Genomic DNA, 71,034 nt, shown 5'->3' with positions numbered 1-71,034 from the left:
AACAGGTAACACTCAGACCTCCATAAACTGCAGAGTAATCTGCCAAAATAAAAGAGTAATAGATGTCTCTGTAACTTGACATGTTTGAAAACAGATGATGGAAGACTTAGTCAAAAGTGAAATAGGAGTAAGTGTCGGACTGGTAACAGGGCAAGTAAATATGTCCTTAGAAATCTTGGCTTTGCAGATGTGTGCAATAAAGAATGGCTGTGAAGATCTGCATTTGACAAATGGCTTAAATAGGTGACTTAGCAGTTTAGATGTTACAATAAATCTGAGAATCTTGGTCTGTTGTTTTTAGTAATGGAGTCTAATGTTAATTAGCTGTTGCATGGCTTACTTTCTGATTATTGCAGGTGCCTTCGCTTGCAAGATGGTGCCGTTTGTTCAGTCCACTGCTGTTGTGACTGAGATTCTTACAATGACCTGCATTGCTTTGGAAAGACACCAGGGAATTGTGCATCCACTAAAAATGAAGTGGCAGTACACCAATAAAAGAGCTTTCACGATGCTTGGTAAGATTTTAAGCATCTCCAGTAATTGTGTATGAGAAATGATCTTCATTGTGGATGGCATGGCAGAACAGAAGGCACTGATAGGACTAGTGATTCAGAGGCAGAGTTAATTGACCTTTATAAAATAGCTCAAGGATAGTGCCTACAAGTACAGTATTTACTAGCCAAAACTCTCACAAGGGCCTTAGCATCTGAAGTCAAAAATGTACTTAACCAAGATAAACCTTTAGCAGCCATTTCTTCTAGTTTTTCTTCAAGAAAGGTTCAAAATGTACACTTAAGCACTGCTTGAGCAGTCACAGGGAAATGGTACTTCCATTGTTACACAAAGAGATTTACTTAATGCTCCTTATGCAGATTAATTGGCTTTTATTGTGGAATATCAATAAATGGAGGTAGTTTGAGAGACAGAAAGCTGGTGTCAAAAGAGCATGCTGTTATTGATGTCAGTGTCGACTGATGTCCTCATAGGAAACTTGTTCTTTGCTACAATTTTCTGCCTTGCCTGACTTTTCAAAGCTGTTAAACTGTTCCTGCCAAATCCTGCTTATTGGACAAAGTATTTAAAAATGTATTTGTTTACAGGCATAGTCTGGTTGCTGGCTCTTATTGTTGGGTCGCCCATGTGGTACGTGCAACGGCTTGAGGTAGGTTAGGTCAAGTGGGGATTTGCTTATTGTCGACTCAGTCCTTGCTACATCTTCCTGTACTTTTAGGTGAAATTGAATCAACTCCTGTGAAATTAGAGGGGGATAAGGGAGGTGGAGTTTTGTTCTATGTGCCAGCCTGGGAAAGGCTAGGGATTAGAACTTAAGTGCGCTGGAAGAAGGAATACCAACAGGGACTAGTCATGCCTGCTCTCCCTAATCACGTCAAAGAACAGTAATTACATCTGTGACTGCCACTGTGGCTTTTTTTGGTTTATAGGTGCACTGGTACACAGCAGCAGAGGGCTTAGATTGCTGTTTCAGGATGACATAGTGCTCCCCAAGATCTGGAAGAACTGTGCTTAGTTTAAAATTAATTATCTGCTCATTATAGTTGATGAGTTACCACACACGTTTGGGGGTTAAGCAGGACGCTTGGCAGAATCTGCTGCTTGTGAGTCTGATGTCCATATAAATTTTAAATGTTTTTGCTCTTGGTTGGCCAAACGGCAAAATTGCAAAGGTGTGTTTGCAATTGTGGGACTGGGGGAGAAGTGTGATCTGGGCTGGTACACTGGGATCTGATCCCATAAATGAGGCCTTGAAATACAGAATTTGCCACTCCAGCTGAGGGAGGTTAGGTTGGATCCTTTAACCTGTCAGTGCTCTCTTTTGTCACCCCTTGCCTCACCTATGGCACCTTGGTGCTGCCTTGGCAGTCAATTTAAGATTCTTTTACATTGCTGCTTTACACTTCATTGTAAATGAAAACTTTGGGTAAAATAGCCTTCTGTAATTTGGAAGTAATCTGATGCTTCTCTCATGTCTACAGATTGTAGTGGGTTTGTGACACACTTTATTTACATATATATGTTTTATATTCTATATAATAATAATGTTCTTTCTTTTAAAGTGGCTATACATCCATCTTTACTTGCAAAATGTGTAGCCAAGGAGCCAGGGGGTCTCCTTTGAAGTGCAAATCAGAGCCTCTCCCAGCCTCTCTTTGTCAATTTGGATTGAACCCACCTTGATGTGGAAAAGTGCTTGGAAGAATTTTGTCACTTTGAAAAATCTGATGAATATTGGTTGTTCCATTAAGAGCAAGGAATATCTGAATGTGCTTGGGTTTTACACTTGGGATAAACACCTTAGTGACTCATCTTTACATTTGTTACAGGTTAAATATGACTTTCTATATGAAAAGGTGCATGTTTGTTGCTTGGAAGAATGGACCAGTCCTGTTTATCAGAAGATCTATACGACCTTTATTCTTGTTATACTCTTCCTTCTTCCGCTGATGCTTATGCTTTTTTTGTACACTAAAATTTGCTATGAACTCTGGATTAAGAAACGAGTGGGAGATGCTTCAGTTCTTCAAACCATTCATGGGAGTGAAATGTCTAAAATATCAAGGTTTGTAAGCAAAATACACTTGGAAATTTGACTTTTAGAAAGCTTTTTTCCTGACTTTTTTATTCCTCTTGAAGAGGGTTGAAAATGCCTTGCAAGGCGTGCTAATGTCATTCTGCAAAGTGCTCTGCTGTCCTAAAAAAGAGAAATAAAGTGCTAGATTTAGATGATGTTGCTTTTTTTGTTTTGTTTTGTTTCCAAGGGAATTGTGTACTTCTGAGCATTCCTTGAGGGTTATATTTGCATCTGCCGCCATCACAGTCATGAACACAGTCACAGATCTAACTTTTGAAGAGAGATATGTAACTGCCAGCCAGTTCCCAGTGATTTAGTGTGGAATTCTTGGTGCAATTTCAGGAAGAAGAAGCGAGCAATTGTTATGATGGTGACAGTGGTGTTTCTCTTTGCAGTCTGTTGGGCCCCCTTCCATGTGATCCATATGATGATGGAATACAGTGAGTACCTGCCATATCTCATAGAATAAAGTCTGGGGTTTTTGGATTTTGTTAGTAATGGAACTTCAGGTTGTGAAAAGGTAATGGTGCTACAGCATTCAGCTCTAGAATACCTTCTGCTAAGCAGAGGTTGATGTTCTGCTTATAAGAAAGACTTAAGGAAAACCAGGACTATTAGAAGGGTGAGCATCTCTGTAGATTCTTTCTTACCATGTCTGCTATGCTGCCCTCATTTGCTGAAAGGTCAAAAGTACTTGGCTGGAAGGTCAAAGTTATTTCTGAGCAAAAAACCCCTTGAAGTTTTTTATTATATTTAAATTAACTGTTTTGAGTTCAAATGAAACATTTATCCCTTTTATTGAGATAGACATATTGGACATACAAATACTGCTCATCACAGTGATGATACCCAACGAATCCAGCTGGAGTTTTTCAGTGCTCTTTACTGAAAACCAGCTTGGAAATGCTTGTTGTGTTGGCTTTTTTTGCTATTTGCCTTATTCTCTGGGGTCTTCCACTGTTCATCTTCCACCTGCTCCATGGATACTGGGGCAGCCTATGTGCAGGACCAAGAGGAAATTTTCAGTAGTTGTACTTTACTTGCTAAAAGCAGGAGCTGTTTCTTTGTCTCCTATGAAAAATAAGATTGTAGCAGACAAATCAATAGTTCAGCCAGTCAGCTTTTTTGGCTCATGAATTTTCTCTTTTAGTTGATTCTGTTACTACCTACATACAAAGCAGGACTGTGTGATAGAACTTGATTTTATCTTGTTGATGAAGCTCAATTGCTGATGTTAAGAATTTCTAGCATGGGTTTTTGTTCATTCTAAACAAAAACTTATAATGCCAAACTGGGTATAAATAGGCTAAAGAGTAAGTATTTATGACATTCTGTGCTTACAGCACATTTCTCTTCTCCTCTCCAGGTAATTTTGAGAAGGAGTATGATGATGTGACAATCAAAATGATCTTTGCAATTGTCCAGATCATAGGATTCTTCAATTCTATTTGCAACCCTATTGTGTATGCTTTCATGAATGAGAACTTCAAGAAGAATTTTCTCTCTGCCCTCTGCTTCTGCATTTTGAAAGATGGCACATCCCCAGGCAGGCAGCTTGGGAACTCAGGAATTACCATGAGGCTGCAAAAGCCAAGTGCATCTCGGAGAGGTCCTATGGGTTCGGATGAAGGCAGGAGGGAGGCATTCAGTGATGGCAACATTGAGGTCAAGTTCTGTGATCAGCCAGCTTCCAAAAGGAATTTGAAAAGGCACCTGGTCCTGTTCAGCTCTGAGCTTACTGTGCACTCTGCAGTAGGAAATGGACAGTAGCATCACAAGGGGCTTGGGAATGGAGAAGTTGTTCTCTTTATGATCATTTCAATAAGCCATTTAAAAGAGTTTCCTACTTTGCATGCTGAAAGGAGAGGGGGAAAATGATGCGTAAACTCTAATAATGTTGGGATAGTGGCTGAGAAAATGTAATATTTATTTTGTAATGACGAGGAGTAAAACTTTGGAAAACAACACAACACTATGATTTCCAGGAGAAAAAAAAAAAATCTTCCTGAGCTAACTTAGATAAACAAAACAACTGCTGCTTGTTCCATTTATTCCGTGCCTGAACTATACACAGGTGAATGCCAGAAGACAGGAACTATGTAGAGAATGTGCACCTTTTTGGGATGACTTGGAAGTTTGACATGGGGCTGATGTTTTAAGATCTGCTCACTGCAGCTTTGAGAACAGAGCAGCTTCAGATCTGAGTCCAGGAAGGATGGAGACTGAGATGCAATTCTATCTTTTAAAAAAGAAAGGGAATATGAAAGAGTTATCCAGAACATGACTGAAGAGATTGAAGATTTAAACATCACATGGATGTTTCAATTTTGGTAACAGAAAGCATATTGATAGTTAACAATTCATACATAATTACAGTGCTGTTTTTACAGGTTAATTCTTGCGTACAAATTTAAATGCCATAGTGCTGCCCTGCAAACGGCATTGTTTGCTGCAAAATGGAGAAGCTGAAAAAGTGCTGTACAAGAAAGTGCAGATGCAGAAGGTGTGGCTGTAAACACTGAATTGAACTTCCAGTCGTCCTTAGACGTGTGACTCTCAGGTTGAAAGGGTGGTGTTGCTGTTTTCTGGAGGGTTATAGGGGCCCGATCCAGAGCCAGTTGGGACTTAACAGATGATTTTCAATGGAATATCATTGCCTTTTGACCAGACACTTCTCTGAAGACATGCTTGTATTTTTCTGTCTGTCCATCATCTTCAAAGGGGATTAATTGCTGTCTGAGAACTGGGCCAGTGCTTTGTGATTTTAGGCTTCACAGTAAAGTGTGGGGTTGATATCTATATAAATTTTAAATATTTTTGCTCTTGGTGGGCCAAACTGCAAAATTGCAAAGGTATGTTTGCAACTGTGGGACTGGGGGAGAAGCGTGATCTGGGCTGGTACACTGGGATCTGATCCCATAAATGAGGCCTTGAAATACAGAATTTGCCCCTCCAGCTGAGGGAGGTTAGGTTGGATCCTTTAACCTGTCAGTGCTCTCTTTTGTCACCCCTTCCCTCACCTATGGGACCTTGGTGCTGCCTTGGCAGTCAATTTAAGATTCTTTTACATTGCTGCTTTACACTTCATTGTAAATGAAAACTTTGGGTAAAATAGCCTTCTGTAATTTGGAAGTAAAGTAATCTGATGCTTCTCTCATGTCTACAGATTGCAATGGATTTGTGACACACTTTATTTACATATATATGTTTTATATTCTATATGATACACTCCTGTGCAATGACAGAAAGTTCCTGACTTGTCCTGAGGGCCAGGAATTAAAAATTTAATGGGTTATTATCACAGTTTTCCTCAGCAGTTGTAATAACTGCGTGATGGTGAGAACTGTGTGTTTGGATAGAATCTATGACTGAAAACTAATTTATTTTAAGCTGTTTATTTGCACTGCTAATTTCAGTGACAGATTTTAACAAGCATTTAACCAAAACTTCCAAGCATCTTATGTTTTTGTTTTGTCTTACCTGCTTCTCTTGTTTCATAAAATGTTGTGTCAATTAATAACCGTTGAAGTATTAATTTTCATTAAAATTCCTTTACGGCTTTGTTGGTGCTGTTTTGCACTAGGGGGTATCTGCTGTAAACTTCACTTTGAGTCTCTCTTTGTTTAAAGATTCATGTGAGCTTATCTATGCCTCTTTAGTGATTAAATTCCAGTCCTGTTACAGGTGCCAGCTGCTCCTATAATCCTGAGAGCTGTGATTTAAAGGACTTTACAGAATAAGGTGAGAAAGGGGAAAAAAAAAGTCCAGTCTCTAGGACTTTCTTCTAAAGTAAAAGAGAAGTGGTAAATGTTTCGGCACATATTTATGGGGCTCTGGTTAGTGTAAATAGAACCCAAAATGCACGACAGTTCTCACGCTGTTCTTAAGGGTAATTATATTATTTGTGCATTTTTGGCAGAGTAGTTGTCTTGAAGCCAGGTAGGAATTAAAGATCCATTATTGATGTAAGCACCACCAGGATTTTGCCCATGTATTTTAAATCTGTCAGAGCTTCAGCTTTGATGTAGATAACAAAACCAGGTGTTCTGTTGAAGTGTGTTAGTTTTTGAGTCCAGGCTGGTAGCCTGACCCTTGCAGTGGCTGTAACTGAGTGCTTCAAGCCAGGAAAAGCCCTGCTGTCCCTCAGCCTGCCTGGGCTTATTTCCATCTTCCAGTAACAGAATTGCATGGTTTATCTGATGACAAAAATATTCCTGGCTAATGAATTTATCAGAGAACAGAAAAAATAACCACACTCATTTCCCCAAACTGAGAATACTTATCAAAGCTGTTGTGTTCTTTGAGGAGAAATGTTTCTTGAAGTTTTTTTATCATCTTAGTTATGAATTACTTAAAATTTCTTTTATAAAGTTAAACTTTTTATGCTCAGCTGCAAGGGGCCAGGCCTTTAAGTTTCAGTGAGATGATGCTAGGAACTGACTGGCTGATGAAGACAGGAGCCTGAAAGGACACATTCAACTGAACAGAGACTCTGGAAATTGAATGGATGAGGAAAAAGTGTCAGATTTGTCAGCTTGTTCAACTGATACCAGAATATTAACAAGGAAAACAGTGAGTAGGAGGGAGCGAACCCTCTCAATGACTATAACAGTAGCAATTAAAAATATCCAATATCGGCCTGTTCCAAGGAATGACCAATTGGCAATGATTGCCAAAGCAGCAGGGATGTGTGATGTGCCTGCATCCAGGGAGTAAGTACATAGATTCTCAGCCTGGAGACATGTTAGCCCTGTCTGTGTGCTGATTACAGGATTAGCTCATGTGCAGTGGTTGGATGTGCTGCTGGCAGTCTTCGAGTGTGGCAGAAGCTGTTGAAACAAGTGATCCAGCAGAGTGAAAGGGACACCTGAGAGATCAGAGAAATACATTGAAGAGGAGACCAAGATTATTATTACCCAGGGGAAAAAAAGAGATAAAAAAAGAAGGAATAAGTAGAGGAAAGAATTTAGTAGAGCTGTTAACTTGGAGAGATGGGAGAAGATAATCATGGCAAGCTGTATTTTGTATAGATTAGAGTTGATCTGAGTGTTAGAAAAGTCAGGAGAGTTTAGGAACTGTATTCAGAGAGCAGTTTTGTGAACCCGACAGCATCTCGGGGCACAGGGCAAAAGGCTGGGAAGAGTGGGAGCGGCCCCTTTGGTGTCTCTCCAGGTAGCAGCAGTGGAAGGGACCAGAAGCTTCACCAGCCTGAGGAGGAGACAGGTAAATGTGGATCTATTGTACACTAAAGAGGTGCCATTATGTATATCCCTTCAGAAACATTGATAATAACAATCTATTTCTGTCTATACTCAAAGCCCTGCTTTACCCCTCAAAACTGGCTTCCATATGTAGGACACTAGAAGCTATTCCAGAAGTAGGACTTCTGGACATTCAAGCTGTCATGAGCTTCCTCTGTTGAAGCTCCAGTGAGGCTGATGGATTATCAAGTTATTTTAAAAGCTCTAGTGTGGTTTGAGATGAAGCATCACATGCTGGTTTTTTGCAAAAGTTTAATCTACCCCCCAACTCATCCACATCAGTACAACAAAATCTGCTCAGTCAAAAGCAGTAAAACCTGGTTCCTTTCATTCCAAAAAGTACACACTCACAGTCCTACAAGTTAGGCTCACACAATAGTTGTTTTGCTACAAAAGTGCTATCCTACAAGCCAGGGTTGTTTTTGAGAAGATTTAAGGGTATTTGCATGTACCTTATGCATTCATAAAAGAAGTCGTCTAGTAGAGATAAAAATTCCTACAAATTGCATCTGTGCCCTGTAGGGTACTGAAAATTCCAGCCAAGACTTGAAAAGATGTCTTGCTCCCTGAAAAAAGGTAGAATTTTGTTTCTCAGCCTCCTGTGGAATAATACAAAGCTTTTTATGAAAAGCTTTTATTTCCTTACATTTTCCATTTTTTCCACGGAGCATAAACTTCTGTTTATTTCTTATTCTTTGGAGAAATAATCATGCAACCTTTCCCCCAAACATATTGTGGAATATGTTCAGTTTATGAAAGGGACTCTGTCCTAAAATGACATAATGTGCTTGCATTGAAAAGCTTTTTTACATTAGCACTTCTTAGAGAAAAATGTCTCTTTTTTTAAAGTTTCTGTTGAAATCTCTTCACAGCCTTCTAATTTTTATTTGCTCTTTCCAATGCCATCACTATTTTTTTCTAAATTAATTTCACCAGGGTTCCTCAGGACTCACTCTGATCAGTTGAATTTACTGTTCCCTTTGACATGGTGCCTTTTTTCCCCCTCTATCTCTAATCTTTTCTGTGCTTTATTAAGTTGTATGGTCTTACACCATCTTTCCCTGTGCTCCTGAGAAAAGCCTCAATTAAATGATTTAAAATTTATGGCACAGTCTCCATAAATATCTTGTTACATCTTAGAAAGTCATGAGAAAGCTTTCAGACTTTTTCAGTGCTCTCGGATCTGGTTTGTAAATCCATTTCATTTTCCCATCTGAAATAGGCATTCTTACTATTTGCATTTATGCCACCTTTATAAATAAAGGTGTGGACATAGAACTGTTGCAGTGTTCTCATGTGTGGACATAGAACTCTTGCAGGATCAGGGATAGATCTCCTGTGGTATCACAGGTGCAGTCTTTTCATTTCATTTTCTGCTTCAACGGTTTGCTCAAGCACAAATTAGTCAGGGTTGAACTGCGTTTTCCAGTATTGACAAATAAATTATTGACTGACTTAATAAAGCAGAAGTGCACTGACTTATAGATCCACCACACCAGAGGGAAAAATATTTCAAATATTTTAGGATTTTTTTTTTTCCTAAATAATCTTTATATTTGTAAAAGAAAATGGTCAGTATGTTTGGGATTTTTTTTTTTTTTTAATTCTTCTTAATTAAGGAGTCTTTCCCTAGTGCCCAGATTCTGCTATGCAGGGTGAGAAAGCTGCTGACTGGAGTGTGTGGCAAGAGGCTGTGAGTTACAGTTCTCAGTTTGTATCAGGGCTGCTCTGTGCTCTACTTGTTGGCATCCTTGAGAACCTTCTGCTTTCATGGTGTCACTGAACTTTGTAGCTGTCTTTGCTTAAGATCCCTCTTTTCCTAACAAGTAAACTTTGTTTAGTAGGAAGCTGAGCTTTGACTTCTGCCTTGCTCCTTTTTTATCTCATTGGTTTTACTTTTTCATTTAGTGTCTGTCCTTTTTTTCTTCTTCTTTTTTTTTTTTTTTTTTTTCTTATTGCTATCCTTGAAGCAACTCCTTGAGTTCCTTGTGACCTTACCTCTTTCATACAGATTAGAAAAATCAGGCAATGAATTTTGAGAACAAAGTGAAGCAGCCCTGTGGTTCAGAATTTTTATTCTGTCAAGTCTGATTATCAGATTACAAACTGCATTTCCAGTCTTTATTTCAGGCACCCTTGGAAAGATCTTGCTGGTTACATTAGGCTTGCATGTGTATATTTTGTTTCTGAATTGATTTCATGTATTGACATTTCATTTCTCAGGCTGCTTATTGACATATTTCCATTTTAATGTTTGGTTTTTTTTCCTTTGACTTTACAAATTTCTAATTCCTTGGAAGTGAGGCTTTTCAGTAATGTTCCAGCCGCACTGGGAGAGTTGGGGTTTTTTCTGCTTTATAAATAACAAGTATAGATGTCAGTCTTTATTGTATAGATGACAGCTAAACTACGGCTTATAAAAAGGTCCAGTAACTTTCTTCTGGCAGTCTGTAAAATACATTCTGTGCAGTGTCTTTTGTGTGTGTGTGACAACTTTTGTGTGTGTTCTTCTGCTTCTTGCTACTAACACATGGTTTCCATAGATACATCTGCTGAACACCCAATTTAGCCATTAGTGAGTTCAGCCTGTAACTGAAGAACCTTAAGGACCACGCTGCCTGAGAATAAGCAGCTAGAAAATATTTAGTGTCTCCGTGGGTAAAGTATAAAATATATCCTACTAAAGATCAGTATTAAATATAATACTGGAGTTTCATCCTGAGGCAGAGTTGAATTTCGGAGGAGCAGATGCGTGGCAAAGCCGCATCTGAGAGCTCCCTGGCTCCAGCAGCTGGCCGGGGTTGTGGTGGCCTCGCTCGGGCTGTAGATGGCACCGTTGCCGCACGTGGAAAGCCGAGCTCCTCCAGTCCCTCCCGAAGGAACTGTTACCCTACAGGCGTTTGGAAGAATGTATTTAATGGTAGGACTTGGTAAGGGTTTGATAGAATTTTTCTTTCCCTAGTATTAGAGAGAAACATGGAGAGAGGTGTTAGGGTTGTTTGGTTTTTTTTGTTGTTGTTTTTTTTTTTTTTTTTTTTTTTTTTTTTTTTTTTTTTTTTTCCCTTTGTGAAGTAGTGCTTTGAAAAGCAGTTGGAGCTCGTAAATGAACGAGGACCAGTGGTGTAAACAACCAAGACAGATGTTTAAATTTTCATCCAGAAATCATCTCTTTTTCTTTGCAAACTTGTTTTCAAAAAAAAAAAAAACAAAAACCCAAAACAAAACACCCCCACTCTTAAGTCTCTCTTGTTTTTGAAGTGGAACATTTGAAATACAAAACAGTGAATGGATCTACGGAAAAAAATAATAGAGATCAAGGTTCTCTGAAATCCTTCAGACAAGTCGTTTCCATATTCCCCTGAGTGTACTAAAAAGCCTGTAGCTGTAGGCATCCCCCTTCCCAAATCTGGGGATATAGTGGAGGGAAGCCAAAGGGGAAACGGAAAGGGAAGAGAGAATAAAGCGTTACTTATTAGCAATCAGGAGAAATCTCAGGTCCTGCATGGTGAACTTAAAAATATAAAGGGTCTCAAAAAGTGATCTGTTATTGTTACAGTCTTCACGGATACTCTTTTAAACATTTTTTGCACGCTAAAAAAACCCTCTAAATTCTCAGAGGGAGTGGAAGAACTTTGCTATTAAAGTTTAAAAAGGCAAAAAATACTCTTGTGCAAGGAAAAAAAAAAATAGCAGCCTGTCAAGACCTGCTTGCCATAGTGATTTAAGTAAAGGCTCCACATATACTAGGGCAAATGGAGATATTATTTGACCGGGTTAAGAACGTAAAAGGAGGATAAGACTCCTGGCTATCCAAGGTAACACAAACCATGAGAAGAAATGGAAAGTCTTTGTCATTACTTGCTCATGGAATGGGAATATTTTTCAGCGAGGCATTGATGTGTGTTCATAAAGTCTGAAGTAGAATAAACCCACTTTACTGATGAGGGGGGAGGAGCAGAGAAGGATATAGTCACAAAAGTGGTTTGTTTGCAAAGTAACCTGGAGAGGCAGGAGAACTTTCTGAATTTACAGTAATCAGCTCTTTTGAGTGGAAATATTCGGTAATCTTGTGAAAATCAAAGCAAACACTGGGGTTTGGTTTGGTTTGTTTTTTTTTAAAGGAACATAATGTTAGTTTTCTTAGTATGTGGTATTTTCTTCTCCAAAGTAAACTTACAGAGTGGCCATGTTATTCCTTCCTGATTTTTTAAAAACATATTTTGGATATCCCAAATGCTCCTGGAGCTTTGTTCCTGGAAGATGTGCTGCAGCTGTGTGTCTGCCAGGCAGTTGGCAAAGGAAGTCCTTACAGCTGGTGTACTTGGGGCATCTTGGAGCAGGTGAGTGCTGGGTCAGCTGTGCTTCTGTTCACCTCTGAGTAATTATGTCATCTTCTAAGGCTCCAAATCCTACTGATTTTTTAGAGATTATGAAAAATTAAATACTGGATTGTAACTTCTGCCTGGGAGCTGCATCAGAGATGGTTTTCAAATGTTAAGCAACCCTTCTCTCAAGTGAGATCTGGTGGGGTTTTTTTGTTTTTTTTTTTTTTTTTCCAAGAAAGGGAAATACAGTGGGATGGTAGAAGGGGGAATATAGGGGGTATATTCTTTTTAAATCCAGCACAGTAGTTTTGAATTTATGCTGTTCATGCACTGTTCAATAGAAAGGGCCATAAGTGGTAACTATAAATGTGGAACAAGCACACCACTATATCTGATAGCAGATTTTTGTAAGACATCTTTATCTTTCATGTAGTTTTCAGAGTTAGTTGTGAAAGATGGGCATGAAGCTGTAATAGACTATGAACACAAAGAGAAGTTCCAATAGGAATTTATTACATTACAGCAGGCAAAGCAAAGGCAAATACAGCGCTGGACGGCAGGGGAGTCTCGCTCCACCAACTGCCGTGCCTTGGCAGGTTTTTCAGTCTTGCTTTTATCTTGCTTCTTTCCTCCGATGATGTATGTGTGACGTGTTGCTGGGGGGGTCTCTTTCTGTCCCTCGGTGGTCGCAGAGATGAAGGCTGTAGTTGTAAGCTGGAATTCCTGAAACTTAAAGCTGATTAAGCAAGTAGAGAAGGAATGAGCAAGGGTCTGTTTGCCTATCAGCTTAGATAGTGACATAGTAACTTCTTGTTATCTTGAGTTATTTGATCTTCAGTGAACAAAAAATAGTTAATGTTTATCACAATTCCCCCATTTCTCTTGTTCTTACTTATTTTTGTTCACTGTATCTTTGCAGTTCTTGTCTAGCTAACTTTAAAGTTTTTAAATTTTCTTCTTCAGGTATCTGATCATATTTAGTCCTAAGAAGCATAAGATGTGCCGCTTCTAGCCGGCTTTTCACTATAGTAATCAGTTTATTAAATATACGTGGTCTAAAGTCTGCTTGCAAATATTTATCATGCTCTCCCCTGGGTGTCTAGTCAGAGGCGATTGTTTTACAGCTCTAATATCTACAAAAATATTCCTCAGGATAATTACAATATCTTTTACCGTGATTTGAGCTTGGGCACATGTAAAATTCCGTTAGGTTCAGTACTTTTTACAATGATTTATGTTGGTCAGATCACACAATCTTACTCTGAAACTGGGTGCTCCTACAGTAGTTACAGTTTGCAAAATCTCATTGTTATCTCATCGCTATAGTGACCACTTAAAGGGTTGGTGTGGTAGATTGTCTAGGGCATTAATCCCTCTCAAGTATAACATCAGCAAAAGAAAAGTAATCGGCTGGGTCACGTGGTGAGCATCATTGGGGGCATAGGAATGGGAGTATATCTGAGGATTGTTCTATTTTATAGACTGCAACCTGTCTCTCTGCCCAGGGTCTTTGCTCTTATTCCTATTCTTGAGGCAATTCCTCAAATATTGTTTTGTTGTCCCACCCCTGGGGTTTCTTTCCTCCACAGCTTTTTACCCCTCTGCCTTTCCTGTCGACTCGGTTGCCTCGAGCCACAGGGGGTACCATCTTCTCGGCAGCAGGGATATTCTTCAGGAGGTCCCCGGGGGCGACTCTGTTGCCTCTTGACATAGGAATCCCAGTTCTGATACTTAACCGGGGGTGTATCACACCGGATTCCCTTTAGGCGTGTGCGGCAGGTGCAGTCAACAATTTCAGCTATGAACGGGATGGGTTCATTAGGGTGATAACAATAATATTTTGGTTTAATCCCTAATGCAAAAATCTTCTACCACTTTTCTGATTCTCCTACTAATCCCTCATATTTAACTTTATATTCTAGAATCCAATCAGTTATGTTCTTCTGCAGTACCCAACAGGGGCTGCAAATTCCTCTAGGAGGGGTTCCTTGCCTACAATGACTCCACCACCTGTCCCCGCAGATTTTACAAATATAACAAACAAAGGGATAACAATTGCACTCTGGGTCTCTACACTTTATCTTAACATCAGAGTTACAAATTAATCTTTCCTCCGTGTAGTGTGGTTCTGGTGCATATTTTACACGGTGTCCATTCATTGATGATCTCTCTTCTGGATCCGTAACTTCAGGTCTCTAGGATTGCTTGTTACCTGCTACTCAGGAGTCAGTTTGCTCACTGGCTCTTTAATTCTGCTAGCATGGGTCCCTTTCTTTTCTGCTGTTCTGACTGCAGTATCTGTAGTAAGCAATACAAGGTAAGGGCCCTCCCATTGTGGGGCCAAGGTTGCTTCTTTCTAGGACTTTATCATTACTTAATTTCCTGGTTGCACCTGGTGCAGTTTCAAATCTAGTGGGGGTCTCTGAGCTAACCTTCCCTTATTCTATAGATTTTCCCTATATTTCATTAGGCTGGTAATGTATACATTCATATTTTGATCCCTCAACTTTGGATGATCTTGCGGTTCCTTTATATTGTAGGGCATTCCATACAACATTTCAAATGGAGATATTCCCATATCCGATCTAGGTTGTGTCCGGATATTAGCAATGCTAATGGTAGGCATTTTACCCATGACAGTTTGGTCTCAATCACAAGTTTGGTCAATTGTTTTTTAATTTCTCAATTCATTCTTTTTACTCTTCTTGAACTTTGGGGGTGCCAGGGGGTGTGATAATCTCATTGTATTCCCATTATTGCCATGGTTTCCTTAATTATTTTGGATGTAAAGTGAGGGCCTCTGTCTGAGTCAATAGTTTCCGTGACCCCATATCTGGGAATAATCTGCTCTAATAGGGTCTTGATCACTGTTTGTGCCGTTGCTTTTGCTGTAGGGAATGCCTCTACATAATGGGTTAGGTGATCTACTATTACCAATAGATATTTATACTTCTCAGTCTTTGGTAACTCAGTAAAGTCTAGTTGGATGTTAGCAAATGGCCGGTATGCTGTAGGTCGTTCTCCCATTAAGGTTTTTCTTAAATTGGCCCTATTTACCTTTAGGCAGGTAATGCACCCCCTCACTACCTGCTTTGCCAAGTTATCTGCCCCAATACACATATGTTTGGTGGCAAATTGATCTACTAATGCTTGTGCCCCCCAATGTGTTTTGCTATGTATTCTCCTCATAATATCCATAGCTATGGATTTAGGCAGTACAGTTCTATTATCCTCTGGAAGTCGCCATTCCCCTTCTGGGTCTTCTCTCAACTCCATTCTTTTCATTTTCTCTTTTTCTTGCATAGTAAAGCTATATATCTTTTGCAAATTCCCTCTGCTAGTCTTACGCTCTTTTCTTTCAGCTTTCGGATCTTCCTGGGGGGTAGATTGTGACGTCTGCAAAGCAGCCCTTCTTGCTTCCTGATCTGCTGCATTATTTCCTCTGCTTTTAAAATCCAATCCTTTTTGATGCCCTTTCAGGTGAACAACAGCAATTTTCCTAGGTCCCCTCAAGGCCTTCAGCAGTTTCCTGATTAGATCCTGGTGAACTAGGTTTTTTCCCTGGGAGTTTATCAACCCCCGTTCTTTCCATATTTTTCCAAAAGTGTGTATAATCTCATAGGCATATTTTGAGTCAGTATAGATGGTACCTGATTTATCTTTTAACAACTGCAATGCCCGCAGTACAGCATAAAGTTCACAGGCCTGTGCCGACTAAAATCTACTTAGAGGGCCTGATTCGATAACTGCAAGTCTTTCTCTTGCAACTATTGCATAGCCAGAGACCCTTTTTCCATTAATTACTCGCGATGAGCTATCTACAAACAACCTATCCCCCTCTTCTAATTCTTCTTCATCTAAGTCTGGTCTTATCTTGGTTTGTTCTTCTATGGTAGATAAGCACTCATGGGCTAATCCATCTTCACTTGGCCTTCTATATAAGAATTGGGCCGGATTTTGTAAGGCTGTAACCTCCAGGGTTAATTTTGGGGAGTCTAATAGGATTCCCTCATACTTCAAGAGTCGGGCATCCGTTATTCATTTTTCTGCCTTTTGTTGCAAAATTCCCTGGATATTATGAGGGGATAATACTCTTAGTTCCCCGTTGAAAGTGATTTTATTAGCCTCTTCCACAAGCAAGGCGCAGGCTACTAGAGCTTGCAAACATGTAGGCCAACCCCTGCTTACAGGGTCTAACAGCTTAGATAAGTACCCAACAGGTTTTTTTTTCCCAGCCCATTCTTGGGTCAGTACTCCATAAACTGTCCCACTATCTGTGTTTACAAATAGATAAAAGGGTCTCTTCAGATCGGGTAGGCTCAACACAGGGGCATTGACCAAATCATGCTGCAGAGCTTTCAGATGCTTGTCATCTTTCTCATCCCATTTCACTAGCCCTCCTTGGCTCAATTTCTCATATAAAAACTTAACTTTGGTGCTATAGTTCTCAATCTACTGTCGGCAATACTCCATGAGATCTAACAACTGCCTAATTTGCTTCTTGCTCTTTGGAGGCGGTATGGATAGTATCTCCTTTACTCTTTCAGGGTCTATTTTCTTCTCCCCCTTCCTTAGGTAATGCCCAAGATACTTTACTTCTTCTTCTATGAATTGTAGTTTTGCCTTAGATACTTTGAGCTCCTTAGCACTCAGGAAGTTGAGTAATCTAATGCTTTCTGCCCGTACTTTGTCCTCTGTTTCCCCAGCAATCAGGAGGTCATCTACATATTGGATAAGGGTCACTCTTTCCCCAGTCTGATATTCTTGCAAAATCTGTTCTAAAGCTTGTCCAAACAAATTAGGAGATTCCGTAAACCCCTGGGGGAGCACAGTCCACCTTAGCTGCTGTCTCCTATGAGTGACTGGGTCTTCCCATTCAAATGCAAAGTAATCTTTACTCTTCTCGTCTAGAGGACATGCCCAGAATGCATCTTTAAGGTCAATTACACTATAATATTGTTTTTCGGGACTAAGTCTGCTTAGCAGGGTGTAAGGGTTGGCTACCACTGGAAAACGAGCTACTGTCTTTTTGTTTAGTTCTCTTAGGTCATGCACTAACCGGTATGATCCATCTGCCTTTTTTATTGGCAAAATGGGGGTATTAAAAGGAGACATGCAAGATTTTAATAGTCCTTTGCTTAGTAGCCTCTCAATCTCGGGCTTCAACCCATTCTTTCCCTCTGGGGAGATGGGTTACTGTTTAACCCTTATCGGTGTCTCTGGATCTTTAATGATTACCGAGAAGGGGGGTATATTCAACCTCCCTACACTATTAGGAGTGTACCATACTTCTGAGTTAATTTTTTCCTCATCCTCTACCCTCAAGGGACAGAGTTTTATTTTGATTTCCTCATTTACTACTTCTATATTAATACCCATTTCTATAATTAAGTCTCTCCCTAACAAATTATAATCTGCTTCTGGTACCAGCAGAAGGTTCCCTATTCCCATTTTGGACCTCGATTCCACCAGTACATTCTTAATAACAGGGACTTCAAAGGGCTCCCCCTTTGCCCCTACCACTTGAGCAGTTTCCTTTGATATCTTACATCCCTCCGGTAGTACCTGGACTGTCGATTGCTCAGCTCTAGTATCTACTAAAAACTCAAATTCCTGCTGCTGAGGACCTATTTTTAATTTTATCAAGGGCTCCTGATGTTTCTGTGTCTCCAGCAAATGAAGCCCCTGACTCCTTCAGTCTTCTTTGAAGACTCTCTCATTCCTCAGCTGCTTCCTGCAGTTTCTCCGAAAGTGTCCTTCATTCCCACAGTAGAAACATACGCTTCCATTCTTTTCCTCTACCTGGAGAACCCCTCCCCCATTTCTCTGGGCCACTTGACTTGTTTTGGGAGGGGCATCAATTCTCCTAGTCTCCCTTACTGCTGCCACCATCATTCTTACTTGTCTCTTGTGACTCTCTTTATCTCTTCTTACACATACCTTCTGTGCTTCCTTCAATAGCTCATCTAGGTCTCTATCTTGCCAATTATCTAATTTTTCTAACTTCTTTCTGATATCTTCCCACGATTTAGCCACAAATTGTGTTTTTAGTAGTGCTTGCTCTAACGGTGTCTCAGGATCTAAGCCCGAGTACATTTGCAGGTTTTTTCTCAAGCGTTCTAGCTAATCCGTAGGTGTCTCCTCTTTTTTCTGTCTCTCATTAAATGCTTTGTTGATGTTTTGCCCCCTAGGCACCGCTTCCCGGATCCCCTGTACTATTATCCCCCTCAGATCTTGCATATTGATTCTGTGATCTTGCTGCTGATGATTCCAATTGGGATCCTGCAAAGGCCACTTGGTGTCTGCTAAGGGTCCTTGTGCATGTTGTGAATCCTATAGCTGCATCCCCGCTCGTCTAATCATATTTCTTTCCTCGGCCGTGAAGAGAATATTCAATATGGCTTGCAACTCGCCTCAAGTATAAATACTGGGTCCCAAAAATTGGTCCAGTCTCTCGGCTACCCCCAAAGGATCTTCCAGGAGGCTCCCCATCTCCCTCTTAAATTCCCGAACATCCCCAGAACTCAAAGGTACTGAAACAAACCCTATCGCTGGGTGAGGTCCCTGCCCCCCCCCCCACAGGCATTTCTCTTAGGGGATATAGGTTATGCTGTCTAGCCCGACCTCAGGTTATGGGTCCCTGCACTTCCTCGGGGGGCTCGGGATTACTTCCTGCTTCCTGAGGCTCCACTGGAGGTGCATCTGGAATCTGGGGGTTCTGAGGGGGTATGTAAGGAGGTGGGATTAGTAAGGCTTCTTCCTCTTTACTCCTATCTTTCTTTCGTCCTCCCTCTTTGAGGGGAAACAGGAGCACTTCACCCCCAGGTCTTGTAACCCATACATTAGCATATTCACTTTCTTCTTGTCTAAAAGGAATTTTAGTGTTTACTCACAAGTTGAGTTTTTGCCTCACCCAATCTTCTGATGATCCAAAAATAGGCTAAAAAATATTCCAGGAAATCTCCTTTCCACCCCATACTACTACACAATAATAGATCATTTTAGCTTTATCTTTACCCCCTGTGTTAGGGTAATGTTTCCAATTGTCTGATATGAACCCCAGTGGGCTATCTGTTTTATGGGAGTAGAGGGCCTGCTCTTCCCCTGTCCCATCTTCTGGAGTGCCCTCACACAAGCGTGGTGCGGAAATCACTCGCTTCCCCTTGTTCGTGGCTCACGCCCTCTCGGACAGTGAGAACCGCACTACTGAGGGTCCACAATCGCTTGGAAAATCCGAGCTGCCGGTTCTCCTCTCACTCACACACACACTCGCAGCACTCCAGGATACCCGACCCAGACCGAACGGAATCTTCCACACAGATACTCACGCGTCTTGCGTCTTCGTCCGGACCTTTGTGCACAAAGTTTATAGGGTCTGCCGGCCTCCTTTGCCTAATGCTTTGAATTTAGGTTCGTCGGTCCAACCGAGACAGGAATCGGGACTACCAGGGCTGCCGACTGATCGGCGGGGCGCCCCCCAGGCAGAACCAAAAGTCCTATCTCACAGGTGGATCCGAGTCACGGCACCAAATTGTAATAGACTATGAACACAAAGAGAAGTTCCAATAGGAATTTATTACATTACAGCAGGCAAAGCAAAGGCAAATACAGCGCTGGACGGCAGGGGAGTCTCGCTCCACCAACTGCCGTGCCTTGGCAGGTTTTTCAGTCTTGCTTTTATCTTGCTTCTTTCCTCCGATGATGTATGTGTGACGTGTTGCTGGGGGGGTCTCTTTCTGTCCCTCGGTGGTCGCAGAGATGAAGGCTGTAGTTGTAAGCTGGAATTCCTGAAACTTAAAGCTGATTAAGCAAGTAGAGAAGGAATGAGCAAGGGTCTGTTTGCCTATCAGCTTAGATAGTGACATAGTAACTTCTTGTTATCTTGAGTTATTTGATCTTCAGTGAACAAAAAATAGTTAATGTTTATCACAAAGCTGTGGATGATCAAAATAAAATGACACAAACCGTCTTTCCTAGCATTAGCATGGAACTGAGGCTCACAATTGATTTTATTTCTTTTTCTGTATTGGGATCAGTTTTTAGAGGTAGTTCATTAAAAGCTGATGCCCGAAGTTGTTTGCATTTCCTTGCATTTGCGTGCACGCGGTTCATTTATTGTTCAAATCAGTACCTTTCTGCTTACAGCTGAGAGTCCTCCGCTGCACCAGGAAGCTCCTGCTCAGGCATTAACTCTTTCTGATCCCGTTCCAGAGCTGTCTAACCTGTTTCCAAGGAAGGGGGAGCCAGGATAGGGAAGGGCGTTCGGGGAGTATTTCGGCTGGTGCATCTCTAGTGACACCGTGTGGGATGTTTCACGGAACCGCCTACAACATTTTTTGGGGAAGGTATAAACTGCAAGGTTTGTTGTGCAAAAAGCTGCCCAAATACTGGGATTCAGTGTAACCTCTGCACCCACCTATAATTAAAAATAAATTATACAGATGATATTACCTAGAAATAAAATTTAACTTTTAGAAATAGACATACTCAAATTTGCTTTAGAGTGAAACAATGAGGAAAGGGTAATGCTGGGAATCAGTTGCAGCTGGCATGGTTTAGGTGTACTCAGTACACATTGTCCTGCCTGGTAAAGGTTTTGATGTTCTGAGGAAAAACTGGCCAGGAAAAATATCCCAAACAATTAAAAAAACTGTTCGAAAATGAGTATTTAGAGAACTCTAACTGATATTTCACTATCCAATAATTCATTTTTAGAAGCTTCTGTTTTTTCACCTACTTGTAAGATCTTTTTTTCCTATTGAGTGATACTGGATAACTGTTTGGGCTAGATGTATTGAAAGATTTGTTTCCTGTTGCTTGCTCTCATTTTGTAGAAATGGCCAAGTCTGGGGTTAACCAAAATCTTCTGCAGAGAATGTAAAAACTGGATCTCTTTTATGTTCTTAAGGTTTTGTACTGGTTGCAGCTTCACCCGTCTGGCATTTCAAAATGCCTGCTGCCTTGAGCTGCTCAGAAGATGAATCCCAGCTAACCCTGGGGGAACTAAGCAGGTTTGTTCTTGAGAGAGACCAGTTTTTTAGAAAAAAATGAATGAAATTGAAATAATTTGAACCAAATAAAAATTTGAATTTTTCTTGCCGGGCCTGTGGGTGTGGAGGTTATAGCAGGGGAGATGGGAGATGTAGCAAGATAAATTGCTAGATGAAGAGAATTTGGGAAAGGACTGAAAAGAGATTTGGAAAAGATTTACTGTTTCTTTCTTACTCAGAAGAATATTTCTTCTGCCTGTGCATAAGTATAATGAATGGAAATTTATGATCCTTAGCTGACTGAGAAGGAGGAATTGGAGACTTCTAGAAAATGCTGTGGGTTGTCTTCCAGCACATCCCAGCTGAACTATTTTGGTTTTGTTTTTTTGTCTAAACACTCAGCCTTTCCTTCCCTTGCACGCCTGGTGCCTCTGGCTTTCTGGCCCTCCCTTAGCCATTGCAGGCTTCTGTGGAGTGGTGTGATTAGTCCTTTAATTGATGCCCTTGATTCCATTGAGAGTGTTCGTTTCCATGTCTTTTCCCTAGGTGGAAGCACTGGGCCAGCTGAGCCCGAGGAAAGTAAAAAGGGGTCTCGAACACCTGAATCCACTAATGAGTCTAGAGGACCTCTTCTGCTCAAAGACCTTCCACAAAACTCTGCTGTGAAAGAATAACAGCTTTACAAAGGGGTGAGTTTGATTTCTAATTGATATAGTAATTAATAATACACAAACAAGCTGGGGGAGGTTTTGGCTAGGTCTTTTTCTGCAGCTACTGTGAAGAAATGAAGCTGGTTTATACTCCTTATATTGCTTTCCTTTTAAGTAATGTGTATTGATACTGCCTGCTTACTTCTTGCGTTCCATGCCCAGCATTCGAAAATAAGATATTTGAAATGTTGCTCGGTTTTGTGGTGTTTTGTTTGCACGCAGATAGCACAGGTAGAAGGCAGAGGCAGAAGACAGATTGACCTGCTGGTCTTGCCTCCAGTTTCCATCTCTCTGTAGTGAAGATTCAGAACTTTTGTAGCTAAATGTAGTACAAAGCTAATACCTATAGCAGCTCTTGTTGCGGAGCTGAGTGCAGGAGGGCCATGAAGCTGTGCAGTTTTCATTCTCTCCTGGACTGAAGCAGACAGAAGTTGTGACCTGGTTAGGTAGCATTGTGGTCCGGTTGCAGAACAACCCTGGGTTCAGGCTCTGCCTGCTGATCTTTCCCCGAAAACATGATGCCAGTGCTAACTTCTGGTGTGCCGGTGCTCTGAGAGCCTCACCCACCCAGTTACTAAAAATCCTAATTGTTGGCATCTGTATTCAGGGCAGGAGGCAGCCCCTTCCTATGAACTGCCTACGTATGAAACAACCCCCGTCATTTGCAACCACTCTCCTGCCTTCACTGTGCAGGGGAGTTCATCTTTACTAGAAACAGTAACTTGAAAGGTGACCTTCATACTTACTGAAAGCAGCAGAATGCTTGGCTGTGACTCATGGAAGGAGCTCAGTTATTGGGGAATGATAACATTAACCTCTACTGCCTGGTTCAGCAGTTAATCCAAGCCTAGTTCTGTCTCAGGTACTACACTGGAGGTGGTGTGTATGATGGCTCTGTCCCTGCCAGAATCCAGAATGAATCAAAAGCTCCAAAACCACTGCTGGCTGCTGAAAGCAGCTCTGTGTTGGCTCAGCTGAGTTTCAGAGTGAAGCCTCACATTCTAGTGTGCGTCTGGTTTCAGTTTTAGAATAACAAATCCAGTTTGGATCATGAGCCTCCAGCTGAAATAAAAGCCATTACTATTTTTCTGTAGTTGTACCACCTCCCTAAGGAATCCTTGGTCTCCCTCTTTACTGTGATCTTTTTTGCCTTCTGTGATGTTCATTGGTGCTTTACTTGAGTAGGAAATCCCCTTTTTTTAAAATGCCTTGTGATGAGTCACTGCTGCTGTTTGCTTCAAACTGAAGGGGATTCCAACTATGAAGTTGTATTATTGCTAAAATAGAATCCTGTTCCATTGCGTAGGTTGCAGTTGAAAGCAGAGAAAAGTCTGGGGGAGTTGTAGGGTGAGCAAGCAGTGCTGCTGCTAGTTTGTTTACTAGGGGCATAATGGCAATTCCAGTAACAAGTAAGCAGCTTTGAAGTCTAGTAGGTCAAAACCAACCTCTAGCTGAAAAGCAGTTGTGTATCTCTGAAGTTGAGCATCAAGAACCAAAAAACAGCTCCCAAACCATAATAGCTTGTGTGTTTCTAGCAACGGACATTAAAATCAGCTCAGCAAGAAGCATAGTTTGTTTTGGGCTTTTTTTGTGTGTCTGTGTGTGTTCATTAGGGATTCAAAATTGAATTGCTATAAGAATGGTTCTTTTAGACGTGGAAGATCGCTTTCAATTTTCTTCCTTCATTATAAATCTATCCTCATATCTGTATTACTGTTGGTTTAGCCCTGCTGCTTTAAGCTGCAGTGTTCTGAAACCATTGTCTATCACTTTCTTTCATCTGAAGTAAGCGCTGGAGTTTTGACCGGTTTCCATGTCCCTGTGTGCACATACAGGAGATGGAGATTGAGATTGTGATTGGAAGTAGGTTTTGGTCCTGTCAGCATTCAGGCAATCCAGGTCTATCCTCTGAATGTTGACTTGGCACCCTCTTTCAGTTCTGGATGTCCTTCCTTTTTTGCCGAGTTCACCTGAGAACTTCCACAGGCTATGGCAAAACAACCCCAAACCAGAAAAGGCACCATTTAAAGGCATTTTGGATCAATGTGTCCAATACTAAGATCTTGAAGGCTGTGGTTATTGAGCATTGAAAAAAGGACCATGAAGCTGCTGGTAGCACAACAGTAAACGCTCGAGTTTTAGAAGAGTCTCACTACTGGTTTTAAAGCATATTGCTGAAAAGGAAATAAGTTAATGAAAGCCACAAAGATGTACAATTTCCCATAGCCTTTGACTAATGCTGTAAGAAAGAGAGCAGTTAAAAAAAACACTCTTGAGCTGAAGGTGGGGGGATTTCCTTAGGAAGAATGCTTGGAAAGGGCCTTGCTCTGAAGCAGACTGGCAGACAGTCGATTCCTAACTTCCTAACAGGAGTGCCAGTGCTGAATGGGAGGACACAGCTCCATCCCTCAACCCCCAAAATGCTTTTGGGTTTGCATCTCTTCACGGGTATTTAATGCTGAAGACTCAGAATCCCATAGCAATGCCTGACTTGCTTAGCTGCAATCCTCTCAGGTAACAGGACCCAAGGCTGAATATGCTTTTTTAGGAGTTTAGGTTGAAGTAACCTGGAATGCTTGCAAATGTTTAGAAGACTTACAAGTAATAATCTATCAGACTCACTGTCACTCTGCTGTGGTTTAAGGCTTCCTTCCAAATAGGATGCACAGAGAACTGCAGAAGCTTAGAGTAAGGTCCTGGTTAATAGGTAGATAAATATCCCTACACTATAAAACAATCCTCAGTGTTTAATGTTTTTTCTAGGTTATGATTGCTGGAGAAGTACATAAGGGAAGTAGAACTTTGTTTGCTACAGCATTTCAATACTCCAAGAACTCTGTATTTTTTTTGTTTTGTTTTGTTTTTTCTTCTTAAAGGAAAATAAAAAAAGGAAAAAACCGACAACCTTATCTCCACTCCAGCAAATGGCTTTTCCATACACCATTTATAAAAATTAATCATTTTAACAACATTTTTCTTTAGTGTTCAAAGAAGTTTTACATTTTTCTTGATTGTTCCCCAATGCCTATATACTGCCTCTGTCTGTTTTATGAGTAAAATCTAAATAACACAAGGGTACAGTTTCCATAAAATTAAGGTCATGTGAGGTGGAAATAGCAGTCTAAGATCAGGAGTTCCTTCATTTTTATAGCCCCTTCTTTTGGTAACAGGAAACAGCTCTAAGACAGTTTGCTTGTAGGATATATAGGAGTGTTTGCCTTTATAGATTTGTGTGTGTGTGTCTGCATGCTTATGTGATGGAGAGCTGCCTTAGGAATATTTGACTCTGGCTTCTAACAGCCAGAGAGCTCTCTCTTGTGTGGTTATTAGCTTGACCACACACTTGGAGAACAATATTGCAGAGTCGTAAGCAGATATTACTCTTGATTTCACGAAAAGGGAAAATTAGATTCATACGCTTCACGGGGAAGGTGGGGTGACCAACTTCTGCTTCAGTGCTATGATGAATGCTGGTGCTTGTGGAAAGGTCATCAGATCCTTCTGAGAAGCTGGGAAAGAGTACAATTCCCATCTAAAATGTAGGTGTGTCACCTCTCCCCACCTTCCTTTCCTCCAAAGTGCCTTTCCTCCTGTCCACCCACATCCAGGATACCTCCTCCATGATACCCTCACTTCTCTTTGCCCGTGGTCAGCTGCAAACCCAGGTGGAGGCATCTCCCTCTATACAGCCACCTGGACTGCGGGCAGACACCATCTCTCACCGGGTACATCAGAGTTATTTCCTTTCTTCCTTTTCTTACTTTGCTTCCTTTTTCCTTTCCTTTCACTTTTAACCCAGACTCATGTTGTTGTCTATCGCCTTATTCCATTCTCAGCCCTTTCTGTGGATGTACCCATTGTTCTGGGTGAACACAGTAGCTCATTGTGTTCTTTACTGGTGAGATAAAAATCAAAGGCCAAAAAAACTTAGTTTTGTGGTAGATCAAGTTGTTGAGAAAATTCTGAGTCCTCTGGGCTCTGTGTCTGATTTTATTTTTGCAGCTCAGCCAAGAAATAGCAAAAGACAGGAAAGTGTCTGCAACTTGCAGGTTTTGGCAGTCCCTGAATCTGGATGAAAATGCTTTGCTTGCTGCAAAAATACCATGTCTCCATGTGGGAAAGGTCGCTTTTCTCTCGAACCATTCAATGTTGCTGTAAGATTTCATTGGCATAGAGGGTGGTAAATTTAGTATCGCTCCAGGGTTGACTTTTCTCTCTTGGTAATTGGCAAGCAGGTGAAAGTGCGTATGGATAGGAAAGAAATCTCTTAGAAGCTGGTGCAGGAAGAGAAAATGCTTTCTTGGAGGATTTAGACACTGCTTAAAATTAGGTTGAATCCTAATTTGGACCAGAATTTAAACACTGCAGTAATTCAGTAAAAAATGAAGTGGTAGAGACCAGTGGATGGGCTACCAGCTGGAGAACAGAGTGGTCTTATTGCCAAAAAACGTTTATGACTCCTGGACACTAAGCTGTGTGCTTAAAGTTTGTGGGATTGACAAATATGATGAAGGGATGTTCTGCTGGAACCTGCTGCTGGCCTGATGTAAAGCTTGTTTTCATGCTTGATGTTGTATCAACTTCATGAACATCTTCAGGAAAATCCAGTGAAATAGCATAATGTATTTGAGTAAAAGTAAAGAATTCATAGAATCACCATCTAAGCTCATAAAGGAGCTGTGACATTTCCAATTTTTCCATAAGGAAGAGAGATTTTGTTGTGGGTGGTCTTCTGCTCACGGATAAGCAGTGAAGCCACACAGCTAGCAGGAGCAAAATGAGTGGGAAGTGCCTTGACTTTTAATAAATCTCAGGCAAAAGCTGGTTTAGTCCAAACTCAAATCAAAGCAGTTAGCTAAAATTTAGGGTAGGGCTGGGCAGCAGCATTTCCCTCCTTCAGAAAGCCCCTTCTGTGAGCACAAAAATATAATTTATTTAGCTCACCTCAAAAACCTGACAGCTGGGATAGCTTTCTCACTGCTGCTTCTTGATCTGGGGCATGTGAACCTGTTCAAGACAAATGTACCTAAAAAAGAGTAGCCAACCTACTTGTCAGTGAAGCAGAAGAGAGTATTTTAGCCTGAGGAAGCCCTGAGTGCATGGGAGCAGTTTTCATTCGTGCACCAGAGAGAGAGGAAGACAGCTGCAGACAGCCAAGGGAGTAAGTAAGGCTTGTGTGGAGGACAGCAGGCCACCTTGTTTCAGCAGAACAAACTCCTAATGTCTGAATTGTGGTATCAAAGTCTCAGCTTCAAGCTAAATCTCAGAACATTTCTGGGCAGCAAATGTGTCTTAAGCTGCCTCTCCTGAATACTGGAGTCAAAGTCTTTTGAACGCTTTTGAAATTGGTTGTTTTCCCCCAGTCTTCTTTCTTCTTTGCAGTGGTCTTTTTTCTCCTGAATAATACTTACATGTCAATTAAGCCCCTTACAAGTCACCAAGGATCTGGTACTTTAAGCTGTTGTCTTTGCATAATATTAAATTTTCTCTAACTCATTTCCTCATTTTTCCCCTATGGGAAGCCCCAAAACAAGCAGTTCTTCAGTGGGCAATAAAATAATTTGAATGGCAGCCATCCAGCCTGGCCTTTTTCTAGATAAGTGGTTTGAGTATCCATAAGAAGCAATGAAATTTTTATTACTCTGTTATGAGTGGTGTAGCTAAAGGGGTTTTCTTCTTCTGAATGGGGACAGTGGGAAAGTCAGGTAAAAAGGTGTTTTCTGCTGTACCCCCACAGTTTTCCACTGGAGGTTAAAAGAAAGGGTTCCCCCTTCAAATTTTCCATTGACTGCTTTTCTCTGCCTCCACAAAACACTTTGTTGTGCCTGCCTTGCTGTGCTGAAAATGTCAATACTTTCATATCACCAGTGTTTACAGGATTTAAAAAAGAAAGCCCTCTAATTGTTTGAGTCAGGAGGGCTGTAAAGGTGCTGTTAACAGGAAAGGAAGGGCCCACGTGTTCATCTCCTCTTCTCTGGAAGCAGGAAGGATTCTGTGCCCTGGTAACCTCTGCTGCACAGATGAGCTCCCATCCCTGTCTGTGCCTGCCTTCGGCATGGCTGGTGCTTGGAGTAGCCCAGCAGAACAGGAAATGTCCAGGCTCAAAAGGACTCCAGATAAAATATTTTTAAGTGTTTTGTATATTATTCAGGGAATGCTTCCCAGAATCAATTCTCATCTTTGGTCACTTCTCTTAGCTCATGGAATGGCACAAGGAGGCACCTGACCTTAAAGCCTTAGCAGTCCTGGCTTTGCCTTGTCATGCATGAGGAGAAAAGCAGCTATTCCTGGCATCCCTGGCAGAAACACAATGGTTCAGTTGAACAGGTGATGGATAAGAAACCCAGGAGCTGCACACATGCAGAGTTTTAATTTAGCCCCATCATTGTGGAGCTGACAAAACGATGATGACAAAATGACAACCATGCCTTGAACTATTTCCAGTCCCATTGCAATTAAGCATGTTGGTCAGTCCAAAGGTGGAAGCTGTGTTTGAGTGCGGTGACAGCCAAAACCACAGAAGGCTAAATTCACTGTATTCTGTGTGACTGCATTGCTGAGTAGTATTTAATGCTATTCCCTTCTTATTCAGTCATCCAATGGGAAAAGCATTTCCCCTCAGAGCATTACCTCTTGGCTTGGATTCCTTTTGCTGCTTGGGTTTGAGTAAGTGTCGCTCACCTCCCAAGACAGTGCTCCAGCACTTTGCTACTGAGCCTTTGCTGGGTTTCAAATGTCTCCTGTCGGGGCTGTTCAGCTTTTTACAAATGCTTATAAAAAATTAAACAAGAGATCAAGAGGGTAAGAACAAGTGACTGATGTGGAGCTGCATGTATAGGATGCTGTTTTGAGAAGCAGAAGATGCTGATGCTGTTGCATTTTTTAAATTATTTTAAGCAGGCAGCCAGTAAATCTGAACTCCTGTTGGTAAATGTGTGAACCATCAAACTGAAGTCATTAACATTTTGTCTCAGAAAGTGACAGTAAATGCTTCATATGGAGTGGAACACTGTTATTGCAAAAGACTGGAGAAATCACCCTGCATCTCCAGCAGTTAAAACATTGATCCAGGAGGTACAGAGTTAAACTCCCTTCAGGCAGGGAAAAGAATTGGACCTTGATTTCCCACATCCTGATCCTGACCCTGGCCTGTTGTTTCCTCTGTTATATTTGCAAAGACATCCAGAATAGTTTTGTTGGAACAATAGTGCAGTGAATTGAGCACGAATTTGCAAATGACCGCTCTCTGTGTGCAAGTGAGGAGCTGAATATAAGTTCTTTGGCAGGAAAAGATCCACCCTGCACTCCTGAGCAGGTGAGATATTTCTGCTAGGAGGATGGGAATGCTCTCAGGGCAGTTAGATCGTGAGCGTTAAAACAGGAATCTCCTCAAAATCTCAGCAGAGTTTTTAGTCCTCGGTGCAGAACTGGACAGGTTTTGTTGTCATCAAAACCGAAAATGATACAACTATCGGAATGAGTGTTTTTTCTGAGCTGACCTATCGTGAATCTTTCACTTTTAGGTGACAGCACGATAATGTTAATTTTTATCGTCGGTGAAACTTGATTAATCAAATCCTGTGTGCAGTGGGCTGGAGCCTGAAATGAATAGTAGATTCTTGAAAATGCTGCATCACTTCTTGTCTGGTGAAGAGGAGACGTTTCTGCAGCCTTCACCTCCATAAGCCCTCTTTCTCAGAATGAAAATGAGATATGATAAGGTGGTGTTTCTGGTCAGGGGCAGAGCTGAATGTCACTGCTGATGAGGAGACTGTAGCTGGTCAAACTGAGCACTGATTCTGTAAGGGAAACCTTTGAAATTAAATTCTAATTAAAATGCATTCCTAGAAATGGTTCTCTGACCTATTTGCCCCTTACAGTAAATTATTCTGCTTCTAGATTGGTAGTTCTGTTCAATCTGAGTTGATGCAGCTTTTCCACCATGCTAGAGCACCGCTTTTCCCACAGAGCAGCTCTTGCTGGTGTGTGGGCGAAGCGTTGTGTCACTGTTCCGTGCTAATCTGAAGAATGAGAGGGAATCCTCTGTGGTCTCTTAAAAGCAGTGCTTTCAAGTAGGTCTGTGTGGGCTGTGTTTGTTTGAGAGAGATGAATGTGCTCTCAATGGTAGAATGACTTTAGGAAAGGGGTTTCCCTTAAGCCAGGGGTGTAGGTTAAACCTTGAGATATATATATACGGATACACTTTTGCCTCCAAACCACTTAGTTCCCATGTGATTCAGAGAGCCTTTATTTGTGACTGGGATGTCCTAACCTGGCAGTACAGAGAGGGACACCTTCCCTAAATATGGTGAGTAACATCTGCATTCATTGAAAATTTGTACTGGTGGGTCTTTTCCTAGCCTCAGAGTGAAGTCATGTGCCCCTTTTCCTTTCTCATCTACCAAAAAGACCTCAAATCCAAAACCTGATATTTTAAAGGGTTTGTTTTGTTTCTTTTTCCCTCCCAGGTGGCTTTTTAATTTCTTCCTACTGTTTATGTAGAATGACTATGGGAATGTTCTTTTATTTACTTTTCCTGAGTAAAGTTGGACAATGAAGAGTACAGCGATAGTAAAGAATATGTTGCCATATGTATTACTGACTTTATTAAACAGTTATTTTGGGGTAAATTTAGTGATACAAAAATTCAGTGCATCTGTGCTGGGTTTGACCAAAATCCCTCTTTTTGGATAAGGTTTCTGCTGAGAACTTTGAAAGTTTCATCTGTTCTGTGGAGTTTGGGGTGTTTCCTGGGCTACTGACTCTGCCTGGAGCAGGCACAGGATTTCCTTAGGTAGTTCTATCCTTAGAAAATATACTACAAATTATTTTCTATAATCCACATAGCATTTGAGAATGGGCTAGGTGATATTTTGCTTGCCTTGTGGCTGTAAATTGGCATTAAAGCTGCACTTCAGAAGTTTTGATGCATCCTAACCTTGAGTAAGGAATACTTGGAGGACATCATGACATGCTGCTGGCAGAGTCCAAATTTCTGGCAGCAGCAGTAGCACATATCCAGAAGTATGGGAGTGCTGGAATGTGTGGAAAGCAACATATGGTTCTGGGTCGTTTAGGGCTAGTGTTCCTGCCAAGCAATGCCAATGATTTTTTGCAACTGGCTGGTTGGATTGTTCCTACCTTTTCGTGGGCTCTTTTTTCTCCTTTGTTTTTTTTTTTTTTAATCCTGGGGTTTTGAAGCTTGTTTGGAGGGCATGAATCTTACATAGAACAGGGCTGCATTCCTCTTCTAAATCAACCCTTGTCTTCTTGCTGTTAAACTTCCCTTGTTTTCGGTGCACGGCTTTTTGTAGCCAGGGCTGCCTGTGCCTTTTTTTTATAGCCACGTGGCTCCTGTACTTGGAGCAATCTCCTTTCTGTTACTTTTTTATATTCTATTTCCTTCTACTGCAGAGATTTGATTCCAAAGTCATGGATTTGATACATCCTAACTTTTACCTCTTGGTTTGGATCTATGAGCAAGTTTCGTCCTTTCCTGTCACGACATCACAGTTTTGCTGCAGTGACATCTCTATCAAAAATTGTTCTGCAAAAATCCCACATTTTGGATGCTATCAATGAATATCATAGTCACTAATCTTGTTTTTATCCTGCATCATTTTTCCTTTTCACTTCTGTATTATCTTTTGGAAAGCTTCCTATCTGTGCTTTGGCAGTGAATAATAATAAAGATTTTTTTTTTTTTTTAAATGCATAATTTACAGTTGACATTTAACAAAAAAAGTACTTCCTTCCCATCTCGCCCATCTCCAAATAATTTGTTGAGCAGATTAAAATTGGACACAGATAATGAGAAAATAACATTGAAAAGATATTAATTGTTGAGTGTATTTATTTTATCAACATATTTTATATTTTTAAAAAAAATAATTTGCATTCTATTATCAATTTGCTTCCACAGAAATTGTGTACAGTAAAGTGTGCTCAAAGTATCGTGGACTTTGCACCCAGACCTCTGTATACTAATTGACTTTAGCTGAACTGAACATTTGCCACGAAGAAAAGATTTTTTCTAAATGTATTAAAATTGAGGAGTCTCATTTTAACAGAAGTACTGAGGGTGTTTTGAGGTAGGTTGCGTGTGACTTCGATGGCTTGGTGAGATGATATTTGCAACTTCCTCTGGTCACTTCTTATGTGACTTGTTTGCATTTTTTAAGTGTGGTCATGATATTTTTGGCACTGAGCTCGTGTTTTGTGGCCTTTCAAACGAGCCCATGTGCTTTAAACTCACTTGTGCAGATGCCTGTGTGGAGTGGCTGACACGGTAAATGTAAAACAAAATGTGTGTTACCCGAGGCTGTGCACGACTGTGGTGGCTTTTTGGTGACATTTGTGCAACTGATTTCTACTTGAAGAAGGGATTTTTACTCGTTGGGGAATCATCTTCTGACTTTTAGATCTTCTCGAGATCTTCAGTCCAAAGATGTTTAGAAATTTGCTGATTGGCAAAGGTAGAAACATGCCTCTGAATTGGTTTTGTCTCAGTTTCAGTCCAAGAAACAAGCGTTGTATTGATTTTGAATAAGGTCCTGTAGTTTAAAGCAGTGTTTTGCACTCACCACTGAGAGGAATTTGTGTGTGTCAAGAGGAGCATTTTCACACACCCTGCACGGGGGAGCATAGCCCACACTTTTATTAAGTTGTGGCTATCACAGCTCCATGGGAGGGCATTTGGGAATTATGCTCTTGGGGGGGATCGCTGCTCAAAATCTACTGTTTACCTTACTCAAGGAGAATTGTACTTAATGTTGAGATCAGCTTAAGGTATTCAGCATTAAATCTTCCTGCATCACATAGGGCAGGTACTAGTTTCATTTTGTCCAAATTAAATTAGGCAAGACAGAAGTGAGGAAATTATCTACTCTTCATTTTTGGCTAAAATCAAGCTTCAGATTTAAAATTTTGTTTATAAACTGTCTTATATTGAAGTTTCAGCACTTTATCAGGAAATAACAGGGGGAGGAGACAGCTGGCAGATCTTGCTGCGTTTGTGGCTTTTTCTAGGCAGCATTTGTATATGGAGCTGCATTTTCAGCAAAGGGCAGACATGCAGTGTAATGGCTGGTTCAGGTGCTACTCTGAGAACCAAACCTGGGAATATCTGGGTAGGGGGAGATGGCAGAAATGTTCTATGTTTGATTTCTTCATGCCAAAAAAAGTCTTGAAGGCTTTATTCCTGTTTTAGATCAGTTTCAGTGAGTGTTGCTTAGGCTCTCTTTCATCAAATGCTCTTTTATTTCTCTGGTTGCTCTTCCATTTTGATCACATTTACTGTAATAATGCATTTCTCCCTCCCACTCCTCCTACACAACAGCCACACACAAATAATGTGTAACCCTGCTGGCTTATTTATCAACAGCATTGGTGATGGAGTTTGTTCCACTTTGTTTAGGAGCTCTTTTGCAATATGGGTAATGTTTAAATGAGGTAAATTTAGTCAGCCTGGCAGTGACAGGCCCTGTAGCTTTCACAAAAGAAAAATGTGTATTACTGGAAAGGTAGCTTATGAATGGGTTTTCTCCTTATGTGAATTTTGTTACCATGTACTTTATTTTATTTATTTGGCATATTGTTTCTTTTCTGTTCTCTCTGCTGGGACAATGTCTGGTGATGGTGGTGATCTGTAAAATTGAGCCATTGAGTTGATCTAGGCAGGAAAACCAAACATCTCCTTTTCCCTTTTTTTTGCACTTTAAGTCTGGCTCATCTCTGGCGTTCATTTTACACTGCACTCCCACAAAATATTGCTTTGGTACAAAATGAAATACAAGTGAATTACTGAGCAAGTTTGGGTAAAATGAGCAAGGGTTAGGAAACATCACATGCTCTTAAGCTAGGACAAGACTTGGAGAAAGAAAAATAGAATGGGGCAAGAGCAGTGCAGGATTAACATTTACAATAAAGATTGTTTGTGAATAGCATTTTGGAAAATATTTTGAAACACCAGCGTGATGAGTGCCTCTCTGGTTGTAATCAATTTTACAGTTAAGACTTCATTAAAATTAGTGAGTCTCATTGTCTTTCTTGAACAATATGTTTTTTGTTGGTTTTTTTTTTCCTCTCCAAATGTGTTAAACTTGCTTTTAATGAAAATTAATACTCTAGCCAAAAAAAAGCATTTTTGACCTATTCTCGGAGTATCTAGGAAATACTTAGGTCTTGGAGCTGTGAAAAATTTGGTGGGTGAGCACCAAGGAAATTCTGCACACTTTTTGACAAACATTTCCAATTATTGCAAAACCCCATAAATCTGTGAGGAGAACCGATTCTGTTTTACTTCAGGATGTTCCTGTTCTTAAAACCCTTGACAGAAAGCAGAAAATTTATGTAATTCTGAGCAATCCTTTACACGACCATTACAACCCCCTCTTTTACAGAGCCTTAATTCTTTGAAGTAACTGAATTTTATCCGTCTTGCCTTCAGTCTGCCAGATCTAATAAAAACCTACAGCATTACACTGCGAATTATGGTTGTAAAAACCATAATATGTTTGTTCTAATAACAAACATTTGCACGGGGCCACGACGACTGGGTCGCATCTCTTTCGTTCAGGTTCTCAAGTAGAGATTTGGAGTTCAGCTGCAAAATCTGCATATGACTAAGAGTCAGGAGACCTGCCCAACCTCCCCCACGCCAGCAGCGTGAGCAGCAGGGCTTCTGGAGAAATGCATGTGTATACTGCCTGGGTGTGCAGCTGGGCCATGCGGGGATGTGGGACTCGTCTGCTTTTAGCAGCTTTTTCTGTGTTTCCCTGGCTCGGCAGAGCAGGGACATGGAAAACGCAGAGCACCCACGATGCAGCCCTGGAGAGCTCCCCAGCAGGGCCCCCAAATCTGGCTCACTCTGCAGAACGAGGAAAGAGCACATCTAATACCTAAATAAATATATTTTTGTTTGTTCACCACTGCTCTTTTTCCTTTCCAGTTTTTCCGAACGTTGCTTGCTTCTTTCTTACATGACACTTACCAACATCGGTGTCGTATTTTCAGTAACATTCAACCTGCATCCCTTTAATGTGGGCTGCAATACTGTGCCCAGCCTAGCAAATATATCTGAATCTGGTGAAATGTCAAAGCTCAGTGGGACAAATTAGAGCTGGAATAGCAGTCTGAATTCTGTAGTGTTCTGGGTCAGTTTGGGTTTTTTTTTTTCATTCTGAGTTCTTTTAGTAAATTTGCTTTTTGTTGTTGTTGTTTCAGTGGCAGTAGAGAGTGTTCATCCCAGGTCAATGTTTTTCAAATTTGATATTTTTAATTTAGACACATGCAGGCCAAGTTCAGGTGCTCAAAATTAAGGCTTAATCCTCATTAGTCCCCAGTGTCTGCTGCTCCCATTGAAATCAATCATATGCAGCTTTCCATACTTCAGTGTGATTATATTATGATTAAACAGACACTCATAAAACTCAGACAAGCTGGAATCAAGTTTCACATGAAACTGAATTGACATATTTTTTTCTTAATAGAATCCTTGTAATTAGTGATTACCAGATGCATTTAGAACGTGTGAAATGCCTGCAGGAATTGGAGTTAAGAAGGGGGAGGGATGCCAAACAGCTCAGATCTTCTGCTGGCAACCTTTCATTTTAAATTTCTGCCCTGCACATAGATGAAGCAGCATGGTTTCTATAAAATATTCAGCTGGGGTTTCACATGAAGTTGATGTTACCAATAAAGAGCGTGACTTATAATTGAAAACTTATTTGCTTATAAACAGCAGGTTTAGCTCTGGATGGCTCCCCACTTCATTTCAGTGATCACCTTGCTGTCCTTAAGATAGGTCTTACGAAACCTGTCGATTTTCAGTTCTAACAACTACCATAATGATATTGTTTGATCTAAAGAGAAGAATAAGGCTTCTGGGCTCCTTCTCAGATGAACTAGGGATGTCTGAGGAAACATACTGTCATACTGTCACCAGCCTGCAGCACAGGAGCAGAATGATTCCTCTGGATGAGGAAATGTTGGTTGACTCTTCGTACAATCTCTTCTCCCACTTGAGATGAAGTGCTTGCTTTTTTCATGTTTGGGATTTTAATTCAAAAGCACCAGTTTCAAGGGATCATCTTAATGTGGACTGCCTACTGTTACCCTGTAGCCCTTTTCTCTGGGAGCCTGGTTTGGGATTTTTTTTATTTGTCTCCCTTCTCTTTGGAAATGCAGCGCTGGAGAGTAACTTGCCTGACCAGAAAGGAGCTTGTAGCGTGCTTGAACAGCACACTCGTGCTCAACAACTTACATGTGGCTCCTTTTCTCTCCAAGCAATTTAGACCAGAGTCATTACTCAAATTCTCTTAATTTTGGAGCAATAATTTTACTGGGCACTTCCATGAAGCATAGGAATTTTTTGGACAATGTGATGACATGCTTGAATTCTAGAGTATAAAAAATAATTGATTCTTTTAGGATGATTAATAAAAGCCCTTTTTGCAACCCTTCCAATGTTCTGTGACTGCTGGCAGCTTTGTTCCTTGGGTAGATTTTTATCACCGCAGCCAGAGATTGTTGTTGCTCCTGCCTTTGCAGAGCTGTCCCTGACACAGTGGTGGACTTCACACAGGATAGTGCTGGGAAGGAGGAAGTAGATTCCTGGCTTGCTTGTCAACCATTTTTAGTTTATGAAGAATAAAATAGAAACACAGGACACTGTTATCTGTTCTCATTGTAACTGAATACTTAACTTTTTCTTCTTAGATTGTTGATTTTTTTAACTTTCCCTTAAAAACTATTTTTTTTTCCCCTGTTCCTAATAGACTCACTGTGAGGAGCTCAAAATGAAGAAGGATGCAGAGGATTGCACAGAGCTGTGCCCCCATCAGTGTGTTGAGATGGAAAGGTACTGTGTTAATGTTACATGGAAAAAGACCTTTGCCAGAATTTTTTTGGGTGCCTGCAGTTTCACAAGGTAGTATTAGTTCTACGGATAATACCGAGAGCGTTACGTATAATGCAGTGAATGTCCTCTGCCTTTCAGCCGAGGCTGCCTGACAGCCACCACAGGCAAGGAGCTGACCTGACTTAAAGAGCTGGTTGTCCCATCAGCTACTGTATTTTACATTTCCTGCCTGCATTTCCAAATGGTTTTCATCTGTCTGTCCTGCTCGTGCTGTCAGTAGATCGCTGCAAAGACCTCAGCTCTGTGTGGGAGACAGGGACTCAAATGAGTCATGGGCTTGGTAATTTCCAGAGGTTCAGCCCAGCTCAGCAAGGCATTGGTGAGGCATCCCCATCCTGGCCCAGGCTGAAGCAGGAGGCAGAATGGGCTGCTTGTGGTGATGCCTGATTTGAAAAGATAGTAGTGGTGTCAAGTACCAGTTAAAAATGTCAGCTCTGTGCAATTGCACTGCATCAGAGTCACAGCTTTTCAGAGGAACAAGCACGTGTGAGATGGAACAGGCTCCTGGGGCTCCAGCTGAATCTGCAGGGCAAGCAGCCAGTCCAGAAGGGACCGTGGGAGGGACAGCATTCCAAAAAGACACGTACCGAGGCCAGGAAAGTGCCCTGAAAGGGGCACAAGCTTCCCTAGGCATCGATCTCTGCAGAAGAAGGGTGGGCACTTGAAAACATCTAGATTTGCCTCCTTCTGTGTCCTTTTAGCTTTCAGTTCTTTCAACACGTTCCTGCCACCTCCCCACAGCTTTCTGCATGTGTGCCTTTCAGTGGGGGAGTTCATCTGCTCAGACAGCACGTGCTGCTCGGTGCCTCTGCTCGGCCTAGCTTTCCAGTTGATCGATTTCCATGGCAAAAATCAATTCCCTTTCCACTGGTGATCCACACGCAGCTACGGGAGGCCTTGGGGCTGAATCTGGGTGACAGTGCCCCACTTGCTGCCGCTCCAGGGAGACAGTTGTCTGCAACTCACTCATGGCTCATTTGAATCCTGAGAATGTTGGTGGAAAGAATTTAATTGACTTTCCTGAGGTTTGAATGCAGCCCAATTGCTGTCCATCAGGAGGACAGTCAATGTTTTGGTAGTATAATGAAGTAGAAGATCCAAGTGACAGGGGGATGATGCTCTTTTCCTCCTGTACAAGCTGTATAGGGTACAGGAGTGAGGCAGCAGCATGGAAACTTCCCAAGGGACAGGAATATCCAGGCATAGAGGGAACAGCACCGTGTGATAAGTAATGTCATTTAATGCAAACCAACAGCCATGGTCTTCTTGCATGTTGCAAATTTCCTGAGGGGAGTAATCAAACACCAAGAGACACTGCGTGCCTGTATATCAGTAGCTGGGATGGATTATAAGTGCAGCTTCACTTAATCACTGCACACCCTCACCTCCCCCCCACTTTTTTTTTTTTTTCTTGTTTTCAGAGAAAACCAGATGTGTTTCCATTAAGAACATGCCCCCCTTTTGTTGTCATTTGTGTAATTCTTAAAATTAGGCAGAAGTATTAAGGAATAATTGTTTCTGCTCGCATTAACGGCACACGGCTCCTCCAGATGTGGCATTTGACAGCCCAACAGCTGCTGGCTATTAAATGTGCCTTAAAAGGCCCATTCCTTTGTCGTAAAGGGAACAGAAGTGTAGAGATGTTTATGGGGTGAGAGGCAGATGTTTTGGCTACATCAGATTTGAGGGAAAGTTTTAAGTCGTTTCTCTGCTGTGGTCACGGTGCATGTTTTAACCCCTATCCTACACCTTCTGGAGCTCTCTTCTTGGCACTGGGCTGAGCTTATTCCTGGTCCCACACTGACCTGGGGGACATCTCATTCTGAAGACAGTGCAGTTCTGCCAGGTAAATCGCAGCTGACGCTTGGCTGGTTTTCCAGCTATGCTCTTGAAATACTGGTTTATTTTTTTGAGGTGAAACTCAGGTTAAAATATTAAGCTAGAAACAATTTGAAATAATGTGTCACCTTTCTCCTCCCATCCCCCCCCCCCCCCCCTCACTTTTCAAGTATCTACTCATAATCATCAAAGGCAGGTGGGTTTTTTGTGTTTTTCTCAGCACAGTATGCTTTTTGCCCAATAAACTATTTTTTATAGTGGTACATCTGAGGTGGGACATGGAACGAGTGGAGCTCAATTTCAAAAGTACTGGCTCAATTTCCCAAGCCTAAACTTTGAGTGGATTGTTGAGTACTGGAATAACAGCTCTGGCCCTTAGGGAGTTGCATTACATTTTAACTATTTTCTATCAGCTCAGAATCTGCTAAACTTCTAAGAGTTTACGGGGCTGCAATTTTTTTTTTCTGTAACAAAAGTCTTTTTGTCTTCTTGACAAATTTTATTCTTACTATTGCTTGGTGGACTGGAAATTCTTTGTTGTTATTTAGTCTTAACTGGAAAAGATTTTAACATTAAAATCCCAAAGTATTTGCATGAAAAAAAAAAATCTAAGAATTCTACAAAGCTGAAAGAAAAGAGAGCAAAAAATTCTGTAAAAATCACTTGGAACATAAGAGAATAGGCTTGTTCTATAGATAAACTGTCATTTTTAAGAATTATATCCCTAATTTTATTCCTATTTTAAGTCTATTTCTAGTACAAGTTCGATTAAATGTTCTGTAATTCAATCCGATTCTCCCCCTTATTCTACAGGCTTTTTTCTGACATGAAGTCTATTATCATAAATAAGGGAAATATTAGCTGAAACAATTTGTCTTGAAATTTGCTACATTTGTAATTTATCTGACCAGTTCATTCTCCATAATTCAAGTGCAGAATTTCTTTCTTTCCGTGAGTTTACTCCCTACGCCTACCCAAGCAAGAATCCTGTATCCCAAATGCCCACCCGAGGGGATGAAGCACAAGTTTTAACATTAAACTCTGGAATTCATTTCCCATCAAAATATGAGTCCATGGTGTTGGCGTCTGTCTGTAAATCCTGGCTTAAAGCCTTTTTTCACAATTGTTTATGGTGTGTATTTGTGCTTTCACCACCACAAGAGAATGACCCTGGCACACCAGCCTTGAAATTATTATTTCAAATAGAATTATATGGCTTGGGTATTAATATTGTGCGATAAATGCTTTAGGACATCTTGTAGGTATGTCCACTGTTGCCATGTCACTGCTATGAGTAAGGAATAATGCCAGTTTCCAGTGAAAAACAGGGAAAGCCAAGAGATGCAAAACTTGGACTCTTAGGGAGCTTCTGCCTTCTTATTTGAGAAACTTCTGGTTTTCAGCCTTCGATCTATGCTGCTCATGCCCATAGCATGGGCTTAAAAAATGGAATTGCTGTAAAATGGATGCAACCATTTATAAAAAATTAGAGTATTATACTGTTATAAATAATATCAATAATTATAAGTAGGCCAGTGGAGCTTAGAAACTGAAGTGGTGTAAAGAAGTGCCACAGGGCAAGAAATGAAAACCATTTTAAAGGCAGCAAGTTGAACATGTGGGAGAAATGAAAACACCTTCAATGGAGTGCACAGTGAAGTTCTGCATGGATATGATGACTTGAAAACCAAAGGGAACACGCCTAATTTTTTATTCTTGGAGGACATGGGTTTTTGGATATGACATGGAAATTGTGAGGAAGCTCACCAAAAAAAAAGTTGGGCTGTCTTCTTTCCCTGCAAGCTGCTAAAACTTGTGCTGGGAGGCCAGCTTCTTTCATTACATCTGCACCTTCTGCTTCCATGTAAAATACCTTTTCGAAACAAGAAGGGAATTTTGCAATCATCTCAAAGTTTACAAAGAAGAGTTAACATTCTAATCTTTTATTGTCTCCTGCAGTCATCACAGCTTGCTATGTATAATTTTTAAATCTTTGTATACTTTGGAAAGCTTCAGCACATAGACGGGATATACTTTGTCTTATACGACCACAGAAAATTGCTTTTAATATTTTCTGAAAAATTTTAATGGTGCAGAGGTGTACCTGTGAACCCCAGGAAACCAAAAGCAGTTTTGAAAACTGTTCTGTGCAGAATCTTGATGCTGTGTGCCCTCTAGAGCTCTCTGGGGGGAGCTCTGGTAGTCAGCTTGTCTTCGTCTGGGTAGCTCCTAATCACGAGTCCCTTGATATATTCAAGAACTCATAGCATCTGTGTGCTCTGAAAGTCCCGATTTTAAATCAGATCTACACAGCAGATATAAATAGTGTTCTAGCTCTAATGTTCATAAATGTATCCCTCTGATTCTCAGAGTGACTGATAATAAAATGCAGATAAATGCAGTAATATTTTCTCAGTCTGAAAATGAAGTAACTTTTTGACTTTCATGATAATCGTCAAACACATGGATATCACAGAGCAGAAATTGGCTTGTAGAGATCTGAGCCTTTTGTAGTTCTTTCTTTTACCCGGGCACAGCTGGGTCCTGCTCTTGCCCAGCTAAGTCCAGAAAGAAGAATGTAGAGAGAGGCAATCTCTACATTGTAGAAGAACGTAGGAGCAGCCAGAGGTGAATATCATTTACAGCTACAACATCAAAATGTGGGGAGCAGAGCAGAGGAACAAATGCTTCCTGGCTGAAAAAAGATACTAAAAGCCAACCCCCATGTTTATGGGGTATTTCTCATCTTGGTTCATGCTCTGACCTCAGGAGGTTGTGGTCACACATCTCCACTTGCTGTGGCTGAACCAGCAGCAAAGCTGAGTGCAGCCTGCCTAAGCATTTGCTGCTGCACTCCTGCCAGATTGCTACTCATCTTTTGCTGCCCCCGGGGCTGCACCTGGGCATTGCTCTTTTATTCTGAGTATTTTTTTTTCCCCCTTAGGCTGAGCTGCTTTATTTGGCTTAAAAGCGTTTGAGAAGCACTGGCTCCTTTGCCCGAGCTGGGGGAGTAGGTTGTGCTGGCAGCTGGGAGTGGTGAACTGCAGCAGCGAGCGGCCGCTTCCGTGCTGCGGCTTTGCAGTTCTTCTGAGCAGCCTCGGAAGCAGCGAGGGCTCTGCACAGGGTATGTGCACCTCACACGCACAAAGCCATCTCAGATGGCATCAGGAATTGGACTCCAAATGGGCTGAAGGTGCTGTTTTGCAGGGAAGTGCACTTGAGAGCGTGGAGTGCTTGCTCTGGCTGCTGCCTGAGGTCCCGGAACCTCAGCCCAGAATTGCTTAGAAAAAGCGCCGCATGCCCTGGCTTATCCAGGATTTTGCAACATTTAGCCAGACAGAGAAGGGCTGGATTTCTTTCGCAAGGTTCGTTGCTCTCCTCCTGCAGTTTTCTCCTTGAGCTGCCGCGCGGTGACCGTGCTGCTGCTGGGGCTCACCTGCCGCCTACGCGCGGCTGAGGCTTTGGGAACTGCCTCCTGCACCGCTGTGGAGTTCATGAAAACGTTGCTTGGGAAGGTCTTGCTTTTAATCCTCATGGCCATGAAAGTACAGCTTATCTAACTACCAGCAGCAAGCAAAAAAAGAAGAAAACACCAAAAACCCTGTAGAATTTTACTAGCCCTTATTTGCTGCTGTTGGTATTTTGTTTCCTCTTGGAAATGATTTCGTATGTATGCTTAGTGAAAATTTATTTCTGCTACAGTCTCTGTGTTTTAAATGTGGAGCATTAAAGGAATCATTCTATGCTCTCAGCATGAAATTCACCACACTTATTTACTCTTATGATTAAGATAGATGGATTTGTTTATGGGGTAATTTTATCAGTTTCGCTTCAAGAGTTTCCTCAGAACCTGTGGTGCAATCCCTGAGGATTGCCTGTCTAAACTTCAGGAAGTATAATTGATAAACTCCTACAGCTTTCAGTTTTTCTAGTGGTTTAAATAAAGAATTTTGTATTTTCTGCCTAAATCAAGAAGTAATCTTGCTGCAACAGGTTGGTGATATTTTTGAGCCTTGCAGTTTGTTTTCTGCATTTCACGCATTACTTATATTTAGAATTGGTTTGGGTTGATTCAACAATTGAAGTCTAAGCTTGCAAAAAGAGATGAATCTTTCTCGATCACTTGGGTGGATCTAGGAGATTTAGGTGCTTGTGTTAATTTTTTCTCAGTTAATTATCTGGAAGTCACGTTCCACCATTACAGTGTACCAAGTGAATCAGCCCTAGTTGCAAGTTTGTTCTGTGAATTTGGAACAAGCCCTTATGTGCACCTAAGCCCTGTATGTCCTTAGCAGAGAGATTGAAAGAAAAGGATTTTCCCATTAAAAAATAGATAAATTTAAATTTTCTCAACAGACAAATTTTTTTACAACATACAAGTGTTTTTAAGAGGAACCTTTAAGGGAAAAAAAATTGAAAATGCATGTCAGGTGTCTGCTACAAAATGTTAGAGTAAACAAAATGTGCCATCAAAAGACTTTGTGAACTGAGCACCCTGTTTTGCAGTTCTGAACCTATTCTACTATTCTGATTGCATTTTTGCTGAAGTTGAATTTAAAACTCTTGAAACTAAGTGGGTGAGATTGAGGGCACGTGGCTGCCATCATATAATCCCCAAAAGGGTGGATTTGGATTTTGTGGGTGAAAAGCGGTACAATTCGTAAAGGCTTCTTGTGTAAGTATTTTAAACAAATTTCTGCCACAAAGCACTTAAAGATTGTTTGTCACTGCCCTGGTGCTCTCTGCTTGTGTTACCAGGAAGGAAGGGAGCAGGAGCCTGGTGCAGGACCAGCTCTGCCTTCTCACAGTCAGAAGAAAGCCTCAAGTTCTGATGCAAAGTTTAACACTGCTTTTTCTTCCTAAGCAGGTGTGAAAGTAAAGAGCTGGATGTTGAAATAAGGAACCTGATAGGGAAGAGCAACACTTTTGAGTCGTGTGAGGACCCCAGGCCTCTTGCCCAAGAGAGGCTGAACCCTCAGAGAACTTCATGTTCCCTTAAGGTAATCGCAGTGTGCTTTTGCAATGTTTTTCTGCCAGGAAAGAACGTTCTTGGGGGATGTTCTCTGTGGGACTTGACTGTGCATGAAACTTTAGGATTTCTGAGATGATGCAATGAACTTGCTACACATTTTTTTCCCTGATAGAGCTACTTTCTGGTGTGAGGATGAGTGGCTGAGAAGGTACATTTTATAGTGCTTTAAAAGGTCAGCTAAACCCACTGATTATTATCCTAAGTGTCAAACCCTGTAGCCAGATGTGCCTTTTGGATAACACAGTGCAACTGTGCAACTTGTCCTTGAAACTGTGCAACCCCCAAAACACTGTCATTTTTGATGCATTTGGAAGTTCTGATTTTACTGGGAATGAGCAGAGGTGTGGGACACAAAGACCTGTGGAAGTGTCAGGAAGGCTTTTAGATGAATGGGAAGAGAGGAGAAGAAAAATGAAGATGATTCAAACCCACACTTCTGTGGTATTGCAAACAGAAAATCATAAGCCACCTGCTAGGGTGGATGTCTTTGCCTACAGTGAAGCAGTGGTTAACAAGCCTGACAGAAACTTGTTCAGGGTTTCCCTCTCAGTTTCACTCCTCTCCCCTGAAGTAGTGAGAAGAGAAGGAATGTCCCCCTTTTCCACAAACTAGGAACAGGAGGAGTGAGGGGTGCGGAGGAGAGGAGCGGTCAGACCGTGACTGATCCACCTGCAGGGGATGACACTCCTACCTGTGTGACTCCAGCACGGGATGGCGAAAGGAAAGCTCTGAGGGCTGCACCCAGAGGCACAGTGCAGGAAATTGGTGAGGAGGTAAAAGGGAGATGACTCTCTTCTACGAAATCTGAAATTACACACAGCTCCTTTCACATGCAAACCGCCATCTCCAGAATGACTCATGACCTCGGGCATGAAGCTGAGGCGAGCCTAAGGAGACACCGCAGGGTCAGACCAGTGGGATTAGAAACAGTGAGAGAGAAGCCACAGGGAGGGATGGGGATTCCCGGAGGCGGGGGAGAAATAAGTGTGGTGAAGCAGAAGTCAATGCAGAACCAAGCTTTGAAATTACAAGCCACAAATGATCCACGGAAACACCAGTTTCCACATATTAGCCTCTCTCCAGCAGAAGGAGTCATAGGAAAGGATTTGGGGGATAATGGGGAGTATGGGGAAGAAAGAGAATGGATGTGCTCACCTGGACCCTTTCTGAGAGGTGCTGCAGTGCTTCACACAGGAGACCGTGGCAGTATTTAATCTGTGGTGCTTTTATGCTCTTTGCATTTATAGCACTTCTTGCCTGTAAAATGTGTGTGTGTGTGTGGTTTTCAGAGCTTAAAGAGGGACACTTCATTATATTTCTGCACTAGACACACGCTGGCTATTTTTAATTCTACTTTTAAGTCAAGCAGCTTTTCACTTGGCTGGTTATTGAGCTGGGCTTCAAGTGAGTGACAGTTTGACAGTTCTGATGAGCTTCAGCCACCTCAGTGTAAGGTGCTGGGAGTACCTGTCTTGGATTGTGTGTTTTGGGAAAGGAGGTCATATTTTTAACACCTAGTAGATTTTGTGAAGGTTATGAAATAATATTAAAAAAAATCCCACCACCGGAAAATACCTGTTTGTGAAATTATGCTGATTTGGACTTAAAATGAGGGGCAAATTATATGTTTGAGAGTTAAGAAAAAGTTAATAATGAAACAACAGTGTACCCTTCCCTATGGTGTCAGTCATTCATCAGGAAGTTATTTGTCAGAGCCAGCAGGTCATTTTCATTCTAACTTTTTTTCTGGAGTGAAGAGTACAAATTGCACTCTGCAGAATGGCATTTCCATCTGACCTTAAATCGCTTTCAAGACTAACCTGTAAATGTCCGTAAACAAATTCCCCTTTTTGCCAGGATTTTTTTTTTCCCAGAAAAATATGTTATATTAGTATGGTTTTATATGCAAATATTTGATAAAGAGAAAATACAGTTCTGCAGAATTAACTTCTCAGCACATCCTTCCAGTCTATGCTTCCTTCAGTTGCAGCTTGTGCTGATGCTGCATTCTCCGTTCCAGGAAAGGGAATGGGTTTGCCAATTGCCATCCAATTATTTTCACATGAAACTTGGATTTTCATCAGCAGGCCTGAGTTTGCAAATGCTTAGGTACTTGGGAGACCGTGCCTTTATGGTTAGTGAATAAAGGAAATCCTGATGCAGGAGCCTGTGCTCAAATATTTTGATTTACACTGAAACCATGTCTTGCTCTAATTTTATCTGGTTCCTACCTATTAAGACACAAATTGGCATCTGCACCTATTTTTCTGTCAGAGGGAGCATGTAACTGAGCAGCACAAAAGGCTGAGGCTGACACACTTCTGTGAAGGGAAAATCCCTTTTCTAGCACACCACTCTGGTGAGGCATGGGGGCCAGGCTGAGGCAGGAAGAGGCAGATTCTTCTTCTGATTCAAGAACCAATTTTATTCTTCAGCCAAAATCTCACATTTTTCACCATTTCACCACATGCCTCAGAATGGGAAAGTGGATATTGTGGCAAACACTGCTGACATAACAGCTTCAGCAATAAAGCAAAAAACAAAGCTCAACTGAAACCTAAGCAAAATAAGGCTCCCCCAAAGCCACCAAAATTTAACCCAAGTAATCTCAGAGTTGATCTAGCTTCTATAGGTCTGCAACTGGACAATAAATTTAAAATAATAATAAAAATATCCCCAACAAACCTCACAGCAGATGCATGATCAGCTAGGAAGAAAAATATGTTATTTTGTACGATTTTGTTATCATCAAGGAAAGCCTCACATTTGCTTGTGTTAAGCCTTTTAATGGTTCTTGGTTTCACTGCAGTTGCTGAACAGACAGAATTTTCAGAAGGGAGAAATGGTTTTCATTATCTGAATTTGAGTGAGATTTTGTAATACTGTGACACAAAGTGTTCTCAGAATTAAGATCCAGCACTCTGAAAATGAGAACTTTGATCTTGGGGTGCCAAGGCTTGGGAGAGGATTCAGTGCTGGCCACAGCTCCAAGGCTCTGATTTTTCTCCCACTGCAAGCTTCCCAAAGATGCCTTCAAGGCCTTTATGCTCAGGAAGCCCAGGTCATCCTAGAATACAAACTAATATTTCTCATTTTTAAACAGGACATTAAAAGAAAACAAAACAACAACCTCAAAGCTTCTACTAATAGAAGTTACAGAGTATCATGGAAATAAAATACAAATAATTAAGAGGCTTCTAAGCTGTTGTTAGATGCCACTTGGGAGTTAACTTAGGGAGTGTGAGGGGCAGCAAATTTTTCCATTTACTTCCTGAGCAGCTTTTTCTATACCTGGCAGATGTTTAGGTTTGTGACTGCATTTACAGCCTGTTTGTCAACTGGAATTTTCCAAGCAATTTAAAAATGTGTGGGTTTTTTTCAATAGCTTCAAACCAAGTATAAATGCTTTAAAATATTTGTGGGGCTTTTTGAATTCTGAAACCTGACAGGTCTCAAAAAGTCTTTCTTTCAAGGATTTCTGTATATCTCAGGTTTCTGGAGTGCTGTTGTACAGCTAAGATTTTTCTTGATAGCAGTAAACACAAACTAATGTAGTGTCTTTATCACTGTGGTATCAATGAAAATTAATGTTGTCATCTCCTTCTCTTTCTTTTTGGTGCTGTTAACTGTTTTCACCAGAGACAGGCAATGATTTTGCTTCAACCTCCCAGTCTGTGCTGGAAGAAAACCACCAAAATACCTTTGAAGAGCTTGAGTTTTCGTTCCCTACTGATAGACATTGCTTCTATTCATACAGATTTCAGATGTACTCTTCTCTCCCCAATCTGTTTTTACATGGCAACCAGTTATCCCTATGAATACTAAGCTGGATGAGACAGCACTGAAAACTACTTTAGTCTTAGTTCTATTCTGTCCAATTTCATGTAAAATCATTAGGTCGTTCTTATTGCAGTCATGAAGAAATCACTAACAAAGGGCTTGGTGTCCTAACGTCCAGGTAGCTTTCCAAGAAACTACTCATCTCTCCAGGAAACCGCTGTGACCTAATTACTTTATCAACCATGACCTCAGCCTCATCCTGTCTTCAAAGTAATTGGAGCATTAATATCTTTCAAGTGGGAACTGTGCTTCATGAGTGGGGCTGTGCCCTGGGTTTGCTCTTCTGTCCCCACTGTAGGGACCGCTCAGCGCCTCACTCACCACATCCCAGGGTGCTCTTGGGAGGAAACCAGAGACTGGGGCCATAAAATGTCGCTGTTCAACCTGAGCTTTCTCTGGAAGTGAACGTGCTGCTGGAGTGGGGATGAGACTGGTGAGAGTGAGAGCTGGGGAAGGGACAGTGTCTGGTCTTGAGAAGCGTTGCCCCCAAGAGCAGATGTGCGATGTGGACGGTTTGTGATTGTGCTTTTATTAATCAGATGCCCAGTGTTAGTGCTCTTCTGCACCAGTTTATCATCTTCAGTGCTCTACTTGATATGCCCAGTGTCTAGTTTTGATACAGGTACAGATGAAATTCTTCTAATTTTTGATGAGTAGGGTGACTCCTATGTAGAATCTGAAATGTCTTCATTAAAATAACCTTTGTTTTTTAATTTTTCACTTGATACACCACAAGTTTTCCAGCTGTTCCATAAATCAGGAGAAAAATGGAAAGAACCTCAGGGTAGCAGGACATATTTCATATGCAAATATTATAAAATAGTAGCTTTCTTCCAAACTGGGGTTTTTATCTTGAAAAAGAGGAGTTGCTTAGTCACACATTATGAACCAGAGATCTGGAATGTGGCTGCAAAATTTTAGCATTTCACAGGATTGCTTTACTTTGTCTAAGTTCATTTTTGGAAATTCGAAGAGGGGTTTCTATTATTTTACTTCAAATTTCACTGGCTCGTTTTCATTTCATTCCTTGAAAATGAAATAAGCAACCTCTGCTTCCACTGCAAAAGCCACAGACCCAGAGATCTTTCCACAATAAGGAGCAGGATTTTTCTTTCATGCTTCCGTCTGAAATCCGTTATTATTCAGAATTCCAAGGCTGAAGATGAGAACGCTTTGCACTTTTCTGTTTCATTCTGACTTTGTATAGGAAGTCTATGGAAGCCTATTCTTTGTTAATCTTTTCTGTGAGTTTAACTTGGTAGGGCTAACATTATCCTCCAAATGGGAGACCGAGGCACAGGTTTGGAGTGTTGGGTACCTCTGAGTACCCAAGTCTTGAGTAGCTTGAAGCTGCATCTATGCTCAGGTAAGGCAAGTGGCAGAAGTGCAAATAAAACATCTGTCGTTCTTCATCTTTGTGCAGCTTTTCTTCAGGGAAACAAATAAATTTTCCAATTTTGGTTTTCCCCTAAACATCTTGGGGTTTTTCTGTGGGGGTGCCTTTCCCTGTAGCTGTTAACAGACTTTGCTATGGCTCCTTTAGAAGCATGACTCACTCATTTTTCTGTTCTGATAGTTCACTCCTACTGTCAATAATTGTTGTAATTACTTCAGTTCTTTTTTATAACTGGAAGCAGGGATAGAAAAGCCTGTCCTCTTATTTACAGAAAAAGCAAATACCCTTCCTTCTCTTACACATGCAACTTCCTCTCCAGGGGGAACTAGCCAGGCAATTGTGATTTCCATGCACACAAAGCGGAGAGCTGCCTTGCCTGGCACATTAGTCATAGGCATTGTGCTTCGTCCATTCTGGGAAGCCCCAGCCAGGAATGAGGAAAAGGTTAAAATCAGAATTCCACCACTTCTTTCTGGACCTCGGTTGCTTCCACAGGCAGCCCTTCTGGGTCTGAAAGCAGTTCTCCTGCTCCTTTAGCCAACATAAAATCTCTGTTTCATTGCTCTTCTTCCTCCAAAGACCCACAGCAAAGGAAACGCTCCAGGCCAGCTTGGATACACCTGGGCAGGTGGAAGTGACATGGAAGCTCCAGCAGAACCACTGGAAGTAAGTGACTGTGTTGGCTGTTCTCTGAAGTGTTTAATGACTAACAGGAGCTGGTCCAGGCCAATTAGATTGACAGTTATGGGCTGATCTTTGTGTTCTAATAGATTTTTCTGAATGATTTGAACTGTGTAAGAGTGGAAGGAAATGTTACAAATATTTTTGCAAATGTCATTCGTAAAAAGAAACCCTTTCCTAATGGGGTCTTTTGCCCTCCAGAAGCTACACAAAAGGTGCAAAGTGGTTCATTTGAGTGACCCCACAACTTCTGTGAGCAGTATTTGGGCTATTTTGTGCCAAGTGTATGTGTTGTTGTTAGATTTGTGAGTTGTCCCATTCGCTTTATTAGTATTCTTGAACATGTTCTTCAATATATGCCTAAGGCTGAGATGCTGAAACCAATTCAGCATGGGAATAACTCCATTAGCTGCCAGGTATTGCTTCAGATACTCTAAATTAAACTTGTCTGTGAACTACAAGAAGAGGGATTAAGTGTTTTCTGGCTTGGAAGTCAAGGGCTCCACATCAGAGCTCAGCAGGACTGGCCATAGGGCAAATATGTGGTTGGGATTTTTGCCTTTGAAAAGACACAGCAAAACTGATCTTCATTGGTTTTCAGCATTAAATTCTCTATCTACAGAAAATTTATTCCAGACCTCATAAGTGCTCACATTATTATTCTTGTTTTTTGTATATTGGTTGAGAATTTAGGGAGGGAAACAAAAATCCTTGAGGATGTATCTGAACAGAGTATGTTCTATTTTTATGAGGCTGTCTCTTTTTTTCCAGTACAGTTTTCTCTCTCTCTCTTTCTAACAGATCACGTGTTTGTTTTCATGACAATCCATAGAAACTTCTTGGAAATTATGATTAACACTGTCATCATAAAAATGAGGGTCTACCTGCTGCTGTCCTGTGTGGGTGAAACTCCACACTATAACAAATGGAACAGACTGACCTTCAAAATTTCTCCAAATAGCCTATTTGTTTTCTGTATTACTTGTTTTGAGCTCATTGTCCTGAAGTTTATCACTTTGGGCCTGCAAGCACTTACCAGGGGCAATCCTACTAATTCTTCTTTTTCTTGTAAATAAGGGGAATTACTTACACCCACTCCAAGTCATGGACAATTTTGTGGTTTGCACTACTTGTTTGTATTGTTATCTGCAAGATAATTAAAATCCTATTTTGCGTTCTGTGTCTCGGATGGTACAAATAGATACAATTTTGGTTATTTCAGTGGTTATTTGCGTAATGTTTCAATCAAAACACAGCCTGGGTGGATTTAAAGCAGAAGTACATTCCAGAATCAGCTGTCAGCAGGTGTGAAGGTATTTAGATACAAATTTGGTGTAAGAAAATGTTTGTTTCAGTTTCTTTATGTGCACCCGCCAGGGTGGATGGGAACTTTACATGAGAATCTTGAAGAGAACAAGCCAGAAGCTTTAATTTTTGAACATTCCTTTTCCACAGTCAAGGCACACATTACTGAGCAAAAAGAAGCCTTTATCATCCAATTCTCTGGAGCAACAGATCCTCACACTGGAAAGACAGAGACGAGAGGTAATCCTAAACACGCCCTTAACCACACGATGACTGATTGGACAGTGCCCATTAATCTGGAAGAGCAGAGGTTTATTTAGTTCAAAGGGAAAATTCTATTAATGACCATTATTGCTAAAGGCCAAGGAACAATAAGGGTTTACACCCAGTAGTATCCCAGTCAGTAGGAGTCTTCCATTCATTTGTTTGACGTCAAAGACCTTCTAATTGGAAGTTCAGGGGACTTGTAGCAAGGTAGCAGGAAGGTCCTTGGCCATTTGGGATTTGCAGCTTGGGATGTGTGCAGTGTTGAAAATGATCCCCCTGTAGCTTATCGTGTCTTTGCATGTTTCCTGAGTGTTGCTTCCTGAATGTTTGTGTGCTTTAACCGAAATACCAAAGCACTGGCAGAGGGGCTGCAAGGCTTGCAAAACCTTAAACTTGCATCTTCTGAAATAAATGAACTGGCCAGATGATGAGGAGGTTGGGAACACTCACTGACAGTGGATTAGAATGCCAATCTGTTTTTGATTTACTGAAAATGTTGAAATAAGGTTATTTACTGTGCCTTCCTGGTAATTACAGCTTCTGGAGGTGAACAAGCAATGGGATCATCAATTTAGAAGCATGAAACAGCTTTATGAAAAGCAGGTAACAATGCTGACAACTTCTGTGTGCCACCTGCTGACAGTTGAATCTGTGTTTAAATGTCAGCCAGCCATAGCCATGGTAAATATCTTACTTTGTATTGAGCTCCTAAAATGAAAAAGCTTAATCATATAAAAATGAAGCCAATGTGTGTCAATCTTCGGTAGGACAAACTAACCAGAGAAGCAGGGTGTCCCTAAAATAGTAGGGACCAGTGTGGACATGACAGCATCTTTATGGCCTCCACACTAGTAAAAATAGCACATAACTGGGAGCACAATTAACTGAAAATCAGCCTGGCCTGCCACATCATCACATATATGCTGGTTCTTGTCCCATCTCTTTTGAAGCCTGGGAGCTCCCTAGTAAATTCTCCATGAAAGTTACCCTCTCTAAGCAGAGACTTTCAGAATGAACTGTAAATAAAAATTTCGTTTTCCATTTTTTTCTTTCCATCCCAGACCCAACTGACATGGCTTTTATTCCTTGCTTATGGCTGTGTGGCATCATTGCTGCAGACATTATCATCAGCTGCCTAGTGAAATTCAGTGCTTACAATTTTGTCTGGTATTCCAGAACCCAGGTTGGTTCATTGACTGACACTTCTCATCTACTGTTTCCTGCTATGAAAAGGAAGTTTATACAATGACCTAATGTGCTTATCAGGAAAATTTTCTCTCTGATATTTTCCAGAAAGCTTTACTGAGATATGAATCATTCATTTTCTTTTTCCCCCAAAGAGAAGAGGAATCCAAATGGCTCTTCCTCATTTAATTTGGAACTGTTTTATGCCTCTGACTCAACACCCTGAAGGTGCTGTGCCTTTCAGAATCCCCGGTGAGCCCAGCATGGTCTGTCACTTGCTTTTCAGCTGACAGAGATGAAGGCAAAGCTGGACGTGTCGGAGAGGAGAGTGAGCGAGCTGGAGCAGGAGAGACACTGGCAGCGTCCAGAGGAGGACAGGTGGCGAGCTCTGGGCAGAGAGAGGCTGCTGCAGGAAAAGGTAGGAGGGTGCCCTGTGGCGTGCCTTTTGTGCTGTGTGGTGAGCTCTCTCGTGTCTTTCATCTTTCTCCCCTTGTGTGAGGCACAGCGTGGGTTGTGCACAGCCCAGAGGTGAGACTGTGGCTCCTCAGTATCCTACCCAAAGCAGTGGCTGCTGAGCTGCCTCAGCACAGAGCTGTGTATAGAGAAAAAGTCATTTCTGACTGACAGACAGCACAGCATTAGTGTGTGTGGGGGAGTAAAGAGCAGGTTGGTATCTACACTGCACAGATTTCCCTCCTCACAGTTCAGTTCAGGGTGAATTTCTTTGTGAAGGAAAATGCTGCTGTCATTTCAAATGGAAGAGGAGCACCAGTGCAGATGTTACACAAAGTGCTTGGCAAGAAATACTGGAGGAGTGAATGCAGCTCCAGCCCCCCGGGTTTTGATGTTGACAGTACAGGCTCTCATACATGTGCTAGCTATCTTAGCTCCTTGCAATTACTAGTGACACTGTCAGTGCAGTTATCAGGGTTGGAAGTGTCTGGGCTGATCAGCTGCTCTGGAGTGGTGTTCACCTCACCCTCCGAGTGGTTGGGCTACTCTCTCAGGACTCCTTGTGCACTGGCCCTTGTGGTGGGCTCTTGCATCTAAATTTAGATCCCTGAGCTGGATTCCCACCTCAATAAAACTACCAGCCTGAATGATGGGCACCTACACAAAACTTGGTGCTCCATTTTAGAAACCCCATGGAGTGGTGCTTCCTGTTCTCATTCTGCTTCATGGTATCATGTACTTCATGACATGTAGTGAGAGTTTCTGGATGGTGATGATGGCTGAAGTTGGGCTTCTCTATTCACACGGTAACCTGAAACAAGTGGCAATTGCATCACTTCCAGGCTCTGATAAGATGTGAGTTACCTGCTGCAGGAAAAGAAATGCAACCCCCTTAGCTTATACCTGCATAAGCAGAACTTACTTGCTTATCAATTAGTCTTAGCTAAGCACATACTTGATTCTAAATCCATATTTGGAATCCAGTATGGATTGGATCCATGTTTTATCCAATCCATGTTTTAAGACAAACTGTTACATACTTGCTGTATTGCTGTCTGTATTTGCTCTGAGTGTTGATTCAGTGTGAGACATTCCTATTTCTGTTCTTGCCTGCCTTTTAATATATGACTCCCGGGAAAACAGCTACCATTTTATAAAAATAAGGGCAAGCAGTACACTCTCTCAGATTATTTTACTGTATGCATGACTAATTAACTAAATGACAGTACAGTCTAAAACTTTTTTACAGGGACAGGTTAACCAGCATGGAACTTTGGTCTTAAATCTGCAATTTCTTTCGAGTTAGACACTCAGCTAGTAAGTGCATGTCAGCTTGAACCTAGCTCAAGCTAGTATAAGTATAGGATGAGTTCCTATACTTATTACATAGATACTCTGCTAATCTTGCCTAATTTTTGGAGAAAAAGAAATGTCCATGCTAACTTAGGACGCAGCAGAGTCAAGCTTCCTTGTGTGGAAGCAACAGTTACTCAGGGGTGTTTTTCACTGGCTCAATTAGCGCATGGTGATGAGCCCAAACTGTGACTGGCTGCACAGAGATGTGCCTTTTACACAGGGAAAACCCCATTCCTGTGGTGTTCTGTGCCTGTGATTGTTGGATTTCACTTTTTATTCACATAAAGCAGCTGCAGAAAATATTTGAAATACTTTTTTGCTTTCTGTTTTATTTTCTTCGGTGTTGTATGGCACTGGGAATGGCTGGGACTCCACCAGCATTTAGCCCTGATTTATTCTCTGAGTACATGAGAGAATTGCACGTCTCGGTTTACTGTGGATTTGATTTTGACCTGCTTGGCTTGCCAGCATTCCCATGCCTTCGTGCAACTGCAGAGAGCAGGGATTTAGTCTTGTGTGTTGTCTCTGTCTCATCATATGGTGAGTGGTCAAAACAATTTCTACAGGCTTTTTCATATCTGGGTGTACTAATGATCTGCCTTCCTGTTGCCTCCCTTCCCAACTATGTTTGGGACAAGAAGAATGTAGCACATCTGTCAGACAGAAGAGTATTCTGAAAATTTTTCTTGAAAAATGTTTCCATCTGAATTTCTGCAGCATCTCTCTGTACTTTTGCATCCCAGAAAGATACAGAGGTCCTCAGTGAAGCTCTCCATGAAATGAAGGAAGAGAACAGGCTCCTGAAGCAGAAGAACGCTTCAATGACCAGAAAGAAGGAACACTATGAGAGTGAAATAAGTCGCCTCAACAAGGTAGGAACAGGAGTGAGCTACTGATTCCTAATTCTGGGATCTCTCTTGTCAGTGACCTACTAGGTACCATCTTTTCAATGCAGGGTGAGCAACCTGGTGGCAAACACATGATCACCATTTGGGAGCTGGGGAAACACCCAAGAACTCACTTCAGCTCAGATCTGTGCATGCTGCTCTTGGCAGGTAGTAGGGTTGCATTGCAAGGAGAAAAATTCAGAGAGTATTTGGCTTCTCCTATAAAACCTCTCTACATGTCATGTCTAAGCCCTTTCTACATCCTCCCTTCTCAGAGCAAAAGGGAAATGGCACAAAGATGCTTCTGTATGCACCTAGTGAAAGACTGTGGTTGAAAAGAAAGGTCACACGGTTTAAAAACTGTTGTTGTACAAGTATTCTGTTTTTGAGAATAATTGCTTCTCTTCACAAGACATGCTCCTGCCCTACTGTTCACATCCTTACACGCACATATTCATACCTATAATATTATGTACATATATGTCCCACCGAGGAAATTGTCATTAAATAGCTAAATGGGATTTTTTTAACTGAGGGAAAGTAATAAATGTAATTGTGTTTAATCAAAAGATCACATAAAGCAGTGGGTGTTTTCTAACAATTTTGTATTTCATGGTGAACCACAAACACTTCCTGAGGAAATGCGCTGCAGTAACCATTGCTGTGTAATTTAAATGCATTTAATAAATGCTTTAATAATCTAAAGGGCCACGATGTACAGAAGTCAAGCCAAAAAACATAATACTGCCATTAAGGAAAAAATCTGACAGAACCCATGGTCTCTAGCTCTTTCTGAAATGCATTGACAGGGCCTGCTCAAAGCTCCAATCTAGCTTTAATTCAAGGCCTTGTTTGTTAAACAACTTATTTCAATGTTTCATTTTGCTGTCTTATGATGTGACTGTAATAAGACAGATGGGTATATGGAGCATTCTTTTAAAAGAAGAATCAATTTCATATTTGCGTTCCCAACAGTAGTTTACTGATTTTCTGTGCATTTGCATGCTTCAAATCTCATGTCATGAGTACACACAAGATAGGAAGGAACACTCTGTGCCCTTTTAATTTTAGTCCCCTGCTATTTCAGGTTCAGCCACTTGAAGTTATTACAAATTTTTGGAAATCAGACAATTTTTTCTTCTTTTTATGTGAATGGATAAAGCAGGGTCTCACAGTATTGTTTCCAAATGCAGTTTAAAAATAATCTTCACCTTACAATCTTAACCTTTTGAAGATTTAATTTTCTGGATTTTTCTCTTTTTTTTCCCCTTCTTAATTCTGAGTTGTAGAATCTCCTCAAAAGGTATTAAAGGGGGGGCTCAAAGGGGCAGAAGTAGGGTTAATCAATAATCAGGGTAACTGTGTTTTCATCCTCCCAGTTTAAGTTCAACCTTCTTTATGTACAGGCATGTAGCACAAGCTTTGCCACTATCATAGAAGTTTCACTTCTGCGCAGTTCTTAGGGGCAGCAGCTCATCAGATACAAAGTCTTCTGTTCCTTCCATGGAAAGTGCTTGGTGTTCGTTCGGCCTTGGATAATTAATACCAACCCTTGGATTACTTTGGATACTGATTCTCCTGCTTGGCCACGTCTTCCCCCTTTGCCTCTTCCCCCTCCAAATATCTTTCATCCTTCTCGCATGGAGTGTGGGCAGCGAGGGAGAGCTGAGGGTCATCGGCATGAATTCAGCCCTAAAAGGGGTGGAGTTAGGGATTCATATCTTATGTGAGAGAATTTGAGAAGTGCTGAATGGCATTTGCGCTAGAGTAGAGAAAGGAATAGATAATTATAATATGTGGTTATAGACAGAGATGTAGGAGTGATTTAAAGATTATTCCATTCCAAGGGAGAGCTGTGTAGTGCTGTTACAAATAAAAAAAAAAATCTGCAAAGAACTGTAGCAGAATTTCCATGTGTAACAGAGTTAAGAGTTAAACCGAAAGTACCGGTGTTGTGTGTACCCGTAACTCCCTCTAGTGAGAAGCTATCGATACTACACGGCTTCCTCGCAAACGAGAAGGAGTGCAAAAAACATTTCAGTCAGACTTTACTGTAGTCAAGTGGGGTTCTTATCCAGTGTGTATGAATGCAGCGACTATAAGTGAAGGGGAAAGCTCTTTTTAATAGTTTTAAAGGATATTTTTTTCCTTTTCATGTAGCGAATCTCTGTTTAGTAGTTCTGCCGTTTGACGTTGCAGGCCCTTCTGGATGCGTTGAAAAAGCAGCACCCACCCGTTGTCGGGACTCCTCCAGGGAAGGGTGACAGGAACAGCATCGAGGAGATGAGAACCCAACTTGAAGTTCTTAAACAGCAGGTAAGAACTGTACAAGAGAGCCTGGATGGATTTCACACAGCATAATTTTGCCTTCTCTGACAGGGATTGTGGCCGGTAGACTTGCTGTGTAGAGCTTTTGAAAGGAAGAGCCAGTTTAGCCACAGCCCTTTGGAATGACGTTTCCCCAGATGCTGTTGTCATATCAGGGTCCACAAAGTGAAACTGTGTCCCTGGCAAAGGACTGGAGCAAGGACTTTTGGAGGACTCAAAGCAGCAGGAGGGCTCTCCTGACTCCTGGAGGTGTCCTGCCAGCTCTCTGCTAGGGGCTGAATGTCATCTAGAGGAAATGCTAAATTTCATGAGTTACTGATTTTGTTTTCTGCTCCTTTTATCTTAGAAATTGCCAGTGTAGTAAAATATCCAAGGATCCCAGTCTTGGAAAACTAGAGCATTGGCACTGCAGTTTTCTAAGTGTGAGGCAAACCATTTGCATCCATAACCTGCATCCCAAGCACTATAGACATGTAATTATTTATATTTTCATCTTTGTTCTGAGCAACTCAAGTGCTTTGTGCACTTTCTTTCCACATGAAAGAATCAGTTTAAAAACAATATAGTTTTAGGATAATTTTAGCACTTCAGGTCTGTTGTCTGTTCTGGATAGTGTCAGGGTTAACGTTACTCACATACAAATGGATGTGATCAGAATGGGAATTTTATTCAATGGGAATAAAATACTTGTTTCTGTCACGTTTGACAGCAGAGCCAGATTTTTCTCTCTAAAGTAATGCTTGCCACATGCTGGAGAACAAAATCCTGCACTTGATTGTACAGTAATGAGTTATTTCATTCTACACAATAAAATAGAGTAAACCATTTTTTTTCCCAAAATTCTCATGAGGTATCCATTTTATGAATGTGTTTTTCTACTTGTATAAATCAGTACAGTGAGTCCAGACTTCCTTCCAAACAAAATGGAGCAGAAGGCTCTGACTGGATGGAGGAGGGACTCTTGGGACAAAGACTGATGCGACAGAGTCCCACAGGAGCTTGCCTGTCACCAGCCCATCCCTGGTCATGCAGTGGAGATGAAGGCATTCATTCCTTGGGAGGTGTCCCCCTTTTCTCAGGGCAACTGAATCAATGGCAAAACTGTGCCAAAGAGGTTCCCTTGCAGCTCCAGCAAGGAGCTGTACAGCTAGGGAGTGGAAGGGAGGTGGGACAGCAGAGAGGGAACTGGGAGAGAAGAAATGAGGAAATACTGAGGAGAGAAGCATGTAGATGGACAAGGGATGCAGGGATTTCTGCACGTGACAGCTTTGTCTCTGCTTCAGAGGGTCAGGAAAAGAATTTATAGAGCCCTGTGTTGACCTTTTTCTTCCCCTGAGCTATTAACAGTTTTCTAGTCCTTCTGTGAAATCACAGCACTGCTTCCAGCGAAAAGAAAACCGGATTTGTCCAATGGGCAGGGCATGAGCCACAGCAAGCAAGTTTTTTGGGAGGAGACTGTCGGCAGGCTTTAGTGAACAACCAAGAGGACATGAAAGGGCTTCTGAAACTTCGGGTGGTGGTTCCCACCCAAACATGCATTTGCTGTTATTTGTCAGTAGAAGCGCCACCAACCTTCATCTTCTCGCCAGGTGGATGCCTGCCCATTAGCTGAAGAACTAAGGCAGTCATCTTAACACCAAATAATTTATGGATTTGTGTTTTGTTTCTGAATCTGTGCCCTCGCTGCCTATGCCTGGGGTAGTCAGATATTTTTTTAATGGGATGAAGTTCTGTGATTCCTGACCACATAAAAAAGAACTAAGCCACTGCATCCTTCAGCATTTGCAAGGCATTTTATTTTCTAGGAACAAGGTCAAACATCTGTATTTTCACTGGGAATTGTGTACATTACACTCCCCTCTGCCTCTACACTGGGGCGGGGAATTTCTTCTCTAGTTCCTTGCACCTGAGATACAGGAGGGCGTCCAAAGTGCCCATAACTGAAGGGAAAACTGGAAAAATGTTGGTAAAATGTTTGTCTTGCTACTGCTAATCCCTTTAAAAGATGGATACTAGTATTTGCTATCTCGTTTATAATATTTGTAACCGATGTTTGCCAGTAGGCTTTTTGAATTGCAAGGTTGTACAAAAATTGGCACTGGGGACTGTTTCAATTGATGCGTGTCACTGGAGAATAGCCATTGCTTGTCACTTTGTACTGGTCACAAAAAAAGACCAGAGAAAATTTTGTTTGAAGGATTGTACAGAGCAGGGATCCCCTTGGAATTCACCCTTCTGCTTGGGAAGCGTTTAGAAAGCAACCAAACCACAAAGTGGCTCTGCTGGAGTTCACACACTCTTCATGACGATTGCAGGTCCAAATATACGAGGAAGACTTCAGAAAGGAGAGATCTGACCGAGAGAGGCTTAATGAGGAGAAAGAAGCATTGCAGAAAATTAATGAGAGATTACAATCTCAACTGAGTAAACTCAGCTCTCAGGTATGAGTCAAAAGAAAGCTCCCATTGCTAGCACATGTGTATTTTATTTTTTTTTTCCCACTTTCCACACAACTCAAGGCTTTCTGGCTTCCATTAATTGACATTGGATTTTATATGAGGTCACCACCTGGGATGAAATCATTCTGAAGCAATGCAGTAAGAGGATGAGAAACGATTAGAAAATACTTCCAAAATAAGTAGATGAAGGGAGTATTTATTGTAAAAACTTCTCAAACATATCTGAAAATGGAGGAGGGGGAGGGTGGACACAACCGAAAACAAATCCAGAGGACTTTGATTGTTTCACTGGCACTTGATATAAGAGTCGTAAGATCAAACCAACTTTTGAAATAAAGAGCTTCTGTAGTTAATCCTGACCTCTGCAATTGAATTACGGAGTGATGTTAATATTACTGAGGAAAAAAATGGTCTCCATACAAATTAGCTGAGCAGCCTCTGCAATAATTTTTTCTTGCAACATCCTTTTTATCTCTTCAAAGTAGCGTCAGTAGGAAGCCATAGTAAAATCATGGCATGCAAAACTCTGAGCTTTCTCAATCCCCATTTAAGAATGATGAAATTCTGAGGTTTCCTGTCTTGACAAAGTTGTGCAATACTTTAAAAGAATGGCCGATTACCAGAATGCTCTGTGGTGATTTATTGTCCTCCCCAACGCTGTTGTGACACAGAAACTTCAGGATTGTCTTATTCTCAACCAAGCCATGCATCAGAGGTGGTAGGGTCTTGCTGAAGTGTCAGAGGCCAGGTGCTGCCCTGTGTCCCTCTGGCCAGTTTCAGAGATGTTGTGCTTGACTGTCCCTGCAGTGCACCAACAGTTCACACTGAAGATCTTCCTGTTTGTCTCTTCCTGCCTCAAGATTTGATTAAACAGAGCTTGTGGAGGATTTTAAAGATGAGAGCAAGCATATAAAATATTTATTAGTTTGTTTTCTTAAGTCAAATTATTTAGTTGTGACTCACAGAGTCACAGAATGTTAATCATCTTTTACCCCTCCTTGCTCTGTCCTTAGGCAAATTCCTGTTGACTTCACTGGAATGCACCGGGCCTAAGAAAAGGCAGACCCAAATCTGAGGCCAACAACTTTAGTCCTATACCGAAAGGATTTACTTATCTTGTCATGCAAGTGATTGTCCTTGTAGTTCTGCTTCCAGCTATTGAAAGCTACTGTGCGTAATGAAAATACGGAGTTGTTTTGGAATATAAAAGATGCACAGAAATGTGCTTGTCATATCTTGAAACCATTATTTTCCTCACATAAAAGGCATCAAGACTCTGGTGTGGCACAAGTCAGCTGTCTTTAAATAATTTTTTTTTTAATGATAAGTAGTCTGAAGGGTCTAAACAAGCAGCATTGCAACCCACTTGCACCTGAATGTTCTGTTGGTTGTATTCCACTGCTAATGCATTTCTTCTTGCTCTTATTTTCTTGACAGACAAAAGACCTCCCAGTACAGCCTGCGAGGCCCAGTTACCCAGCTCCACTCTTCCTCTCTCCCTGTGTCAGTTATGGGGGTTGTGGGATGGTTCTTCACTATCCGGACCCTCGGGTGCATCCAGTGCCTCACAGGACACAGAAGCAGCAGGAGCAGTGCTTGGTAAGGTTCCCACCATCACCTGTGTGACAGGGACACTGGTTTTTTTCACAGCAGGGTGACCACAGGTGTCATCACCCTGCCATCCTCAGCAGCAACTGAATCTGTGCTTTCCTAATGTGTTCTTTAGTCCAGATCAAGACGAAATTTACTTTGGCAAATACTCTTTATCTGTAACAGCACTAAGAAGAAAAACTGTTTTTTTACGTTTGTTTGTTAATTAAGAAAAATAAGGTCATTTGATTGGAGCCTTCCTGATTTCTTAGATTAATTTATTTCTATGACACACATTCAGAGCCCTTCTAGCTGTATAATTTCCTCACTTCAGAAGTAGGGATCTGGTCTGAGCCTTTGACATAAGACAATAAAAACCAAATCAGCAGAAATGGAAGTTCTATCTGAGTGTGGCTAACACAATGGGAAATGTGCCTTTTTTCCTGGAACACAACAGGATCCTATCTTCCTCAGCATGAAGGATAGCTTTGTACTGGAGCAGGTTCTGTGAGTGGGAGTTATTTATTCCAAGGAAAATACTGCTTCAAAGAACATTTTTGAAGTGTTTTGGGTTATCTAAGTGGGCTGGCTTGTTCCAATCTAGAGAAAATGCATTTAAACATGGTGAATGTCTTTTTAAATACACCATATCTGTTTCTGGCTATGAAGCTGTCGCATATGGAAAGATGCTCATTATCTGAGAAATTATAGTTAAAAGTTTGCAAAATGCATATCGGGCTTTCAGGCTGTAGAAATCCAGTGGAAGAGCTATGGTCAGGCAAGTAATTTCTGTGCTTCAGGAGTGTGCTTATCTGCCTATTTATCAAAGCTGGAAATATTGCAGAATGTTTTTCCCTGCAATTTGGACACTGGCCCAGATTATTTTGGCTCTTCTCCCTGAACTTTCATCATCTGGGTTTCTAATTCTGTTAGGTTTTTACAACTTTGTCATTCCTGCCGGAGCACCGGTGTCAGTCAGACTGGTTGCTTTGTAACTCCCAGTTTCATTCTGACCCTTTTTTTTCAATTCTTTGCCTGTGTGAGTTGCTGCTCTGAGCTTTGGGTACCTCCCTGAGCAATTTGCTAGCAATGGAGAAAGGTGTTAGAATTTAATGGGTGTCCTGATACGTAATCCTGCATGTTTAAGCTGCGCTATTTCTTTTTCATTCTTTTCCTGCTCTTGCGCTTTTTCTTTCCTTTTTACACTCTAGTAGAAACCTTTTGGTTAGCCTGATGTGAAATACACATCTTGTTCCTAAAATTCATTCAAGTTTGTGGGATGTAGGTACGTAAAAAGAAAAAGAATTGATCAGAGAACATAAAATTAACCAGAAACTAAAAAAAGCAATGCAAATGAGTGTAATTGGAGCCATTGGTGAAAAACTACCTGTGCTCAGAGCTTTATATCAAAGTTTACTTTGTTTGCCCCTCAAGCACAGAATTAGTTAATTATTTCTGTGACTGGTTAATTTAAGTTAAATTTAAGTTAAATTTAAGTTAAATTTAAGTTAAATTTAAGTTAAATTACAATAGCTCCTTTTTTTTCCTGACACTGTATGAGAGTAATTACTGCTGTATAAGCACGAATGACAGCAAAACATAAAAGTTAAATCTGTTTTCTTTATCTACAGCTTCATCCTGCTACCTTAATTCAGGCAAAACTTCTGTAGGAGTCTATGAAATTTGTTTCCTGCAAATTGAAATCTGCAGGATTCCCCTTGGGACAAGTCAATGATTTTGTCAGAGTAATTTCTGCAGAACAAGAATAATTTTTCCAGTGTAATTAATTTGAAGCAGCAATTACGTGGAATTTGACAAGCTTGCATGGACTACTTATTCCAGACAGACAGCTTGACACAGCTTCAGCTGAAATGGCTCGTCCCCAAGTTGTTTTCCCTAGTGGTAATTTGCTACTCATTTACCACAATGGGTGTTATAAACTGTAATGCACTATTTCTTCCAAGATTTCCCTGGACAAAACTATGTCTGCATGGATATAACATTCCCAGTACTTACGAGAAAGATGGGAATTTTCCCTATCCCACGGTATTTTCAGGAAGTTATTTGATAATAGCTAATGTTGCAGTAACAGCAGTGCTAACCTGTGAGGAAAGGGAGGAGGTGAGAGAACTTTATTCCATGGTTAATTCCTGTCACACTGGACCATTTTACAGCTGTTAGAGAAGCAGTCAAATTGGAGAAGCTTCACCTGTCAGGTGGGCCAGGTGTCTCTGGGGTTCTTTGGTAGAGGGAGATGCCTGCTGGTATCTTCTGCTGCACTTTATTCCTTAGCCCTTTTAAAATCTGGTTTGGTTCTCTTAACGTTTCATTGTGATTGTGGGATCTAGAAAGGTTTGCACCAATTTTTCTAGTGCCATAGGAAAGGAAGCAAGCTGTGAGACTGGGATTGGTGGAAACCAACCTAAATATTAGACTTTTTTGTAAACTACTCTTGTATGGCTAATGAGAAGCTTCACAGCACAATTATGTTTTTATCATGTCACTGTTCTTTTGTTTGAAGTGCCTGTGAAGTCCATATTGCTGCAATAATGTTTTATTGTTCTGTGCAGCCAGACTATCAGTGGTATGTTCCTGACCAGCTTCCGCCAGATGCGCAGCACAAGGCAAATGGTAAGACAGCAGCTGTACAGAGCATGTATTAAATGTACTTTTTTTTCAAATGGAGGCCTTTGAGGTATGTAGAGTAAACTTTTCTGTCTGTTGAGAGCTTATGTGACAGCTCTGTCTTGGAGAGTCAAGGTTGGTGTGTGTGCAACACAGGTGAGGTTTCTGATGTAATACCATCTATGTTATAGCTTTGTTGCAACTCATAAAATGTCTCTATTACACATTACAGGATCACACATTTGCCTCATCAAATATCTAGTAATCATCCTAAAGAAAAGATACCCTCAGAATTCTCCTTAGAGCTTCTGTTGCTCCAGCAAAGACCAAATTTAATGATGTGCCAAAACTGGGGGACAGCATGGGGCAGATTTAGGAGTCCTTGGTAACATAGTGCAGGATTTAGGATGTTGTTTCACCTTAAAGGCAAAAAGCCCATTGCTGTTTCTGATCTGTTCTGGTAGTTCAGGGTGCCAGATCTGAAAATGGAGCCATGCAAGTGAACATACTTGCCAAACTATTTTTTGGAAACGGGAAAGAGTAATTAATAGTTGTATCTGGATTTGAAATCATTCCTGAGTGTTTTGAAGTACTTGTTTCAGACCAGTCAAAAGATGGACACCACAAGGAATCTCTTATGGGTGGGACTCTGCCATCCCATGGTGCCACCTATGTAGGGTGGCACGGACTGCTGAGTCCAGAAGCTGTTTTGTTATATCTGGAAAAAGAAGATGGCTACAGAGGAACTGTTCCATTATTTGATACCATCCATGTTTGCCCAGAAGAGAGGGTAGGGTGGGAATGTAGCTTACCAAAATGGCTGATGGGCATTCCATAATTACATGGCAGCTCTTTGGAGGGTTCTGATGTGGTCACGGGGAAAGTAGTGCTGTGCCTGCACAACAGAACAGGAGATTAATTTTGCCATTCCTCCCACTCAAACTGCAAGTGATTTACTGCACCAGCAGATACAGGGAGGATGTTTATAACAGGGAATGAAACCAGTCCAGCCACCAACTGCAGCTGTGGTCCAGGGCAGTGCACTTGGGGGATCTGAAGAAAGAGAATCCTACGATGCTATGTGACTTGACTTCTCACTTCCTGAAAAAAAACTTCTTGAAAATTTGTGCTCTTTCTATTACTGTTCCTTGGCCAGAATATCCAGACACCTCCTTCTCACCAGGACAGGGATTTGGAAACTTGGAGACTTTTCCCTTCCCCTCTTGGTCCAGTCCCTTTAAACAGGATTTCTTAATAGTCCTAGTCCTTAATAGTCCTAGTCCTATCATAGTGCTGTGTAGGGTGTCTGCTTTAACACCTTCTGGACTCTTAGTCTTTTTATCCTGGCTGCTAAAACAGCAGGATAAATTTTGGTCATTTATCCACTGATCACACAAAGCTCAAACTCCACTCTCAAAATATTGAGTCACTAGCCTGGCTTTATGTATTATATATAATTGTCTATATTAAATCTGCCTGTAAGTATTTTGAGAAGAGTTTCCAAGATAGAAGCTCCAAGAATATGTGATGAGCAAGAGTTCTTGATGTTCCCACTTCTTTGCTCCATTTTGTACAAGTGCTAATTACACTGGTGGGTCTAAATGAGCCAGTATGTTCAGCAGTATTCCTGATTCTCAGTTTTTAGCCTTAATTTTCTCAGCAGATTATAAATGGACCAATCAGTCTTCTCTCTGCTGATCTAGGTCTTCATAGGAAATAAATCAGCAGTGCAGCAACTTTCAGGCATGAAACAGAAGTTTCCCCTAGGAATGTTGTTTCAGTAGATTAATTGTTTCTAAGGAAAACCTTTAAATTTCCCTTAACAAATTTTCCTTTGATGCTGGGCATTTTTTCTTAAGTAATAATTGTGAAACACAGGTCACAAGTTGTAACTTCAGAGCTGAACACAAGTGAAATGAATTGAGAAACTGGTATTTTTGGTAATATTCAATTTTAAAAGCCTGGTTTAGAGATATCTGAAATCCGTGAAAATCTCATAATGTGACTGGGACTCTAAAGGTGTATGTCACTAAGCAGGAGTTACTAATTTTTTCTGAAGTTTTGTACAGTTTCGCATCTTCATTGTGTTTTCCTCCCTCTCTTGTGAGGGAGGAAGGTGTTTGCACCCAGGAACTTTGGGATTTGACGTGGGTTCTGCAGGTCCTTCTGTAAGCAGCTGTAATCTCATGTTTTCTGCTTTTCCTGTAACCATAGCTGTACTTCTCTTCTGGTTGGTACCACTTTCCGTAGCTGCTCTCATGGTAGGAGGAGGCTGTCTCAGAGGACTGCTGCCTTTGTTAAGCCCAGTTTGTCTTTCTGTTTTGTTTAAATTATTGTCCTGGTTTAGGGACAAACTTGGGAGAAACCCCTGAATAGGATCCCTCTGGGAAGCAAACCCAAGTGGCCTCTCCCTCCAACCAGTCCAAAAAAAAAAACCTCTGTGGAGAAAAGTGGAAAAAAATATTTTACTTAACAAACAGAGTGCATACAAGTATAAAGAATGAATAATATGAAACAATAAAACCTCTCCTTCTGAAGTGAGATGGCAAATTGAGAAAGTCCTTGCCATGGGTGTAGCTTGGCTCTCTCTCTCAGTCTCTCCTCAGTCCCAGTCTCTCCGGCACTGCTGGAAAATGCCGAGCTCCAGGCCCCGGTGGGCCGCAGGTGCAGCCCCCAGAGCTCCCCTGGGTTTTCAGTCCAGAGCAGGTTTAAACAGTCCCAAGAAAAAAGGAAATAAACAGTCCAGGGAACTTCTCTGCCCTAGCTAGCTGAAACTAACTAAAAGCAAAAAAATCTCTGTCCTGCAGTATCTCCAAGCCACCTCCGAACACCGCGTCCAGAGAAGAATGTGGAGGAGTCAGGCAGTTTTCTCAAAACAAACTCCGCGCTTCTCCTTGCTCTTAGAACCAGTCTTAAAGGCACAGGACTCAATGTACAGCACAAACAGAACAGACGACTGGGGATACAGGCATCATAAAGTCACCCTAGGACAATAATATAGGATTATCTCTGAAAAATCTTTTAAATTTAAAAAAAAAAAAAGGCAACAAAGCCTTTGCTACAGAAATTTAATGAACACTATTTGATGCTATTTTCTAAAGTTTGCTCTCCAGACTGTTATTTTACCCAGAGATGTGTTTTGGTAGTTGGCAGAGGTTCTCTTATGCAATATTGTATCCAGCACTGAGCTCTTGTGATTGTGTGATGGTTTGGATCTGGCACTTTTGGATTTTAGCCCTTTCTAATTAACTGGGAATAAATTCATCAGAAAACAGGAAAGGACGGAGGGGAATGGGGTGGGCAGGAAATAAAGAAGGAGGAGCAAAGTGGAAATGTAAGTGATAGAAGACAGAGATAAAGGAAAATGACAAGATACTTCCTTACTGCACTGGCAATGTATTTCCAAGAGAATAACTCTTCTTTCCCACCTCTGGACTGGTCCCTCCCCAGGCACCTTGCTGTGCAGGAAGTCTTAGTTCTGAATTGTGCTTAAATTCCCCCAGCCTTGCCCTGCTGGACCAACAGTGCTGCCTTACGAGGAACTTCAGCTCTTAAGTCTCTCTGTGCTCTGTCACACTCCTGATGTCAGTTTCTGACCTTTTCGTTCTTGGTGATGTGGTTCTGCTTGATTTTTGTCACTGATTTTAATTTTTAAGGAGAAAGGCAGAAAGATTTCCAGCAAATGTACTTAATGTCACTTTATTTGGCAAGCAGTGTTGACTTCCTTCCTTATCCAGCTGTGCAGAATTGAAAAGACAGTTGGAAAAAAGGGCTTGATCTTGGAGATTTTCCCTGGACATAGATTTTTTTAATGCAAAATTCTCCGGAACAAAAAGTTTATTGCTCCAAAGCCTACTTTTGCACGCTGCAACTGCTGTCATTGTCTTGCCTTTTTCACTTCCACAGTTAATCCTACTGCATTTCTTTCCTTGGCAGAAAGATTCCCATCAGATATATTTAGGGGCCCCAGTTACCCCTTCCGACCATCAGATACAACCAGTGGGTTTCTCCAGCCCGAGCTGGATGTTTTTATGTTGGATCCAGTGATGCCAGGCATGGCGAGAAGGCAAATGGAGCCTTTGGCTTCCCTCTCCAGGGGTAGCTCTGGAGGCTTGTGGGAGCAGCTCATCCTGGCACACTCAGGGAAAGCTGAGCTCAACCTGCAGAGCCCTAAGTGTGCCCAGATGAGCACATGGATGTGCCTTCTTATTCCATTACAATCTCATCTCCTCTTCCTTTCCACACTCTGCTGCTTCCCAGATTTTTGCCCTCGAGGCACCTAATTTGCTGCTAATGTTGTTACAATTACAGCTAATTGGAAGAAGAGGAGGGAGAAGTGTGGGGTTTGCTGCTGGAAATAATGACATCTGTAGGGAGAGGGGAGAAAATATGAAAACCTGGAAAAAAAAGTGTTTTTTGGAGGTCTTCAATAAAAACCAGACAGAAAAAAAAAAAAAAATCAATTAATTGACATCTTAATTTTCCTGGAAAAAATCCCAGACTCTTTAACATTTTTGGTATTAGCCTGTCCTCAGTGCATACATTTGTTACATGAGAAATTATCAGTGCTTCCAAGTAGTCAAGACAGATTTAATTAGCAGCTTGCCATCCCCATTGGGAATGAAGAAATTATTATTTTCAGCATTTTTACAGATACAACTTGGTTTCTGCTATTGCAGAAAGGCCATTAGCACACTTCTGTTTCCTAACTCCAGAACATGTACAGATAAAGTGCTTTTTAAAGTCAGCTTGAGCTGAAGATCACAGAACATGTTGTAGTTCTTCAGAGTACCAGGCAGAAAAGTCTCATGGGAAAAGAAGACCAGGCTATGCAATTTAAACAGCTGCACAATTTGATAATTTTATTTCTATGAGCCAGCACATCAGGGTTCATCATTCCTAATGTTTTTCTTTAAGTGAAATCCTGAGTGCACTTGTGCTGGTGCTACTAGAGATGTGTTAGAGCACTTCCAAAACCTTTTGAAGCTTCAGGAAGCATGTATTGCGCCAGCAATAGCTTACTTCCTTTCTTCAATTTTGTTTTATTTTTCTAGCTTGAGTGACTTACTGTCAAACACCTTTTTGAACCACAGGCACCTGCTGTGCCATGGGTACTACCTCCTAATTATTCCCTCTGTCAGATTTAGCTGTTCTCTTGGGTGTACCTAATGCCAGTGTACACCTCTGAGCACTGCTGAATGTCAGCTGATCTTTTTAAAAGTCTGGAAAGATTTTACAAGGGGGTTTTAAGCCATTAGACCCTACGGTTTGCTGTGTGTCAGCCATCAGGATTAGAGGAAAGGTGAGACAGAGACTCCTGTAGCACTCTAATGATATCCCTACTCTCTTTTTTGTTTCTTCACTCCTACTGCTGCTTGTATTGGTTTGATTAAGGTCTTGTGATGAAGTACAGTGTTGGCTTTGGGGGGTGTGTGTGTGAAAGTGTTACAAAATAGAAGAAAATTACTCCTCAGTGAGTTGTATTTCTCAATTTCTCACAATAATTCCCGTTGGTTTTGCTTTTGCAGGTTCCTCCCAGGAGAAGGGAGGCCATCGCTGACAGCCTCCAGCCTGGAGAAGCGTAAACCAAAGGCTGCAAGGCAAGGAACTCTTGCAGCTTCATGATTCTGTTTTCTTCTGAGGTTTTTTTTTTTTTTTTGCCCCTAGCTCCTTATCTCTTCAGTGCATGTGATTTATGTCTGGTAAAATCCCTGAGAGGACAACAGAAAAGCAGCTCATACAGGCTGGTGATCCTCAGGATCCAGTTAAACTCTGCTGGAAAGCGTTACTGCCCTTTGTTCTGAAGATGCTGTTAGTGCTGCCTTGAGAGAATCTCTTTAAAAGCCTGACGAGAAGAGATGCAGCTCTTGCTGGGGATTCAGAGTGTCATATCTGGTTTGAATTCAAGAATTCACAATATTGGTGTGATTTTGTTGTTGTTTGGGAATTATGAGGGCTTTTATTTGATTCCAGGGAATGATTTGTTGACATCGCCTTGAATTCTCTCCTATCCTCTCCTTCTTGGCTGGTACTAAGGAAATCTGCTTCACTGTTTAAACCCATTTGTGTAACTGTAATCAGGATACCACCAATGCCAGGCCAGGTGGAAGGTGTCCACTTCCCCTTTTTGTGTCTGGGTTACATCTCCTTTTGTTTTGGCTCTAGAATTACATGTAAAACATAGTCACTGAGGCTTTTTTTTCTGTGTGTACTTATTTGTATTGCAAGAATTTTAGTAGAAATACTGAATGGGTTTAACTTCTCAGTGAATATGGCTTTATATTTCCAAATTATTTTTGTAATGAATCTGAACATCATCATGTAAACCCTAACCAAGAATAAAACCTGGCTTTTAAAGTGAAATTGTATTTAGACAATTAATTTTTTTTAGATAATTTTGGTGGATGAGTGTCCAGCAAGCATTACTTGGTAATTTACGTGCAAGATTGTCTCTTCCCCTCAGGCTTTTAAGAAGGCTGCTGTTGAGAAACAGGTCCAAACCTGCTGGCACCCCAGCTGAAAGAAGAAACAGATTTTTGCAGGACATGAGATCCAGTGCCTGCTTTCCTGGTAGCTCAGGAGTATTTCACGTGGATTTAAGTTCTGACACAAACAGTTTTTTGAGCTGTGCAAAGACAGAGTCATCGGCTACAGGACTGCCTGCAATCGGTTATTTCTGCTTGTAGAGCAGGTATTTCCATTCCTTTCAATATACAAAGGCCTGTGCATGGAAATAATAACCTTACAGCATTAAACATGTCCAGCATTGTGGACTCAGTGGGGAACAGTCCATGGGAGAGGATTCTTCTGCTTTTACATTGCAGAGCAGCGATGCCGCTTCCGCCAACAGGGATGAAAGAACTGACATTCCCAACTCATAGTACGGACTCGGGAAGAGCAGGAGCAAAGCGCTGAGAGAAGTTGTTTTTTGGCGAACTGTTGAAAATAGGAGTTTGACTGCAACCTTAGCTCCACAATAGACTCCCGAGTCTCTG

The 71,034-nt window shown here is 41.3% G+C and overlaps 2 protein-coding genes across 4 annotated transcripts in view; both read left to right on the top strand.

The window, feature by feature from the left end:
- QRFPR (pyroglutamylated RFamide peptide receptor) overlaps positions 1 to 6,006 on the top strand; it is a 14,932-nt gene extending 8,926 nt beyond the window's left edge. The window contains exons 3-7 of the mRNA XM_040065409.2: positions 357 to 515; positions 1,101 to 1,162; positions 2,343 to 2,578; positions 2,933 to 3,030; positions 3,957 to 6,006. Coding sequence (XP_039921343.1) covers positions 357 to 515; positions 1,101 to 1,162; positions 2,343 to 2,578; positions 2,933 to 3,030; positions 3,957 to 4,360 — 959 coding nt within the window. The 3' untranslated portion in view covers positions 4,361 to 6,006. The remainder of the gene's footprint in view (positions 1 to 356; positions 516 to 1,100; positions 1,163 to 2,342; positions 2,579 to 2,932; positions 3,031 to 3,956) is intronic.
- Positions 6,007 to 41,670: 35,664 nt separating this feature from the next.
- On the top strand, positions 41,671 to 70,346 carry TNIP3 (TNFAIP3 interacting protein 3). 3 transcript variants are annotated; one of them, XM_040064900.1, is made up of 13 exons: positions 41,671 to 41,759; positions 41,843 to 42,000; positions 43,503 to 43,635; positions 49,483 to 49,569; positions 51,040 to 51,129; positions 51,694 to 51,837; positions 52,628 to 52,759; positions 54,894 to 55,022; positions 57,237 to 57,353; positions 59,681 to 59,806; positions 61,262 to 61,423; positions 63,985 to 64,045; positions 69,568 to 70,346. In XM_040064900.1, the coding sequence occupies exons 2-13, from the start codon at positions 41,933 to 41,935 to the stop codon at positions 69,597 to 69,599; spliced, it is 1,281 nt and encodes a 426-aa protein (XP_039920834.1). In that variant the 5' UTR covers positions 41,671 to 41,759; positions 41,843 to 41,932; the 3' UTR covers positions 69,600 to 70,346. The 3 variants fall into 3 exon arrangements, with proteins under 3 accessions (XP_039920834.1, XP_039920835.1, XP_058276674.1); XM_040064901.2 differs by lacking the exon at positions 41,671 to 41,759 and having other exon boundaries at positions 41,762 to 42,000; positions 51,694 to 51,759; XM_058420691.1 differs by lacking the exons at positions 41,671 to 41,759; positions 51,040 to 51,129; positions 51,694 to 51,837 and having other exon boundaries at positions 41,762 to 42,000.
- Positions 70,347 to 71,034: the final 688 nt, after the last annotated feature.

The sequence above is a fragment of the Hirundo rustica genome, chromosome 5 (genome assembly GCF_015227805.2).
Source record: "Hirundo rustica isolate bHirRus1 chromosome 5, bHirRus1.pri.v3, whole genome shotgun sequence".
Taxonomy (NCBI): Eukaryota; Metazoa; Chordata; class Aves; order Passeriformes; family Hirundinidae; genus Hirundo; species Hirundo rustica.
This window is presented reverse-complemented; position numbering and strand designations above follow the sequence as displayed.

Coding starts and splice junctions, on each gene's coding strand:
- TNIP3 (XM_040064900.1), top strand. CDS start 41,933: ATGCCCTGGCTTATCCAGGATTTTGCAACATTTAGCCAGACAGAGAAG. Junction 57,354..59,680: donor TTGAAGTTCTTAAACAGCAG/GTAAGAACTGTA, acceptor TGACGATTGCAG/GTCCAAATATACGAGGAAGA. Junction 64,046..69,567: donor TGCGCAGCACAAGGCAAATG/GTAAGACAGCAG, acceptor TTGCTTTTGCAG/GTTCCTCCCAGGAGAAGGGA.